Genomic DNA, 72,089 nt, shown 5'->3' with positions numbered 1-72,089 from the left:
AAAAAGGACATCATGACCTTACCAGAACTGGGGTGGAGGTGGTGAATTCGAATGTTTCCACTGCTTGCTCTGACGCTTGCTTTCCGGTTCAAAATGGTGACACCATGTTTCGTCACCTATGACAATACGCGACAGAAAGCCGTATTCCTCCTCATGATAACGTTGCAGATGACTCAAAGACAGGCCCATTCGATTTTTCCGCTGTTCGGCGGTCATGTGGTGGGGAACCCACTGCGCACAAATTTTGCGAAAGTTCAGGTGTTGATGCATGATGCTGTGGGCGGTGCCAGTAACCGATGGATGTCGTCTACGGTGATTCTGCGGTTGTCCAAGACTAAAGCATTCACTTCCGCAATCATTTCCGGTGTGATGACACGATGAGCCTGTCCAGGACGAGCATCGTCTTCCAGTGACCCGCGCCCCTCAAGGTATCGTTTGCGCCATTCCACAACACTTGAACGACTCAGACTGTACTCACCGTATACAGCCTTCATCCGTCGATACATTTCACGGCCTCCAACTCCTTCCGCCGCCAAAAAACGAATCACTCCTCGTTGTTCCTGCTTACTCGCCTGCATGTTCTGTACTGGACGATAACTTGTGTGACCACCTTCTCTTCGACATGATACCACACTGGCGCTATGCAACGTGAAATGGTGCGCACGGCTCAGTCTCTCGACCAATAGCTGGCGCTACCATACCCGCAGTTACGTGGTGCCACCGTACATGTACGGCACATTTAGACGCACTGACCGGGTTTCATTTGAATGTCCCTCATACCTTTGACGTTGTAGCAAATGTAGGGACAGCCTTAGATATAAATATTTCAAAGTACATGATAGATGTTTGTCACAGGCTAAAAAAAATCCCCCATCAAAAGTCAAGTGGGATAGTTGTCAAATTTGTTTGTCGTATTGACAAAGATATGTTTATTCAGAAAAGAAAAGTAAAAAGAAATTTAAATACTTCTCACTTGGGTTACTCAAGTAATGACATGGTATATTAATCAATCTTTAACTCCCTATAGAAAGCGTATATTCAGTCAGGCCAGACAAATTAGAAATGCTAAGAACAAAGCTTATTTATGGGTTGATTATGCAGGGAATATCAAACTAAAGAAAAATCAAGATGACCAAAATATAATATTACTGAAAACAATTGAAGACGTGGAGAAGTTAATGTAATGGCGAATTCTGAGAATGTCACAATTTACTATCAAAATGTAAGGGGGCTCAACACGAAGATACAAGAATTTTATGTAAATAACATTGCAAATGAACATGATATATTTATTATTACTGAAACTTGGCTACATAAAGTTGTATATAGCAATGAGTTATTTACTGATAATTATAGGATTTATCTTCATGATACGTTAGATCGGAATAGAGGTGGTGGCGTACTTATAGCAATTAAGCAAACTATTATGTCTAAGAATATTATTCTAGACGATAATTTTGAGCTTTCTGTGTCAAAGTAAATATAAAAAATGTAGGTTATTATATAGTTACGTATATTTCACACCAAACAGTGGTATTGATTAATACACAGCATTTTATGATTTCTTTGAAAATAACGAAGAATTACAAGGTTTGCTGGGGATTTCAATCTCTGATTCTTCATACGAACTTCAAAAGGGGGGCCTTGTTATAGAGCATTAGATAATTGATTGAATTTGTACTCCTTACACTCTATTAATGATGTTATAACTGTTAACAACAGAACATTAGATTTAGTACTAACTAATGATGATAGTAGCATGGTAGTAAGTAAAGAGGATCTACCCCTTGTTAAAGAAGATCTACACCAACCAGCTCTAATTATGACATTAAATCTAAGAAAAAGAGGAAATAATACAAAAAATGAAGTGGTATTGGATTATAATTTTTGTAAGGCTAATTTCCCAAAATTGTATGAAATGCTGCGCGATACAGATTGGAGTTCTCTATATAAATTAAAGGACGTTCAAACAGCTATTAATTTATTTTATGATAGAATAAACTTTCTATTTGATTCAACTATACCAAAAACAAAATTTTACAGGAATAATAAATATCCCTGTTGGTTTACCAAAGAGATTATAGAAACATTAAAGTTAAAAGATAGGAAATGTGTGAAAGACACTGGAAAATCATGAAATGCATTGAAGAAAATAACATGCTATATAAAGAAACAAGAAAAATAGTTAAAACAACGATACGAAGGGCTTATTCTAGGTATGTTAAACAAACCGAAGAAAATATGAAAAATAATACAAGAACTTTCTGGAACTTTATACAAAATAGAAAAGGGAGATATAACTGTACTAAACAGACTATGGTTTTTGAAAATAGAAAATTAGAAACAAGTCAAAGTGTAGCAAATAGTTTTGCGTCTTTTTCAAAATCTGTATATGCGAAAGGTTTAAGCTCATGATATTCATGATGATGTTAAAATTAATGTATCATATTCTATCTCAAATCATATAATTACTGATAAAGAATATTTTGATGCTGTAAAGAAATTGAAACCTAAGAGAGCTAGTGGTCCTGATAAAATTCAACTCTATTTACTAAAGGCATGTGCGGAGATATTAAAGAAGCCACTCTGTTTTATATACAATTTAGTTCTAAACTATCAAACTTTTCCGAATATCTGGAAAATAACTCGAGTTTGCCCAATTTTTAAGTCAGGAGACAACTGTAAAATAGAAAATTATAGACCTGTAGTAATTCTCTGTGCGGTCGCCAAAATATTAGAGCAAGTATTGTACACAAGAATCTGGAATCACCGTAAATGCTACATAAATGAAAATCAACATGGTTTCATTCCTGGAAGATCAACAACAACAAGTTTAATTAATTTTGTTCAAGACGTTCATGCAGCATTTCAAAATCGATTACTTATACATACGGTCTATCTTGATTTTTCTAAGGCTTTTGATTAAATTAATCACAATATTTTATTACGCAAACTTTCAAGTTTCGGGTTGACTAGTGATTTTCTTGCTCTCATGGCCTCGTACCTTAATGGTCGAAAACAATATGTAAACTATAGACAATCGAAGTCGTTTGAATATAGTGTGAAGTCAGGTGTACCACAAGGATCGAATCTTGGACCACTACTTTTTGTATTGTTTATAAATGATCTACCATTACGAATTGAATATTCTAAATGTCTCATGTATGCTGATGACATAAAGATTTATAAACAAATTAATAATGATGGAGACATTAGGAAACTTCAAACAGATTTAGATATGGTGTATGAGTGGAGTATAAACATTGATCTTAATTTTAATATGAAGAAGTGTTCTTTTATGGAGTTATCAAGTAAAATAAATACCACTAAAATCTCCTATTTTATTTGTGGAAAGAGCTTGAGATAATAAACTTTATTAAGGACCTAGTGATTATTATGGATCGTAATATAATGTTTAACAAACATGTATCATACATGGTAAACAATGCATTTAGATCATTAGGTTTTCTTATAAGAAATACGAGGAATCTAACTAATGTAAACAGTATTTATCTCTTGTATACTGCATTAGTTGGAAGTAAGCTTCAATATGGTTCTAATGTTTGGTTTACATATTATAAATCCCAGGAGTTGGTAATTGAAAGAATTCAAAAACGATTTTTAAGATATTTGTATTACAATAAGTATAATGTACCATCATATTATAATAACATATCATACAATGACCTACTTAATGAGTTTAATTATGAAAGTCTTATTAATAGAAGGGAAATAACACAACAAATATTTCTGTACAAAGCAATGACTGGCATCATAGATAACTCTACTTTTCTCCAAAAGATTTGTTTCAAAGCAAAGAAATGTGGCTTAAGGCTGTGGCAATTGATGTCTTATGATATTCCTAAAATAGAAAGATTCAAGAATTCACGATTATTTAGAATGTCCTTTGCGTACAACAAAATATCTATATTGCAATCTTGATTTTAGTATCTCAATCAATGAGAACAAAAGAATATTAAGACAAGTGTTTACAACATAAATTATCAGATTTAGTGTTATATTTAGCAATGTATCACTGCATATGAATAAAAATGACATCTGGTTTGGTTTTTGGTCTTGTTTCGTATTGTTTTGGGTGAAGCGCTTCTAAATTGCTAATTGGGTGTTATATTATTCTATAATAAAGTTTAGTAATTTATATTACATTATATTTGTTCTACCTGTGTTATGTCTCACTGTATTTTATTATGGGTTTCTTTTCTTTTTTGTTAACTTTCTGTAAAAGGAGGTAAATTCTCTGTTGAAGGAAAATAAAGACAATAAAAAATAAATGAATAATTATATAAATATTTTGAGCTGAACATTTACAAAAGTTAAATAGTTTCAAAATAGCCTGTCTTAGAATTTGATTTGATTTAGTTGTTTTACGTCGCATTTGTGACACTTTTGGCTAAAAGTGACTCACTTAGAATTTTGTAAGTATCGTTTGGAAGACAACCACCCAAATTTTTCTATCTTACGAAAGCTTCCTAGTTGATTGAGAAACGAAATATAATCTCAGTAATTTCAGGGCAACACTGAAACAAGATGTGTGTAATAAAACCTTATTAATAAGTTGTCTCGTTTATGAGAAGTGTGTGTTGAAATGGGGTCAATATTATGATCACGGTAAATGCAGGAAATTTAAAAGTTTTAAGTTGGATTTCATTACTCAAGTTGATACCTCATGTGACTCACATGCATTTGATCAAAGTCGGTCCAAGCGTTTCAAAATGCTCTTCGAAGAGTAGTTTTCCCATGTTGGAGGAGCGCCGAATTGTGCTGATATTTTCAAGACTCTTTATAGCCTATATTTTCGAAGATTACATTTTATGATATACAAGTCGTAGTTCGTGAATAAAGATTTTGAAATATTAACCCTACTGCAGAAAAAATAAATAAATAAAATATATTTGTGCAGAAGAGGTTTCGAGATCTATCGTCACTCCAGTCTTCATGAATTGAATGTTGTGGATGAAGAAATTCCAATATCGAAGTAATAACTGGGAAAGTTAGTGAGTTTTGGAGGATCTCTGCTTGTTGAAAATGGAATCCCCTCTACACATGTTCTTCCTTTGGTTTCTTGTAGTGAGATATTATACAAGATACAAAGCTTTTAACTACCACCAAATACCACATTAATCCCGTTCTTAGGTAACTGGATAAAAGAAATAGCAGCTTCATTTTGATTGAAAAAGATCAGTTCTTTTATGTGCCATGAGTTCTGCAGAAAAAAACTGATACTACATTTATCGACTGTCTGGACAATGAAGTCAGTGTATTTAGGACCAGACAGACAGTAAAGTGAAAAGTGGCTTCAGATGTTTTCCATTAACAGACCATAAATAAAGTCGTTAAACCTGTAAAATCCTTTGTTTTCTTCCTGTTGTTTGCACAAGCATGTTAACGTGATATGCATTCGTGGTGCTTGAATTGCGATGACCTTTACGCCACTGGCCGCTTCTGAGAGGTGATAAAACTGACAATGAAAGCCATCCAGTAGAATGTAATGGCAGCGGTGCCACAATGCCACTATAAACAATGTCTTAAAATGGAATCAATGCCTTAATAAGAACGAGAAGAATTGCCAGAGTGTTCTTGGTGTTAGACGGTAATATTAAGGCTTAACAACTTCCTGAACAGTGTGTTTAGTATTCTCCGTTAATATAGCAATGTTACTAACGGCCGACCTTTTTTTTTGACTGACTGTACTCTTCTCATACCGGTACATCTAAAAACATGCACTTACCAAAAGGGATTTCCGATTTTTACATTCTGTACGTACCGTGATGAAAACCGGAGGTTCCCTCTTTTCTTTTCTTCCAAGTAAAATCGTTGAAATAAACATTTTACTTAAATTCTATTCTTTCTATTGTTTATCGTTCAATTAGTGATTTAGGTGATGACCAGATGACAAAAATTCAATTTGTTACTATCCACTTTAGGAGTTAGTCGCACAAAATGATCATTATGTGTTACAAGGTAATGAAATTTAAAGTTGCACAGCTACAATACGGGCTTGATTTTGTTTCTGAAATGGCTCGGTTATTTCATCACTTTTCTGTTGCGTCCCCTTTAACATTAAACAGTTACCTCAATTTTTGAAAGCAAATTCACATGGATTTCTTAAACAAACTCTTATTTCTATCCATTATTTATTTTTTAATTAAAAGTTAGTATTTTAATTGAGTCATTTATGTTTATTTTATTCATAAGAAATATATTAACACACATTACTATGATTGTTTTTGTTCTTTACCACTGTGAGTGCCAATACCTGACACTCTTATGCTATTAAACTTCTAGAAAAAAAATATGCTTACGAATTAATTCTATGAAATTATTATGACATAGTTATAAATAAGAGAAGTAACATTGAATTATTTTGCTTTAAGAAAATCAGTAAAACTACTAATATGAAATGAATGCTTCATTGCATTCCATTAGAAGGCTGCATGAATATCTATAATAACCAACGTACTTCACCTCGTACACATTCAGTAGGATACCTCTAATATTTTCCCGGCATAGCTTGATGGGTGAAGATAGCCTTCTGTGCTGACACGTCCGTTAGTTTTGTTTGAACAATAACAATATCTCTAATAAAGCATTTGCCCTGGTCTATTCTCAGTCATAGGACTGAAATTACAGTTTAAAGTGGGATCTGTCGCATTTCCCTACTTCCCATCTGGTAATGGAACCTAGATCTTACTAACCAACATCATAATTTCAACATGACAATCAATAATTTATACATTAAGCCATTGTATCTACAATATATCTAGCCGGACCCTGTGGTTGAGTGGTTATCACATCGCGCTGCAACGCCAAGGGTCCCGGGTTCGAATCCCTCTCGGGCTTCGTTGTCTGTCCATTCATCAATTTCATCATTTCATCCCTCATCCCCATATTCGCAAATTAGCCAAGAGGCACAAAACGCGAAGTAAAATAAACTAAACTAAATCAATCAATCAATACAATATATCTAAAAATCATGAAAAACTAAGTATGCTGACCAGGGCAGTAATTTATTTTATTAAAAACATAAACTAAACGTAACGTTTCAACCTTCTAGCAAGGTTTTCATCAGACTCTGTATCAAGTACAAAAGTCAGTCATAATCATGGAAACAAGGCTTAATGGTGTTATAATCTAAAAATCGTTCAGTTTTCGAAAATTTGCATCCGTGCTTCACTAACTATCTTCCGATCTTGCTCGAAATTCTCAATAGTTAAATTTCTGACATGGAGAGAAAATTTGAAGAAAATTAAAGTAAAATAAACAAATAAGATATACGTGTGTGTATATATATATATTATGTAGATATACAGGGTATCTATAAAATAACTCCTGGGTTTTAAACAATCATAGTGCGCAAACAGTATTAGATAACTCAGGTTAGTTAATTACTTTGAAATCAGTAGCTCATCAAGTTTTATTCACGCCGTTTGGAGTTTATTCCAACAAAGGTTGGCAACGCTGCGCAGCGTTGACCTTGAAGTGGCCGAGCCGAGCCGAACCCAGTCGGTGCAGTTCAGTGCAATGGCGACGCCACAACAGAAGGTGTGTGTGTGATATGTCTTGTAGAAACTGGATAGGTTATTACTGTACAGCGGAACTTTCGACGCGAGTATGGTGGTGTTTCGCCTTCGGACAAAACCATTCGTCAATGGCTTAAGGCCTTTAAAGAAACTGGAAATGTTCTGAAACAAAAGTCGCCAGGTAGGCGCGTTTTTCTGAAGAGGACGTGGAAAAAATTCGCACTTCATGCGTACAAAGCCCCAAGAAATCCTTGACACGACGCAGTCTTCAGTTGGGGATACCAAGATCGACTGTTCATAATGTGGTGCACAAGAGGCTTCGTCTAACATCTTACAAGGTACATCTTTTGCATGAAATTAAGCCTACAGACAAGACTGAGAGATGACAGTTTGCTGTTTCTATGCTGAACAAGATTTAAGAAAACAATGTTTTTCTAAACGATGTTAGTTTTACCGATGAGGCCACTTTTCGTATCAGTGCTACTGTTAACCGACACAATTGTCGCATTTGGGGCTCACAGCCTCCTCATGAGTTCATTGAGCATCAACGTGACTCGCCCAAGTTGAATGTTTGGTGCGGTCTTATGCATGACCGTGTTATTAGAGCCTTCACTTACTCCCTTAGACATGTAAATAACGTGGTTTTTGCGGAGAAAATTCAAGATGTCAACCATCTAAGGTAAAGAATTATCGTTTTGTGGCAACCATCACCCCCATACATGCTGGTCAGGACGTGGCAATAAGTCGATTATCGTTTGGATGTCTGCCGTGCTAAATACGAGGCACACATTGAAATTTACTAAATTGTAAACAAAACTTGATAACATTACCTTCAAAAACATTTATTTACTTTTCCTGAGTTTGAGTTTGAGTTTTTAATAAAGTATTTAGCTTCAAAACCACGCAGTTCTTTTATAGAAACCCTGTATATACATACACATACAGGTATAAGGTGTTGGTGTGCACTGAACACACATTTACCCAAAATATACATATTCAAATTCAATCGGCTTACTTTACGCAATGTGAGGTTCAAATAGAAGGTATCAACAACGTAAATGACGCCTTATTTAACGCAGTTAGATTAAAACCATCCCATGAGTCGACGTATCTTTGAACTTAATTGAACAACGCCAACAAATTCTCACCGCGTGTAGAGGACATTAAAGTTAACTTTTCACAACAATGCCCTGCTTATTGAAATCCTCTTTTGAATTTAAATTTGAATTCATTACCCTACATAAGCCTCGAAATATTATTGTGTAAGCATGTAACCGCTTAATCCTGAGTCATAATTGCGACTGGCATTTATATTTGTCTGTAATTACCTACTGAATTTTGTTAATTAGGCAAGATCATGATATAATTAACAAATCTCTTACCTATTTGAAGATGATACACGCAACTACGAAATGAACCCTTTGTAACTGAGATAAGCAATTAATAACACTAATGGAACGAATTATTAACTTCGAATTTACGCATCAAAATTCAACAACGTAGGTTAATATTAGACTTCTTGATGGAAGATTGTTGCGTGGGATTGTACGGAGTTTCTCTGCTCAAGAAATTTCTTTAATATGTCTTTTGTGCTGCTGGGCCCATCTTTCGTTCCAGCGCTAGTAAATCCGTCCTTTCAGCGATACAACTCAAGCTCCGACGTGTTTTTCAGTGCTAAATCCTGTAAGGAGAAAGGTTTTATTTTTATCCTTCTTATAGGAAAGTGGATGATGAGGGGTGCAGCATTTTCTCGTCGTTTCAAAATTTCGCAGAAAGTGAAAGAAAGGATTTCCACGAGAAATAAGTACACCTATTATTTTTTTAGCAATTCTAAAAGACAACCCTTGTTCTTATCTGCAAATTTAGAGAACTTGATTACCTTCTTCAAACAACGACGTTCCTTCACATTCTCTAAAAACACATGTACGTGATTGAAATAGTAATATTCTGTCATAACAAAATCAGAAACGATATTTACGTATTACCTACCAGTTAAGACTCGACGTATTGAAAAGTTGATTTTTTTCTATGAGTTGCCATAAACGTTTATTTAAAACTGTTTCTAAATTCTAACAGAAGCTTGATTAGTCTACGACCAACGCTAAATTTGTTCATTGACTCATCAATATAAATATTACAAAACAAGTCAATTTGTGCAATGTGTACGTCTAGCCCATTATTGTGAGTGCAAGGTTCAAATTCTGGGTAAGACTACCTAGTTGATTGAGTGAGTGTTCTTAACACGACTTTATGTACAGAAAGGCTAATCGGGACTGGACGAACCACTATGTGCCTCCACCAGTTATCGAACCCAGAACACCTTGATTACGACATTATCACTACACCATCATGGAGGCCCTTATTTCATCAATTGCTCTCATCGTCACGAATAACCGAGGAAAGAGAAATGCGACGTAAAATATCCGAAATAGAAATTATAAAAGGAAAGAGAATGCAATGCAATTTTCATAAATTAGGATTAATGTGGTACTTGTTACGAATGCAGGCTTTAATATTTTATTCTACATTTTTTCGTGTAACTAATTAAAACTTTCATCCATATTATATATTTATATCTGTAACATTTTCCAAGCAATCCAAAGATTATAAATTGTGACATTAAATTGACAATTTTACATATCTTTCGGCCCATCAAATGGCATGTTTGTAGCTTTGCTTTGTTTTGAGATATCGAAGGTTCAAATAGATTTGTTTATTGAGAACAGACAGACAATCAGATCAAGATACTTTGTATCACGTTAGCTTAGTATTATGTAGATACTTCTGTCCGCCAAATTTTAAGTCTCTATCTTTTGTAGCTTCAGTGAAATTTGAAAGTATCGATCAATTGGTTTGTATTGTTTACTGGAACGGAATCGGCAGATTGAGAAGATGCATATCGCATCATGTAGAAGATGCATAGTTCTTCCATCTCACCCAATTTCATATTTGTATTTCGGAGATATAGAAGCATTAAAAATGTGTCGTTCTTTGACTTTAAATTGTTGGACCCTCACAGACAGAAAGGTGTTCTTCTCAAAATACTTTATGTCGCGTTAACTAGCACATACTAATGCAATCTCTGTAAATTTATTGATATGAAGAAGGGTTGTAATGGGAGTTGCTAAAATAATAATAGGTGTACTTATTTCTCATGGAAATTTTTCACTTATAGAAATCTTCACATTTCTTAATTTCTGAAATCTTGACAGTTACTTTGGATCGATTTTTACCTTTCACGGTCAGACGAACAACTTCTTGGAGGTTTTTTTTTCAGTGTTGAGATATTTTTTGTAAGGTCTACAAGTCCATCCAACTTTGTTTTATTGCTTTTGTAGTTTCCGAGATAACGATAATTAACAGACAGGAGGACAGACAGACGCACACGATAGACGCATAATTTTCTTCTCAGATTTTGCTGATTGCAAGTTTAAAATGAGCAGCCGCATCAACATGTATTCCCACTGTATCGCAGTAAGTGGTCAAATGATCGTTTGTTGCATTTTCGTATGAACAAATTCATCACTCGCATATTTTCCAATCTAGCGATCTCTTATAGATATATCAACATTTTTATGACCTGTGACATACATACATACATGCATACATACACACACGCTCGTGCGTGCTTGGTGCTTGTGTGAAGATATTAGCACCTGCTCAACTTGTAAATTCTTACAATAACATATATTTATTTCAGTATAAAGATTCTACTGTTGAGTGTAATTACTGTTAACTTTATTAATATTTACTTTTGTAATGGTAAACGTTACCTCTATTTCATTGTACGTATTATGAGACTGTATAATTGTCGTCAAATTAATGTGAAAGTTTCTGCTTTAATAAGCCCTTCGTAGCTTGCTACTGTTAGAGGCATTACCCAGCGCACGTAATTCCATTTTGTGAAGATTGAAGGTGAGAAGTACATTATTTCCTCGTGCGCAGCTTTTACGCGCACCTTACCTAGTTTCACATTAATTCCTTAATAAGTATTTATACACATGACATCGCACGAATATCTCAATACCCTGTTTAAAAACCTTTGTACTTGCAAATAACAACGTGATATGGCAACACTATGCTGGTTCAGAGAATCACGTGTGTAAAGGGCTAACGGTGAAGCTACACTCTGTTCCGGGAATCTCTGGAGCAAGCGAACGAAAACAAGTCCCATGCGCAAGAAGGAGTCGAGAGGGCTCAATCAGTGAACGTGCGAGAGAGGAATTGAGTGCATGGATAAAAAAACGCTGCTGGAACTACCAGCCGTTTGCAGCAGCGGACACTTATTTGCTCTGCTCAGTCGCTTTCTCCCTTTCTGTTCCTGTATACAGTGCGTTCAACGAAAAACCGGCCCCGAGCACAAATACGAGAAATGTTACAATATAGTGACTGGTTTATATACAACCCAAATGATAATCATGCCTTTTGGGTTGCATGACTGTCAGGAAACCTAAGGTCCACTCCACATGCCCTAACCTAACCTAACCAAACCTAACCTTTGTGCTCGGGGCCTGTTTTAAAATGTACGCATGGGGACCGGTTTTTCGTTGAACGCACTGTATATAATAATAATAACAGTAAAAAGTATCTGGTGGGCTTCGGCCTCACGACCCCACATGTATAAGAAATGGAGCACGCACTGCAAAAAGTTGAGAAATGAGTTGTGGTTTACTTTTATTCATACGACCCATGTTATAACCTACATAAGATCAAGTGAGTTACTACATCTACAAAAGAAGAATCGTTCTTTGTGTGACCAACCATAATTTGTAAGGCCATTTCTTGTAGTCATTCGAGAGGCAATCTAAATTAGCAGTGACGCATTCATTGCAGTCACGTGAAAGGCACAAATTTTGGTTGAGCTATTCAATACGACAGTCGAAAGCAATTACTGTGACGTGGAAGCGAAAATTTGTCGGAGTACCACAAGCGAACATTCAAGCCCTTTGCTCTCCTCTCGGGATTTATTGATCCATCACTGCCTTCATCTTTCCCATTTTCCATCTCATCTGCTTTCAGGTTCAACAGTTTCTTCATTTCCTAACATTTTGCGAGAGCTTGGTTTCTGATCCTTTGGCTTGAAGAACCTCATGGTAGGAAATTGGAATCTTGGTGTGTTAAGAGGTCAAGAAGCAAAAGAAAATATGGAAATTTTGTGTCTGTATTCACGAAAGAAGGTTCTATGGAACAACCATAAAACAATGTCCTCTTCAATGAAGGAATGCCATTTATTAGTGTCAATGAAAACACTCTATACTTAGATTAATATTTATATCAAGACAGAATTTGGGAAATTTGCAAAAGTATGTTGAAATTTATTTCACTATTACAATTAATTTATACGGTCCATGATACGGATTTGTCATTCTACCTTAGAAAAAATATCTTAAGTAAGAAAATAGTGAACGTACATAAATAGACTAAACAAAAAATATTTTGTTACGGACTGCGTAAATATTGGTCTGAAACTGTGATCAAATTTTTAATACTGTCTGGTATAAAAACATCTGAAACAAAACTTAAAAATTATGTACAATATGAGTAAGATTTAATTTTGTTAAATTATAGACATATTGATTTATTGCCAGACTAAAATTAGAAAATTTACAATTTTGCTACCGAAGGCTCCTGGTTCAATCCCTGGCAAAGGTATGGGTGAGATTCGGTAAGGTATATCCAAATTTTAATCTACAAATTAATTCGTTTGATTTTTGAAAATATAAAGTTTAATATTGAAACCATAAATTTAAAAAAAACAGGTCAATAATGAACAACAAAATGAATCAAAATATCAAGAGGATTATGTGACTGCTTTTACATCCTCATTTTTCTCTGTCTCATGACTAAGTAACCTTCACTGTAACATAGAAAAATCAAAGACGTATACTAATTAACATTAAACAAACGGAAGTCATTTCTTAATTCCATTTCTCTGTCGTATGCACCTGTGGTCGATAAAATCAACACGAAGAATGGCCTTTACTCTGCCGAGGGGGTCGTCAGAAAGTAACCCCGGTTTCGCCGAGGCCTTTGGCGCAAATTTTAAATTCGTACACTTATTTGACACAAAATGTTATAACTAGTAGACTATTTGACCAATCTAATTCAGGTAACTTTTGTTTTGCAGCTAAAACATCAGGGCATGCAACCGTGCAGAAATCAAAACGCCAAAGCCAATAAAGGTGGTTGGGTAGGCCGCGGCCCCCAATTTTCAATGAAAAAAATATCATAAAAATGGGGAGTTTGTTTCACATATTCGATAATGTATAAATACAAGGGTTGATCAAATGAAAAGGTACGAAACGTCATAACAACGGAATCGTTTATATAATACCGATGCCGCGATGGGAGAACGTAGCGTGATATGTAGGGGTACGATTGAAGTCGCCATGCGGCATCGGAGCATGCAGGGGAACGCGCATGCGCAGGAGAGAGCAGAGGTTCCGATACAGAGCGCCGTCCAAGTGACGCGGCAGTGCGTGTTTGGACAGGATGGCGTTAACATTGGCAAATTCGACTGTTGAGGAGCAGCGAGGCGTTATGCGTTTTCTGACAGCGGAAGGTGTTAAACCGGCCGATATTCATCGCCGGATGGTGAACTTTTACGGGGAAGACGAACGACCGGGGCTGCTCACGGAGGGTGTGGTTCTGCTCCATGATAACGCACGTCCACACGTATCCAGGGTCACACACGCGGAACTGGCCAGGTTCAAGTGGGAGCAGCTAGACCATCCGCCCTACAGTCCGGACTTATCCCCCTGTGACTTCCATGTGTTTGGTCCCCTGAAAAAGCATCTCAAAGGAAAGCACTTCATCTCGGACGATGAACTCAAGGACGCTGTGAATGACTGGGTCGCGTCACGGCCAAAGGAATTCTGGGAAAAAGGAATCATTCGGCTCGTTCATCAATGGGATCAATGTGCTCAGGCCTATGGAGGATACTTTGAATAAAGTATTTATTTACACCGACAGTGTCATTTTGTACCTTTTCATTTGATCAACCCTTGTATATGATATAAATATTAATCTCAGTGTAGAGTGTTTTTATTGACACTAATAAATGGCATTCCTTCATTGAAGAGGACATTGTTTTATGGTTGTTCCATAGAACCTTCTTTCGTGAATATACCCAGGAACATGAAATGACTTTTATTCGATTTAAAAAGGACCATTCTTTGAAGATAAGGCTAAATTTGCGTCCCCTTTCCAAAATAGCGGGGGAAGAGGGGGCAAACGCCCCATTTGTATGATTTTTTATTGAAAGTTGGGGGCCGCATGCCCTGATGTTTTAGCTGAAAAGCAAAAGTTATCCAAGGTAGATCGGTCAAATAGTCTACGAGTTATAACATTTTTTATCAAATAAGTGTACGAATTTAAAATTCGTGCCATCTTCCATACGTAAATTTGGAGTCGGGGCGGGGGTTCATCCACATGACGTGCCAAAGCTACGTTCAACCCACTGTAAGTGTTTCCGACATAACAGAAAAGTATCAAGATAATAAAAAGCAGGAATTTTGTAATCAGCTGCATGGTCGAAAAATCGACCACAATACGAGTAAAGGTTTCCAAATCTTTTTCGTTTCACGGCGCTCCTAGTGTTTCAAGATTTTTCCGCGGCGCCCTAGTCAGACCTATCTAACACTTGCAACGCTCAGTTAGTGTGGTTATTTTGCTTGCCTTTGTTAAAAAGTGTACACATATTTGAAATTCAGAAACATTTTACATGTAAAAGTACTAAATAAGGAAATATTTGTAACAATATAATCATTTCAGTGAAATTAATGGAACGTTTTGCAGCTCCCCTGAAACCCAGTCACTGTGCACTAGGGCACCGCGGCGCACACTTTGGAAACCACTGGTTTAAGCGTTAAAGGTAGTATTAGAGCTCTCAAGTGTACATCCCATCTTAACTTTATTCTTGTGTTTCGAGAGGTATACTTGTCCATTGATATCCTCAAACAAAGGCCATAAATTGGTTCTAGCACAGCACACTTCAAAGCTTTGTGTATCTAAGGGAGAATTCAGACAAAATGACAAATCCGATGAATACGTGTGAACAAGGATTCTCTTTGCCTACAATATGATGGGCGAATTGGGCTGGGAAATTGTAAAGGAAACAAGAGCAAGAAAAATACTTGTTAGGTTATGATAAAAGAGCTGAATGACCAGACGGTGTGAGCAGAAAAGAGATGCTTAACGGAATAGAAGGAATAAAATCCTTTGACCACGCTGTGCAGAACTAAATTGGAGAATATGCTCTCAGCAATATGATACAATTTTTAGGTTAGAAAATTTTGAACGTTTATTATGGACTGTGGTTTAGCATGAAAGGGTGAGAATTTCAAAACCTAAACGAATATAAACCTTTTTTATCTTTTGCAAGAATAAAAGGCTTTTCAAATTTCAATATCGGGTTAAAAACATGAAAATAGAACTGAAGTTGAATTTAAAGTTGAAACAGACATAAACGTACTATGAGCAGCATTAAAATGTCGCCTTGTTTATTTTTTAAAAAAAGTAGATAATTAAATGATTGTCATTCCATAAGAACCTACGTTATGGAATAAGATTGAACAGATTTTAAAAGTAAGATACGTATCACGAAGAATGTAGTATAACTCATGTTTCTTACTGTTTGTCCACTTTTGGAACAGATTGACTATTAGGGACTGGACCTAGAGTTTAAAGTGAAATCCGAACCACTGTGTGCCTCCACCGGTGATCGATCTCAAGCCTCTTGGTTACAAGGCGACAGAGATAACCACTACGCTACCAGGGAGGCACTAATTATAATATATTATATAATTATAGGTCTAAAGTTTCTTTACAGTTAGCATGTTTGAAAATAATAAAGAGAAGTTCGTTGCAATTGAATGATCAGTTTGGCAAAATAATTTGAATATCACACAGATGGGGTAGGGAAATGAATTGCAATCAGAGTTCTTAGGGCCGTCCTTTCGAGGTATGGGACACGTGTGCACCCATAGTTCCTTGCGCTTGCCGAAAAATAAACGTGTGGTTAGAGAACAAAATCAGGAGTTTATTGAAAAAAACTGAAATATTATTTATTTTATTAGAAAAATCCTAAACACATCAGGATAACAGCAAAACAATAAAAATGACGTAATAAGATGCACACGCCTCTCCCGAAACACACATATACAACAAGAATAATGACAATGTGTGTGCCAAGCAGTAAGGTATTAAATCCAGCAATATTAACTCTTCAGAGCTGCTTAGTGCACGTACTACGTAACTTAAATGCTAATAAACATTAGAAATATACTTTCATTAAATCATAAGGAACATTTAAAATAATGTGAAACTATTCTAGGATTTAGATTTTTATATGAAATAACGCGTAATGGTTTTTGTAGTCCGAGTTTTGTATTTTCATATAATTTGCCAGGAATGTACAAATCCTATCTCCTGAATAATTGGAGAAGAGTATCTGACTGTATATGCAAATACAATTTCGCGCTAACTGTACCAATATCACATATACACAAGCATCCATTGGAAACTTGAACATCGAAGCACTGTACTCGAATCTCTACGATTCCAATGAACATTAAATTAGAGATAAGTATAATTGATTGATTGAGTTGGTGTTTTAAACCCACTTATGCACAGTACTGCTAATCGGGACTGAATCTACAGTTTAAAGTGGAAACACTATGTGCCTCCACCGGGTATCGAACCAGTCACCCCTTGATTACAAGGCGTCAACGCTACCACCATATTGAAAGTTTTCCACTTTATACTAAAAATAGGCTAATCGGGATCAGGATATACCATCGTGCAATGTATCTCCAACGGAATTGAGCCCGAGACCCTTGAAGAGCCTCCTCGGTCGCTTAGTGATAAAGTCGTCGCCTTGTAATTAAGGGGTCCCGGGTTCGATACCCGGTGGAAGCACATGGTGGTTGCGATCCAACTTTAAACTGTAGGTCTAGTCCTGTTTAGCCTATATGTGAATGAAATAGACTTAAACAAGTACAAGCCGGCCTTCATGGCGGAGTGGTTAGCACATCGCACTACGACGCCAGGGGTCCCGGGATCGAATCCCGGCCTGGACATGGATGTTTGTGAGTGTCAATGCATGAATTTCATCACATCATCACTCATTCTTATCTTTGCAAATTAGCCAAAAGTGACACAAAAAAGCGAAATAAAATAAAGCAATTCAATTAATCATTAAACAAGTGTAAACCTTTGAATAAGGCGTCATTTTTACCGATAATGCATTGGGGAGGTCCGTAAAAAATATTTGTTTTTTCCACACAATCATATCAATCAGGTTTCCACTGTGTAGTGGTTAGTATTACACGATCCGAATACAGAAGTCCTAGATTTGAATCTTAAAATACATTATGATATTTCCCTGTATTATATAAATATCTTCGGCAATAGCGTAGCGGGCCGAAATCGAGGGGTCGGGTATACGATTTCCGTTGGAGACACATTGCACAGTGGCTCGGATCCAAACTTTAAAACGTATGCACATAAATGTAACGCATTAATTGAAAGCAAAAATGTACATAATAGTTGTATCTTCAAGCAAACGTCAGATATTAGATATGCACTGAAAATGCACATGCTTTTGTAAATAATTTTAATATCCTATTACTCGAATGCCAAAAGGTACAAATATTTTATAGGCTTTCTTCCAAACAAAATTAAATTATTTTGAATTCCATCCTGAGAGAATAAGATTTTCTGTTTGAAATGCAGAAAATAATGTTATATTGTATAAAGTCTTAAATATTAGTAATTGTCAACTTTTTGTGTGATGTTTAGCAATAAATTAACAACAAGAACAAGAAGAATGCATGGTCAGTGAACTGCTCACAGTAATTATGATGACGCAACAGAACTCATAAATGCAAGAGTATGCATTAAAATTTGTTCCAAATACAACGAAAACATCAAGCACAAAGAGCCTCATGATACATCGTAACGAGTCGTTTTCTGATGATGCATTAAGAATGCATCCTATCAAAAGTTTTGATCAACAACGAACTAAGAAACACTCAAGTAGACACATAGTTGTATCATTTTTAAATGCATAAATTAAACTTGATGCATGATCTTTCCTGTCTAGGGGACCAGTTCCGACTGCCCCATCTGAAGGTAGAGTGGAGTCGAAAGAAAATTTGCAAACTTTCTATTCCATAATGTGATCGAAATTAAACATAAAAGCAAAACTATCCTGTTATCTCCGCCACTGTAAATTTTATCTCTACTTTTAAAATTTTATATTGCTTTTATACCTCTTAGCTTAATCGCGACGATGAGGATACATGATGAATTGATGAAATGGTGATAAGACAAACACAATGATAGACCAATGCCGGACGAGGGTTCGAACCTGGGATCTCTACTACCACCAATAGTATCACACGATTACAAATTCTTGAGTAGCTTAGCTGTAATGGATCGGTGTTTCAATCAAATTGAAGCATGTAAGGGATTTGAATCCCGATGGCTTAGTTTCTCTATGGTGAACTACTCCAGTTTAATGTCGGAATATTTGGAACGGAAGCCATGGAACTTTTACTTTAACTTCCTTGTCTTTCTCTCTCACAGTTGCGGTTCACAATGGAAGAAATAAGCAATTGTTATTTACTGTTGGTCTTTTCTACTCTTACGGCGGGCGGCCCTCATGCTGGCAAAGGAAGTGGGGAACGGGGAATACGCCGCAGACCAACCAGACAACAGCGGTGACACCGAGAATTACAAGGTCGAGGAGGGGACGTGCTGCTTTTCTTATCGCGCTGGATTGGTCGCTTCTCCGTTCCCCACTTCCCTTGCCAGCATATAGGGCGGCCGCCGAAAGAGTAAAATATCTATAGTGCATCATTGACAGTAGCAACCAGTGCCGCTGCCTAGCCAGTTCCGCTGTACTTTGTAACCTCCGTTTACTGTGGAATTCTATGCAAGTCTGAGCATTCCAGGAGACGGAGGATACCGTATGTGAAGTGTACACCGGGAAGGAAACGTTCTGCACCCGCATCTCTAGCAATCCACAATATCAATAAAACACAAAACAATCAAATTACAAATTCAGTATTGTTATATATATATATATATATATATATATATATATATATCGTAGTTTGTTTAAGTTTATGTACATATATGTTAATCGGGACTGGACCTAAAGTATTAAGTGGTATCCACAATACTACGTGCCACCGCCAGGTATCGAACCCTGGGCCATTAATTACAAGGAAAGAACGGTACCAATGCGCCGTCGGGGAGTTTTATTTTACATCTCAATGTATCTCATGTTAATTCGTGTCGAGCCGCAGCTTTTACTCCCAGTGTCAACAGCACAGCTCACTACGCCCTTCCCACCGAAACGAGAATTTAACGAGAACTACCGCATAGCAATTAACCTTGAAAAATTGGTAAAAGTCCCAGCGAGCGCTTTCATAACCTCATGGCTGGATGCAAATCGCGAGAAACCAGCGTTTCCACTCCAATTTGAAATTCATTTAACATTTCTCCCCCATTCACTGCCTGGATTCCCTTGACGAATGATACCTTTTGTATTCGGTAAATTTAATGATTTAATAAAGTCACTGATCCATTGAGTACGAATATTGCTGCTTTGATTTCCCTTTTATCCTTCCGCTGAGCATTGTTTGTTATCCAAACAGGGGGCGCTTCCTTTGAGCTGATAATTGGTGTTGCATTGCAGCAATTATTAATGTTAACACCGAACGGTCTGCCATTCGTTTTATTAAGCTTGAATGCAATTTCGCTATGTGTTTCTCATCTTTGTATTCACAAGTTTATCTTGCTGCATCGCTTTTATATATATTTTTTTAGATTTGACATATGACACAACAATAGAGATAAGAATGTGATGCTCAAAACGGTAATATCACAAATGAAACCCTACATTATAGTGCAATGATATTATAGATGAAGGAAGGGTAGAGTGGCGTCATTCAAAGCCAAATTGAAAATTCCTGTTTTTACATCTTTGTGTTCGTGATTTCATGACCGTACGGTTTTCTGCCGCAGTAATTGCTTTGTTAAATGTTTCTAATGTGCACACGAGTCGGACATAAATTTAACCCGTTCCCTGTTGACCATAATTCTCCCTTAAATAGCCATCGTGTTAAAAAAAAAAAAAAACTAACTCTCTAGCCTTCTTAAACCCGAAGGTTCATGGCTGCAGCAACACAGGCCTTCCATGTTTCCCTATCTTGAGCAAGATCTATATACTCTTTTCCATCCCTACCGATTTCCCTTAGGTCCATCTCAACGTTGTCCCTCCATCTTCGTCTTGGCCTTCCTACAGGTCTCTTACCATCAGGTTTCCCAACAAGAATCCTGTAAACTCCTCTTTCCTCTCCCATTCGTGCCACATGGCCTGCCCACCTAAGTCTTCTTGATTTAATTATTCTAATAATATCTGGACATGAATACAAATTATGTAGTTCTAAATTATGTAACCTTCTCCACTCACCTGTCTCCTCATCCCTTTTAGGTCCAAATATTTTCCTAAGGATCTTATTTTCAAATACTCTCAATTTATGTTCCTCTTTCAATGTAAGGGACCAAGTTTCACATCCATATAATACTACAGGCAAAATTACGGTTTTGTATATTTTAACTTTTAGCTTCTTAGATATTAAACGAGAAGACAAAAGTTTATGAAGAGAGAAGTAACATGCATTTCCTGAATTAAGCCTACTTTTTATTTCCTCTTTAATATAATTTTCATTTGTTAATATTACTCCTAAGTATTTGAATTTGGAAACTGGTTCAAACAAGTTGTTATCAATAATTAGATTTTGATTATTACCTAACACTTGGTTTCGGCCTGTAAGCATATATTTAGTTTTCTCTTTGTTAACTTCCAAACCTATCTCTTTAGCAGTTTTGAAAAATATTTTAGCATTATTCTTAATTGTATTCACATCATCCCCCAGTAAGTCTACATCATCTGCATATGCTAACAACTGAGTCATACCATTTAATTTTAGTCCTTCTTTAGTTTCTTTTACCTTCCTAACAGCATATTCTAAGGCAAAATTAAAGAGCAATGGAGATAATGCATCTCCTTGTTTTAACCCATCATGAATTGTAAATTTGTCAGACATATTAATACCCACACGAATTTTACTTTCTGTTTCACTGGTGCATACTTTTATCATGCTAACAAGCTTCTTAGGTATTCCAAACTCTACTAATATATTATATAGTTTATCTCTTTTGACTGAATCATATGCTTTTTTAAAATCAATGAATAGCTGATGGACATTTTGATTATATTCCCACTTTTTCTCAAGTGTCTGTCTGATGTGAAAAATTTGATCAGTAGTTGATCTGTTACGTTTAAATCCACATTGATAATCACCTATAATTTCATTAGCATATGGGGTTAGTCTTGTTAAAAGAATGTTAGATAATATTTTATATGTTGTTGAGAGTAGAGAAATTCCACGGTAATTATTGCAGTTCATTTTATCACCTTTTTTAAACACAGGAACAATTATGGATTCTTTCCACTGTTGAGGGATTTCTTCTTTATTCCATATTAAACAAATTAATTTATGAATTTGACATATTAAGGAATTTCCACCATATTTAATTAACTCAGCTGGTATTAAATCAATGCCAGGTGCTTTGTTATTCTTTAGCCTTTTAATAGCATCTTTAACTTCAGTCAAGTTAGGTTCTGGAACTAAAGGTTCTGCTGTGTGTACTTTATTCACTTCTGATTTATCTCCTACATGGACATTTAAAAGGTCAGTAAAGTAGTTCTTCCATCTATTTAGAATATCACTTGGGTCAGCTAGAAAATCACCGTCTTTATCTTTTATCAAGTTTACTTTAGGTTGCCACCCCTTTCTAAACTCATTTACACCTTTATATAAATCTCTGATATTTTTATTTTTGCTGTTTGTTTCAATTTCGTTAATTTTGCTTTTCAAGTAATCTCTTTTTTTACTTCTAAACGTGCGGTTAACTTCTCGCTTTATTCTATTATAATTGTTTAGATTTGTATCATCAGAGTTATTTAACCACCTAAGTCTAGCCTGATTTCTTATTTCTATTAGATTATGACATTCATTATCAAACCATGGCTTACTTTTTCTCGGTTTATGGTATCCTATACTTTCTTTAGCTGCTGATTCTATTGCATTACGTATGTGCTCCCATTTCTTATTTACGTCAGTTTCATTTATATTTTCATCATCATTTAAATCCTGCAAAACATCAAATCTATTTGACAGTTTAATTTGGTAATCTTTCTTAATTCTTTCATCAGTAAACTTTCCTGTATCAAATTTTAGAACTTTTAGATTTTGTTGCTTATGATTTATCACTGAGAGTCTTTCTCTTAATTTAGCAATTACTAAATAATGGTCACTGGCACAGTCAGCACCTCTATGTGTACGAACGTCAATTATACTAGTATGCCTTCTCTTATCAATGAGAATATGATCTATCTGATTATGAGTTTTACCATCTGGAGAAGACCAGGTATATTTATGGATATCTTTATGTTTAAAAGTGGTACTTTTCACAATTAAATTCTTTGAGGTTGCAAAAGTAATCAATCTTATACCATTATCATTACTTAATTCATGAAGACTTTCTTTACCAATTGTGGGTTTAAATGTCTCTTCTTTGCCAATTTGTGCATTACAGTCACCTAACAGAATTTTCATATCATACTGGGAAAATTTATCAAAGACCTGTTCTAACTCTGTATAAAAATCATCTTTAGTATTATCATCTTTATCTTCCGTTGGTGCATGTATGTTTATTAAAATAATTTTACACCACCTACCCTGTAAAACTGCATATGATATCCTATCATTAATAAATTCTACTGTTTTAAATAGCCATCGTGTTGTACAATGTAATTTCCCCTTTGTTTGTCACCTTTTCCCGCAACACCCAAATTGTTATAGGTGGAATAATACTTTATTTTTGTCATTATTTAATCATCTAACACTATTTGAGCAAAGAGTTCGAGTATTACAATTTACACACGATTACAGTTATTAATAAAATGTCTTGGTTGATTAATTATTATTTTACAGCTTATTTTGTACATAGACACGTTATATACCGATTGAATGATAACAAAGATATCTTAAAGTGATCACTAAGTTTTTAGTTTACCAGTATGTAAATTCAACCTGTAACTCGTTCACGATGTAATATTTTATATAAAATAATGAGAGGATTTTCCATCGTCCAAAGTGTGAAGAATGGCATATGTGATTAATGTATTCTCAGCTTATGTTAGTGTGGCCCTTAAAGTATGACAACACGGCACGGACTCTTGCTGGGAGATATATCGTCACGTAATTGCTATGAAGCTGTAAATGAACTTCATCGAGTTCATCAAAGAAATTCTGAAAGCTGCTCGCAAGGATAGAAATGTCTTCAATCCAATTATTGCAGCGGATGAAGCACAGCGGTCTTACTAAGATTATGCAACAAGACGACAAAGCGCATAATAGATCTGGGTAAGACAAGAAATTGCTGCTCCAAGAGGCATGGATGAAGACAATGCTGTTGTTTTTAAGGCAGCAATTCATCATAAATTTGTTTCAGAGGCTGAAACTGTAAATGACAGTTATTATTGTGGTGTTCTGGAACGATTATGGAAGAGAATTGTTCGTCTGCAACCTGAGTACTCTGAACCAGGCAGTTGATCGTTGTTCCACGATAATGCATAATTTAACCCGGCAATGGGTGCTCAGGAATTTCTGGTCCTAAAACAAGCGCGTGTGTTGAATCGTTGCCCTTATCCCCCCAATATATCCCCCTGTGCCTATTTTCTGTTCCGAAAAGCGATGTTGCCGCTGAAAGAAAGTAATTTTGACAAAACTGAGGACATCCAACAACCAGCGACGTCGAATAATCAGATCATTCAACACAGCTTTCGAGAGAGAGTATCAATCTTTGGCCGATTGTGTAAATCTCTGTGTTGATACAACAGGAAAGTACTTGTGTAAATCTCTGTGTTGATACAACAGGAAAGTACTTTGAACAATGAACAGGTGGTGCTCACACGCTTTATTACTCTTCATTTCATAACAACTGCCATTAGGACATAGGGCATTCATATTGACCTTGAGTCATACCTGCAGTAAGTAAGAAATAAGTGGAAAGTCAGTAAGAATATCAGGACAAAGAAATTAAGCTTCCTAGTTTTCTTGTTAGATTTGACTATAGCATTTCTTATTTCCCAAACATACAGGAAGATATCTGCTGGCTTTCGAGAAAACAGCATTGTTCCATCGACAAAAAAAAAAAAAAAAATTATCAAGATACGTCTCAAGATTATGTTGTAAAACATTGATTACTGTAGCAGGAAGAAAATTGTGCCTAACATAAAAAGCAATTTGCTTGCACGTCTAAAATTCCGTAATTTTATGCTGGTTCGTTGGCCGAGCGTGTTAGGTGGCCTACTTTCAGGCTTGCCACCGGAGTGCCTGGGTTCAAATCCCGGTGTGTTTCCTACAATCCATCCCTCGTTCAATAGTCGGTGGAGGCACATGGTGGTTTGAATCTCACTTTAAACTGTACGTCCAGACCCGATTAGCCTTTCTGTGCACAAATTGGACCTAAGACTGGGATCACTACAGAAGAAAACAACGCCATGAGTGTCATAAAAATAGTTCTAAAAATAATTCAGAGTTTTATTTAGCAAGATGGAGAAGGAATAAGACCTTTTGGGATGAATGCATTTGTGTAACAAGTGCTCTTGTAGAATCTTCCGTAATTAATGAATCCTTGAGAACCAAAAAAAATTATGGAATCATCATAAATTTTAGGTATTCTTGCCTTTGTGTGGGAATACTTAAAACTTTCCAAATAAGTATTCGCAATAGTCTATGTAAGAGGGCATTTTGTGTTTGTTTGTGTTTGTGTTTAATCGTCATAAAATCAAGGCAATTCATGTATTCTGTTGTTCAACGTTGGATGGTGTGTAGTGCTGTCATTATATGTTTGACTCGTTAACTTCTGATTTGATTTTTTCAGAAATTGTTTACATTGAAAAACCACAGAAAAAATTACAATGTTTAGATATATTGCCTATATATTTTTAAAATATATAATATATGTGTATATCATGAATTATATTTTCATTAAAATTATTTAAATCATCCAGTTGTCGAATTAAATCCAAAGAACTTCATTGTGCACATGTGCCTCATTACAAACAGTTATGACATGTTTTTTTTTTAATATTTGCTTTTGTCATATTGGTATGTGTGGGAAAGTATTGAATAAGCATATTAAAACTTTAATGATTATATTACGATAATGATTTATCGTATGATAAAAGATGATGTTGAGAACAGTAAGTAAGATTTTAGTGGGAATACGTAAGTGTAGCTACTTAATTAACAGTTATTTTACTCGTAGCTGTTTTTGCAATTCTAATGTTTTCATTTGGAGATAACTTCCGAAAGAATAAGAAACCATTCATTTTGAGTTACCCTGTATATATACTTTGTATATGTCCTTTGGCCATTTTTCCCCATTTTCATAACTGTGTAGGCTACATTTTTAGAGCACATGATACACAACTCACAGGGTTGTAACATCGTCAGTTTTCTGGAAATTCACAATAACTTTTAAATACAAGGACTGGATAAAAATAAGTGATAACACTGCTATAATTCTTACCAGCCTTTTTTTGGCAGAGGAAACAGCAGTTACATTTCTTCAATGGAATCGCCCTCCATGTCGACTGCCTTCTTCCACACTTGTAGAAGGCGTTTTACACCGTAGCGCGTCCATCTCTGATGATGTCCCACAGTGACCTCCCTGTAGCACGGATGATGGCTTCTCTTGTGTCGTAATGCTTCCTGCGAAGTAGTTCTTCCACTTTTGCGAAGAGATCATAATCGTTTGGACTCATATCGGGCGAATACGGCGGGTGATCCAGTACCTCCCATTGCTAGTTACGCAAGAGATCCGTCACAGCGTTAGCAGTGTGACATCTTGCATTGTCATGCAGGATGATGGGAGTCTTTGGCAGCAAGTGACGTCGCTTTCTCCTGAATGCGGGACGAAGGTGGTTTTACAAAATTGCAGTAGTAGACTGCATCGACCGTCTGCCTTTGATGTACATCACTGTGTCATACGACACCATTGACGCCATACGCCACAATGAGACCTTCACACCATCACCTTGTGCAGGACCTCACTGCACGATATGGCAACGCTGTATCACCACATGCCTTACGCAGTCCCTGATAATAGTAGCCCCATTCGGCGAGCCAGACAACTGCAAGATGCAGAGAGGAAACACGTGACTACCAATTTCCGGCTTAAGATCATCTTAGCTAAATCGTCGGACGACAAAGAAAGTCACACGCGGTCTGTGGATGAAACTAGTCAATGCAACAACTAGCATACAAGCTGCAAAGGGGAAAATTACGGAGAATAAATATATTAGGAAAGAGTAGCTACTATTCTCGGAAAGGGGTTAAATTTCCTATATCATCTTTGGTCATACGATTAATTGCATTTAAGTAATTAAAATCAATTTGAGTTCATTTTCATATTCAGCTTTATAATATTCCGAGTTCAATCAAAATATTTGTTGTGAATAGAAAAATGTTACCTCATTAGGTCTCAATATGGATATATACTTAGCATTCATTAAAGTAGAGGTATTGTTCAAATCTTGTGTCGAAGTCAAGTTCTTCGTTCTTTGAAGCAGACGAGATATTCAGTGAACGTGGTCCTTATATAAAACAATGAACTTCTCTCACTTCAAACCAATATTTCAACATTTTCAAGGTATCATTTATTTATCTTGAGTACAAAGAATGTTGTCAGACATCGCCAAGTATAACTATAGCCATCTCAACAATAACATTATCCAAAATCGCATATATCTCCACGGACGCCGCCATCTTGCAAGATCTTGTGCAGACGAAACGAGTCAACTTTTCCTTGACTTCCTCCGGCTGCAAGATGGCTGTAAGCCGTCTGAATGGCCGGACGCTTTCACTCTATAAGACGTGACGTCAACTTCCGCCCGCCGAACGCTAAACGTGCAAGATCTTCAAGCCAACTTGAAGTTGTCTCGCCCGCCGAACGGGGCTAGTCTTGTGACCTCCAACCACGTGCCACTTCAAGTTTGATCCTCGCACGTTGTTTCTGTTTCGTGAACATATTGTTAAGGCGCTTGCACTCTCCTCCTCTACTTCTTGGCACTGCAGTGTTTAACTGAATAACACTCAGCCGTACGAACTTGCCACACTTGCTCATCTATCCTTTCGTCATCAGCTTCTGCAACCGACTGCAACCCCTTGGCTCATGGACTAACGACTCACACGTGACAGCAGTGTTGCCACCACCTTTTATCCAGCCCTTGTAGTTGTTGAGTTGTTGTTTTAAGTCCACTTTATGCACAGTAAGGCTAATTGGGACTGGACCTACAGTTTAAAGTAGGATCCGAACCACTATGTGCCTCCATCGGATATCGAACCCGGGATCCATTGATTACAAGGCGACGACGCTATCACTGCGTCATCGGGGAAGCCCCGGTATGCTAGAAGGATTAGCAGCATTGTTCAGATGATACAATGAAATAATTCGACCTTGGATAATTACTATAAAGAAAGACTTGCATGATGTCTAAACATTATGTGAAGTATTCTATTCAAAACCATTCAGATTTAAGGCCAAACACGTAATTTAATTTAAAAGTGGATGGTATACGTGAATATATGCATGTATTAAATTGGATGGATGGGATGTATGTTTCGTGCAAAACCACTACAAAGCTGATGCTTTTTTCAAAGGTTTCTTGGTACGGATGTACTATAGTTCCTCTGTGCTTGTTCCCTCAGTCTAGTATATTTTATAAAATTGTTTTTCATTCTCAATTTCGTTATTCGGTATGATTGTAAACAAATTATGAGCACAAGTGAGGACAAGAAGCGGGTCACCGAGAAACAATGAGAATAAAATGATTATTATGTTGGTAGAGAATTGCTATTTTAATTAAAATGTCAAAGAATTACAAAATTTGCAGAAAAAGTAATCAACGCTGAAATTATGCATGTAGAATTTTAGTTTCATGTTCAAAATCTACTCTTGCACTTTAGCAGGTAAGTGTCAACGCAGCATAGCCAGGGGATCACTTTCCTGGGAACCTCTAACATCTCACAGTAGTTTCCAAGGTTGAGTTGAGAAGTTGTAACAGGAAAGTTCGTGACTCACATCCTAGTTAAGAACTGTGGCTCTAAAGTTAAACAGATTCGCCATTCCGCTAAAGTTTGTTTCACTTCGTTACACTTCCGCTGAGAGCCGTCAACACGGCGAAAATAGCTTAAGTGTTTAAGCAGAATTGTAGCACGGACTTACTCTGTGTCACTGAAATATTGCATACTTGTGGAAGTTAGACGGCTATAATGTTGTGCTTTTGCGAAGTGTCGTGCTCAGAAACGCTTTACATCAAATCCCAAAATGTCTGAAATTCATAAGGAAAACAAACGCTTTCCTACCTTCATGGAAATTGAAATTTTAACGTGCAGACTGCTAAAAATCATTTCAATCAACTGAATGTTAAAACTCAATTGTTATATTATAAAAATATATTGCACACTATGGAAAAATTATTTTACACAGTCAAGGCACATATTCACATAAATTAACTTCCTAAAAGTATAAGACATAATGTCATATAGAAGAGTATATAATACTCGATGCCAAATACTCTACTAAAATGTATCCTGTTTCATGTTCAAATTTTGAACGATACCATAAATTAGTATTGTTTGATTTGATTTTTGTTATTTAGCGTCGCTCTTCTGTCACTTTTAGGTAATCGCGACGATATGGATGAGTGATGAAATTGATGAAGGGACACTCACAAAGAACACACGTGCCCAGGTCAGGAATAGAACCCGGGACTTATGGTGTCGTAGCGCGCTGTGATAGCTACTCCCAAGGAGTAATCCAATATTTTATTTATTGATTTGTTTCATTTAACTTAGCTTTTGTGTCACGTTTGGCTAATTTGCGAAGATGGGGATGAGTGATGATATGATAAAATTGATGAATGGACATTCACAAACATCCATGCCCAGGCCGGGATTCGAACCCAGGTCCCCTTGCGTTTAGCGCGATATGCTAACTACTCCGCCACGGGGACCGGATAATCCAGTATTTTGTAACATCGTGAAGTTAAATATAGTTTTAAGTAAACTGAACGTAAAATGTAATATCTCACATTCAAATGGGATTGATGTAAAGAATGAACGAATATCATATTAACATATTGACCCATGATTGTCATTCGAAAATCACAATATTTTTCTATTTGTTTTCATGTAGGTATGGTTTAATCAAATTTTAAATAAACTTCGATATTATGGAAAGTAGGAGCTAAGAATTGCAGTATATTGTATTCGAGATCATTATAAATAATTATTGAAGGACCAAATAAAATACAAATACGCAACAAAAGATGGGCTAAAACCTAGGACTTTTGGCATATTTGGGCGCTACGTTAACCGTTACGCCAGCAAGTTTGTCAATACAAACAGACACATTTTTCTATCTAAAGACAATAGTATCATGTTACATAAATAACATAGCTTTTCATGAGCAATAGGCTATTTGTGTCCGAACGAAAGATTCGGTTTAAACTTATTATTTTTATTACAAAGTTTACATTTCTTAAAACATAGGTTCTTAAAATATAATCCATTCGCCAAAGTATATATTTGTGTCTTTATTTTATATAAATATTTACTGCGCATGGTTATTAACGATGGTGGTTGTGGAAGATGAACTATTGAAATTGAACCTAGGCGTCTGGTTTTGGGGTGCATTGTGCTAAATGTTGCAACTTCGGGAGCAACAACAAAGCATTACAAATGCAATAGTGATACAGTTTTTGTTTAGAACACTTAACGAGAGAAATATTAGCAATCAAACATTACTGTTACAATTACAAAACCATAAAAATCAAGAATCTCAGAAGAAAACATGTAAATAAGAATTCGAATGTGGTTAAAATATAAAATGTAATGTGTAAATTCTATAATCACTCAACATCTGGCGACCGATTAGAAGTTGAATTAGAAGTTGATTGACCGAGTCAAAACACGTAACATCCCAATCCACTTTGTATAAAAGTTGTAAGTACATGAAACTAGTGCGTGAGAACATCTTCATAGCAAGATAAAAACTGAGGCTCGAAATGAACCCCGCCACAAAAATTAAATATTAAAGATGTGTTCGGTTGATTTATTCCTTTCCAGGGAGTGGCGACTCGTGGCTTTTTTGAAGTGTAGGAAGAAGTTATGATAAACTGAGGAAGATTTGAAAAATGCGTTCAATTACAGTCGCACAAATCGCTCGTACTATCCATTGCATTTAGAATGTTACCTGCAGGCCCACGCATAAGGTAGGGCAAGGGGCCCCTGCCCTCTTGAATTATGAAATATTTTAATGTGAACCTATAAAAAAAACAACGAAAATACATGACGATATTTCAGATTTTGCAAGAATTTCGATTTTGTCCCCTCTCCCTGTCGTGTGGATTGAGGATAATAAAGAGTGCTGCTTAAACTCTGAAATTATGATAGCCCTAAATGCTTCTATATTGTGCTAGGATTTATTATTAATTACTTTTTTCTGATAACTACAGTTTTAAGTTCAAACGCATATATTTTTCGAGTTTTGAATTTGCGTTACTTATTATTCACTACACAAAATTGTGTAGAATGGCTCAACAAACGAGATGGGTTGAGCATAGATGAAACTGTTTGAGAAAATGGTTTGTTTACCGCCAACCTTCTATAGATTTACTGCCGTAAAATCTCCTCAGGAACAAAATCGGCAGGATAAAGAAAAGATAGAGGATGATGGATCGTCGCATGGCTGTAAAAAAGCGTGTTGATGTGTGTGCATACTCCCTTTTATTTGAAACAAGTCCGCTGGTGAAGTATAAATAAGATTTGAACGTAATTTTATTTCAATTTCCTTAAAACATATTCCTTTGAATTAGATTTCCCTCTCCCAGGGACTCGCAATTGCAGATTATACTAGATTTGACCATTATACGAAAAACAGGATGCTAGGGGCCAACGACGATCAAACTGTGCTACGTTTAGTACCATTTTGACGGGGTTGGCACCACTGACGGAACCCCTCGATGATTCCTCGCTGGATGCTTTAAAACCGCAACCTTCCCCCTGCCCCTTTTCCACTTCTCACCCATTTGTTTGCCTCACGCGGGGCAGCAAAGCGTGTGTGTCCATCGTCTTTTGGCTGCGACTGGAAGGAGCGCCACCAGTCAACTCTTGACAGTAGTTAACCTAGTCAATTGTACACTTCGCAACATCTTATTTGACCGCCTCGAAAGAATTCTAAGTCCCGAAATCGTAAACTTAGCAACATTGCACTTCAGCTCCAGGTGAGAGTAGCCAACTTTGAGTAGGTCCTTCCACTAGACGAAAAACGCTGCGGTGATAGGTTTTCAATTTAACACTTTGCATGAACTTAGAAACTATATACCGCTATTATAATACACAATCAAACAGAAATAATAAATTGGAAAAAGAACCTTGAAGGATATTTACGATTCTGCTTGCTCGACTTGAAATTTGGGGGGTTTGAAACACTGAATAGAGTTTTTCTCCACCTGGAGGAAATTGCCATCAAGTTTGTGCAGAAAGAAGCAAATTTGTGAGGAGTTTATGCGACATTTTATTTACAATACCTTGCATAATATCGAACAGTTCTCAAAAACATATATTTTACACGACTTGTCGAGAAAATGTGCTTGAAACACAGGAAGGTGGGAGTCTTCATAAACGTCAACATGTTTTTAAGGGTATTATGTCATGAATTTAACGTAGAGCAGTTGGTTAGGTGCTGGTGAACTTATTTTTCACCAAGCGTGAAAGGTCGCGGGTTCAAATCCCACCCTCTCCTCTTTCTTTTTTTCTTTCTTTTTTTTTTGTTTGCTGAATACATACCGTTGATATTAGAATATTTAAAAAATGAATCCGATGCACACTTGAGGGAAGTCCCTTCTGCGCATATTTCCCCTTAGAAGTTGGAGATTTCCAGTATTTAAAGTTAACACTTTTCTTTTTAGTTATTGTTCATATGTTGTGTTAACACACACATCATGATTAATTCACAAATCACATATATGTATTCAGGATGCAAAATGTAATGTTATTTAAGTTATGTCGTTTGCTGCGGGACGGCGTAGGTTCGAATCCGGCTCTGGTCGGAATTTATTCGGCCTACGTATAGGGCGGTGGCAACCAACCATCGTGAGGAAATTGGGGAGCTTCGAATGAGTAAGCGTAATCCGGTCCCGGAAACCTACTATAACGGCTGGAGATACGTCGGACTGACCCCCCCCCCCCCCGACTATTCCAATACTGGTTGCAGATCTCCACGCTTAGAGGTGACGAAGGAAAGCGTGGGAGGGAGACCGGCAGTCGGTAGGCAAGCCAAGGCCCTTCAGGGCTGTCGCGCAAAGGATTATTATTATTGTTTGTTCTTCACTGACACTTAAAATATTGATTAGTTGATTTCGATATACTAAAAAAAGATATACAGTTATGTTAAGTAGTGATGTAGTGCAGTACTGTAACGAATGAGAGCGTTTAATGAGTTCAAATTGCTAAGATTGGTATGTCCGTTCCTTCATAATGACTGTTGTCAATCCCTTCACCACCATCTTACCATGCGTCTAAAACTAATAGTAAATCGCTAATTAACATAAATAAATTGTTATTGCGACGAAGGCCGATTCGATAAGAAACTTCTAATAAGTATTTATATAGTGAGTGACAAACAAAAAATTCAAAACCTCACAATGATCGTTAATTCCTCACTGCTTTGTATCTAAAATGTTTGTCTTCTTTGAATAGAAAGTACGAGTATCAGATATAACAAACTTTCCCCACTAACTTTGCAATAATCGAAACCACCATTACAGACTTAGCTCTATGTAACTTGATTCTGCGCATTCCACGTGGCATGTGACTTCCTCCTATCATCGAAATAACTTTCTCTTACTATTTACTTTCCTCTCGTGAAATATAGAAACCAATGTTAACTTCTTGGCACGGTGGATACACTAAACACCCAACGATATACTCCTGAAAAAAAAAACCTGCCTAGGTGGAGAATCGAACCTACGACCTCCCTCGTAAGAATCAAGCACGCTACCTCTTCTACAGGTAGCTCATGTTAAAATTTGTTACCAGTTTGAAGAAACCAATTCACACATAATGTCATATCTATAATTTCCTCATGGCAATTTTCATGAGGAAACGAATTCAGATAAAATCGAGAAACGCTGAAAGGGAAAAATGATGAACATGTCTATTGGCGTTTTGTCATATTTTGTAGATTGTGTAAAAATTCCGTGTTTTGAACAAGCAATCGTTTAGTTAGGAAGTATTTTGTTGTTTGTTTAAAGTAGGAACAGGAGAGCGAAAAGGAGTCATTTGAACCAGACCCCGTTTGACAAGAAACTTCAGCTTTTTTCCAAAGACTGTATGAAAAGAGAGAGGAACGTATGAAATATAAAATATGTGTGAAATTAAAACAATGGAAACCTTGAAAGATAATACTAACGAACTTCAAACTATGAAAAACATATTTTCGTGGTGGAAAACTCCAAGTCATTTTCGAAATATGAACTTGATGTTTTTCTTTATTATGAAGTGGAGATATGGGACGATATGATCCCTCAACAAGAAAATTTTAAGTCAGCTACCTCCAACTTTTTCAATGGTCATAATTACTAATTAGTGTCCGGAAGTTGATGAAAAATCAACTTTTATTCTGACCCTTAAAAACAATGCTAAACCTGATATCATGTCCGTTTCACTTCAGTTAGAGCCGGAAAACACTTTCTATTTTACATTTTTTTTTTTTTTTGCATTTTTCGGCCTTTTTTGGCTTTTAGTTTATTTGTCAGTATTTTAACCATTTTTGTTGAATTCTTACTTATTTTTGAGGTTTATTTTTCTCCTCCCATGTTGTTTCGTGCATTTTAAATGCATTTACTAGTAAAACTTTCATATTTAGATTTCTTGACATGGTCCTTTTAGCAAATTCACCATGAATCGAAAATACGGCAATGGAAAAGCATAATATTATTCTTATCTGAAATGTTTGGCAATGGATTAAAATACTTTGTGTGAAGATCTACTTTGAGGTTCTTTTTCTGGACACTATTATCGCTTTATTCTGTAGTTTTAAAGTAAAATTAGTCACAATATTAAATGCAATTACACTCTGGTATACGCGAAGCAGAACTGTATTTTCGGATGCTGGCCGACTACAATATCATAGAAGGCCCACTCTGAAAGGAGATGAATTGGTTGATTTGGTGTTTTAAGTCAACTTTATGCATAGTAAGGCTAATCGTGACTGGACCTACAGTTTAAAGGGGCTTTGGACGAGAATGCTTATCTATGTTTCTTGGATATTTCCGTTGATATTTATGCGATTTATGTCCAGCATTTCCGGATGCAGAAAGTTGACATGTAAGTTCTTAATATGTGTTAACTTATAACAGCTGAATGAAAGGAAAAGTATTTCCTAAAATCCTGCCAATCACTGAAAGATTAAAAACATTAGTAGAAGCATTACTTGAGGCATGCACAGTGGCGACGATTATGGAGTGTGGAGGGGCAGATGACCCACCACTATGCTAAACATTATCTACCAAGGGAAAGAAACTGTCCTTTCCCCCCTCCTCCCACCTTGCCCCATCAGTTTTGAAACCCAATCGCCGCCACTGAGCATGCATCGCATAATATTTGCAGTAATATCATATAATATTATATTACGTTATTAGAACACTTCGTACTCGGTAAATAAAAAGGAAAAAAATATCAAGGAACCTACGATGTTTCGATCTTGCCGAAAACAGTAAAAACGAAAGTGCTGTCATCTAACCAACTACTCCAGGAGATTGCTAACAGAAAGCTCAGTAAAACACGTTAATCTCAGTTGAAGCAACACTGTGCCGGAGTTTCGAACCATTTTTCGCCAAGAACCAAGGAAAAGACATACTTTGCAGAATCGTTTGGTGTTGTGCAAGGTATCTTTACTAAACATTTCGCATATAATCATCATAAATTTGCCTTCTTGCATTCAAATCTTACCGCAATTCTTTCCAGGTGGATGAGAACCTGTTCAGTGTTTCACAATGCACATACATTTTCCTATTTTCAAATTCAGAACGAAGAATCTTGAAATATTTTCAACATTCGTATTTCTACTTAACATTTTTTTGTCTACTCATATATTTTATTACTGCTTTAGGGTATCTGTACTTTATGGAATGTGAAAGAATGAAGAAATATCACGAGCGTTTTCATTCAGGAAGAAGAAATGTTGCAAAGTTGGCTACTCTTAGTTGGCTCTGAAGCGCTATGCTGCCAAATTGACGAATTTCGGACTTTGAAATTTTTCAGGGCGGTCAAATAAGATGTTCGAAGTGTACGTACATTGAACTCATAATTTTATAACGTGCATTATTATTAAACTCCTAAAAAGTAGAGAAATGGAAGCAAGTATAAATGAACAGTAGGATGTTCCTCACTTCCTACATGAATCTCCCTTCTTTCCATGTAATGAATAAGTTCGTAAGCAAGGGGTCCCGGGTTCGATTCCTGAAGCAGGCAAATTGCACAGTGGTTCGGACCCCACTTTGAGCTCCAAGTTTAGATTCAAATTGGAACCTATTTGACAAATAAAAAGAATCTGTGTTTGAGAAGTTGTTCAAGTATTGTAGTGTTGTAATGAGAATTAGAGAAAGCTAAAAATAAACCAACGTTGAGAATTAACTGACACACACGCACACACCTGACATATAGCCCTTATCACGTGAGTGTGTGTGTGTGTGTGTGTGTGTATATATATATATATATATATATATATATATATATATAGTTGTAGCAGAATGAGCTTGGTCTCGTAAACGATTATGAAGGACATTACAGAAAACGTCGATAATGGAAACGACGTCTATTCAAAAGGTGATGGGATCCTGTTATCAAGCTCTAATGCAATATCCGCTTAATTTAAGGTGACGTAAGGGAAGCAGTTTGTCTTCTTTTGTGGAGGCTGCGTCAGGGATGAATCACGCGAAGCATGAATAAACCAAAAGTCGGTCAAAAGCACTTGGGTCAGCAAGGATAAAACCAGGAAATTCATACAGTTTGCATGTAAGGTCTGCCAACAACCACACAACACTAGCATTCGATCATTAAGGTATAGAAGCAAGTAAAATTATGGTTGAACGAACATATCAGATTTCTTCAGATCTATTAATGGTGATAAATTATTAGTATTATTTCTATTATTGTTGTTGTAGTAGTAGTGAAGCTTTAAAGAAAAACATACAAGATATAAGATCACGGAAGTGTGGTTTGGTAAAATAAATGGACGTTGAGTTAAGTCACGAGTGAAAGAACAGATAAACAAGTAGATATAAATAAACAGAAGCGTCAGTATTTTCTAGTTAAAGTTTATATCAACTGAACTAATTATCTTTGTTTCAACTGCAAAAAACATCCTCATTTAAAGAAGGATATATATTCTTACTTTTTGGTTTGGTTTGATTGATTGATTTGGTTTATTTTACTTCACTTTTCTTCTACTTTTGGCTAACCGCGAAGATGATGATGAGTGATGATCTGCTGAAATTTATGAAGGGACACTCACAAACAACACCCTTGCCCAGACCGGGAACCGAACCCTGGATCTCTGCTAATCAGAAGATTACACAATTGAAAATACATATAATGTGAAAATTCAGCTAAAGAGATAGGTTTGGAAGTTAACAAAGAGAAAACTAAATATATGCTTACAGGCCAAAACCAAGTGTTAGGTAAAAATCAAAATCTAATTATTGATAACAACTCGTTTGAACCAGTTTCCAAATTCAAGTACTTAGGAGTAAAACTAACAAATGAAAATTATATTAAAGAGGAAATAAAAATCAGGCTTAATTCCGGAAATGCATGTTACTTCTCTCTTCATAAACTTTTGTCGTCTCGTTTGATATCTAAGAAACTAAAAGTTGAAATATACAAAACAGTAATTTTGCCTGTAATATTATATGGATGCAAAACTTGATCCCTTACATTGAAAGCGGAACATAAATTGAGAGTATTTGAAAATAAGATCCTTAGGAAAATATTTGGGCCTAAAAGGGATGAGGAGACAGGTGAGTGGAGAAGGTTACATAATTTAGAAGTACATAATTTGTATTCATATCCAGATATTATTAGAATGATTAAATCAAGATGACTTAGGTGGGCAGGCCATGTGGCACGAATGGGAGAGGAAAGAAGAGTTTACAGGATTCTTGTTGGGAAACCTGATGGCAAGAGACCAGTAGGAAGACCAAAAATAAGATGGAGGGATAATGTTAAGATGGATCTAAAGGAAATTGGTAGGGATGGAACAGAGTATATAGATCTTGCTCAGGACAGGGACAGATGGAAGGCCTGTGTTGCTGCAGCCATGAACCTTCGGGTTCAAGAAGACTAGAGAGTTACTTAGTGAAAATTCTGTAGTATGTAGTTGAGAAATACAATACTCTTACTCTGCCTTTTTTAAAAAAATACATTTCCCATCCAATTTCAACAAAGAGGCCTTCTGAGAATAGACAGCATTACAATGTCCCTGTAGCCATGTTTCATGTATTTACATTTTCCCGGGAGTCTCATTCCCTTAAAAAGGCATTCAAAATAGTGAACAACAAATAACAAATACCGAGCCTTACGATTAGATTAAATTATAGGAAGTACAGGCACGACTGGCCGCAGAATCATTCTCCTAGAGGTTCAAATATGAAATGTAAATAAAGGAGAATATGCCAGAGCGTTCTGAAACTCGCATCCCGATATGTGCGTATGTTTATTTATCTGTTTCATAATTTCAACAAATCTATTGCAATTACATTGGATAACCTGATAGATACACGATTTAGCATAAAATATATGATTGATCGATTGAATTGGAAATTGTGGATGCGTCAGCACTTAGGCTTATATTTTGCATGTGTCACAATATACGGTGTCCAGCCCCTTACCATAACTAAAATATAACAAATATGAGGTAACTGTAATGTCGGAGAACTAAAATATTCTTACTTGGTCAAAAGCTGAAAATATATAACAAAATTTGTCAAGATTTTGATTCTTTTGGCTAAATATGAATCTAAAAATTTAAAGCTAATTTGTATCATTATTCAAATTAACCCCAAGCAACTACCAGGTGATCCAGCCATAGCAAAATATTTGTTCTAACGCTAAAGCTTTACATAAAATTTAGCTATTTGTTAATCTTGCCAAAATTGATCGACATAAGTAACAAATATGGAAGCTACAAGTCCTACTTTTCCTTGTGTTTCTGTGCTCTCGTACAGCAGAATAAAAATGGACGTTCGTTTCATTTTATTGAACGGCGGGGATAAACGAGAGACAGCGCGTGATTATATAAATTGAACTTTCCAGAAAAAGCAAATAGCCAGAGCAAAGCTTAATTTGTGTAGTTGCTAATCTCCACTTGCAAATCCTCCCAATTTATCCTTCTTGCCGCCAGTCTCTTTATTTGCTAATTTCCACACGTTAATCGAGTTATGTGGTAGCGTTATCCTCTGAACTCACATAAACTTTAATTTAATGTATTAGTGTATTTACCTTTGAAAAATACACTATGGTAGCATCTGAGCTTCGGACAGCATTTTAAGCATGGATCTCAAAGTGTACCTATATGCCGTTCAAAAGAGTCACAATAATATGTCAGTCTTTGAAATTTGGTTGCGTCACAGTTACTTTTCTAACTACAGTTATTCGTTTTTAAAAGTAACTCAGCTACAGTTATTCACTTTTAAAAATAAATCCAACAACATGTTACATTCATAAACTGCAAGCAGAGTGTTCTTTTTTCTGACTAATACTTATCAAAGACCAAAACAAATGTTCATTAATTCATAATAGACTAAATAGTATACCTGAAAGAATTACACCACACAAAATATTTGTTCTTAACAAGCTTAACAAAGTCTTTACATGAAAAATATCATTTTATTTCTATTATTACTGTTAAAACGTACAGAAAACTTAATGTAAAATAAAACTGTTCTTCTCGTTACTTGTTACCTGAAAAATTAACTGAGTTAAAGTTAGAGTTACTCATTTATAAAAGCAATCTAGTTACTGTTACCGTTACTCGAAAAAAGTAACTGTTATTGCATTACAAGTATCTCGGCCAGGTCGGTGGACGGGCGCGATTAAGTGGTAGACAGAAGTTACTGGGCTCGAGTGCCAGCTTGGGTAAGGGTTTTTTGTGAGTGTCTCTTCGTCAACTTCATTTAACTATTACCCATCCTCATCGGTGCGATTAGACAAATGACGTAATATAACAAATAAAAGTAACTCTTTACTTTCAAAAGTTGATGGATAGATTGATGAAGATATGTGGATAGATAGATTCCATATATACGTACATATATTGTAATTTACAAAACAGTGTATATGCTAGTTTCTTACATTACGAAAAGAAACTCAAAGATTGTTACGATATGATCAGTACTACAACTTGGCAATAATATATTTGAAATACATTACGTGAATTAGGAGAGGTTGGTGGCAATAGAGAACAAGTCAACAATATTTCGAACACAATAACTTTCCAATTTTAGAACGGGTTATCTGAAATTATTACTGCAGATATATGTATACCTCAGAATTATGAAAATATATTTATTCGAAACCGGACGACATATTTCGAGGTAAATGAACGAAAAACTAATTTTCGCCACGTTAAAGTACTATGCAGTGCTATATAATTTTCTTCAATACTCTGTCTACAGTGTATTTTCGGAGTGTAAGGAACTAAGGTCACAGTAATATTAGAATATTTATTGGGCCACACATTTTGGAACAAAGTTTTAAAATATAACAATTAGTTTAGGAGGAAAGTGTATTGTATTCCTAGACATTTTAAATGCAATAATTGCCTAAATTAAAAGATATGCTAACATTTTTGCAGTTACTAGATGCCCTGGAGAATTGATATACCCTTTTATTTGAGCGGGTGAGGGTGAACATCAGTTCTTTTTAATATTGTGAGTTTCAAATTCTGATTAGACCCTATATTAGTCATGCTCAATTTTCATAGATTAAGAAACAAAAAAATAAATTGTTTTAGTACATCATTCGAAATATATTTTCTTTAAATAAAAACTTTCAAATATAGTAGGTAGTAGAGAAAGAACAGGGTTCAAAGTATGCGTAAGAGATCGATAAGTGCATCAAATTTAGAGGTTTTCAGCAGACATTGAAACTGCTACTAGAGTAGACCGAGGCAAAACTCCCATGGGGCAAAGGTCCTAATTCGTAATAATAGTATGATAAAGAAACACAGTTGGTACCACTGCAACCCACCGCCTTGTATTGACGTAGTTTGGAACAGAAGCAAATAAAATCAACTCAACTATGAGGTAAGATACGTTTTTTTCCTTGGTTGATGTAATATTACATAAGCATGTGAACATGTAGAAACATTATTTAACTTAATGAAAACAACTACTCCTGACTGTGACATATGAAATACCATTAATTGTTTTAAATGTGTGCAACATACTTCCCAACGGCATCGCTAGATGACACCACCGAACAGATTGTACGAGTCAGACACTCAGGGGTAAGATCCCCCCATTCACTTACTGTCCGACAGACAATCGAGCGACGAAGACGAAAAGTCTCCAACATCACAATCGTCACACCATGTTTCACCAAGGGAAATACGACCGCTTCCACGAGTTACAGAAAAAAATAAAACGAAGATGTGTAGGTAAAAAATCTGCAATTATCTCTGGATCACCGTATAAATCTACTCTTGATAAACAAAAACCGAAAAGGAAAGCATGCAAAAAGCCAAGTCCGGTGAAAAACTACTTCGCAAAACAAACACAATAAAGGTAGTCAAAAAGGTCCCATCAGATGACTCGAATACGAGATGTCCTGGTTGTGGTGAAGCCTTTTCAGATCCCCCTGTTGAAGATTGGATCCAGAGTCATCGCTGTTATGTAGGGATTGGTGGCATGAGGGCTGCTCAATATGAAGGTATTGGTGAATTCACATGTGACAATTGTTAGCCTAATTGAAGACTTGTAGGTCTGTTTAGACTTGGGGACACTTACCCCAGTGTGTTGGGCAATTTTGCCTTAAGCCTGATCATGTGGACACAGTGAAGCTGTACACGCTGCTGGATAGCTGGTAACTGCAGACCCTCCACTCAATACGATTTTCTCTCGCGTGTTAATTGGTGGAGCCGTCTCGTGTCACTACTTGAGCAGAGGCTTGTTCTCGTTCACTTGTTCCAGAGATAGCCGGGACAGGGTATAGACCACATTTATAGATTGTGAAAAGTCCAGCTGTTTTATGGGCCTCCAAGATGGTGCAGTGTAATCGCTTGTAATCAAGGGGTCTCGGGTTCGATACCCGGTGGAGGCACATAGTGGTTCGGATCCCACTTTATACTGTAGGTCTAGTCCCAATTAGCCTTACTGTGCATAAAGTGGACTTAAAATACCAACTCAATCAATCCAGCTGTTTTATTGAATCAATGAACCCACACTTTTCTCGTAAAAACTTTATAATATTGATTGCAGTTTAGGATATAGATTGATTGATTGATTTGGTGTTTTAATTCCACTTTATACACAGTAAGGCTAATCGGGACTGGACCTACAGTTGAATGTGGGATCTGATTCACTATGTGCCTTCACCGGGTATGGAACCCGGGACCCCTTGATTACAAGGGGAGGCATGCAGTTTAGGATAGTTGGGTCTAAAAGTGGGGGTGAGTCACCATAATTGTGACTTCGATACCTACATCAAAGTTAGAAATGTAAAGCGGAATTTAATATAGTACATCCGATGGTTGATTTCGTATTACATTACAAGAAAATTGGTTGAAGTGTTTGAAGATGACAGCCATCTACAAATCTTTGAAATATCATTTTTTGATGTATGATAGACATATTTCTTCATGTTTTCTTGTTTTGTTTCTGTCTGGTACGTACAATCATTGGTTTAAACGATGCTTTTCAAACGGTCCCAAAAATGCCACTTCATGGAGCCACTGACTGGCTGGCGAAAGGAGATATGTAGTACTACAGAATCTTATGTATGCATACGAAATATGCCAAAGACGTTGCACAAAAGCTCTAGTGATCGGCGCCCTCAGTGACCTCCTGTGAAGGGACTCTGATATTCCTTACTTTCTCTTGCTCTTGGGAACAATAGTGGGAACGAGTTACAGAACGGACGACGGAATATCCAGTACTAATATCGTTAGAACCTTCCCACTTATGATGTGAATCTAATCATTTTAACACCACTGACCCCAGCGAAAATTAGCCCAAAAGAAATTGGCCCGTCCACAAAAGACTTTCACCACCACGGTTCGTTCGTTTAAGATCACGACGCCTAAGGCTCTGGATACGAGTCCTGAACAGGACAATCATTTCATCTATCACCTAATTATCATTCAGGTTATTATCAAGATTAGGAAAATAAAATTTGAAAGCCAAAGGCAAAAAACTCATCAAGGGACTTTTTCGATGTGGTTTGTTCTACGACATTAAAAAAAATCGTCCACAACCGATGTCAATACTGAGTCAATACTTCATAACTGAACAGAATGATTAACATTTGAGATTCCTTTACCGCCCCAAGAGTATGCCTCAAAATAAGGAGAGTGAAAATAAAAAATATATGTATGTTTCAGAAGATGGGTGAACGAAAGATCATTTGCTATATATCCAATTGCTTTGTGAATAACACAGTGAGAAGGTGAACAATTGTTTACACATCCACATTCCCAACAAGGGATTGCTCTGGTCCACTTGATCTCATTCCAGTGGGTCTAAATTTCACAATAAGTTATTTCTGCCACTTAAATGAATTTCCAATCATTCTGATAAGAAGAGATCCTTTCCTACAGTTTAATGCGGTATCCGACAGTGCAATCCGAGCCACACTAGTTGGGATCCTACTTTAAAATCCCGTGGCGAGTGGTTAGCACATCGCGTTACGACGATAGGGGTTCCGGGTTTGAATCCTGGCCTGGACATGGATGTTTGTGAGTGTCCATTCATCAACTTCATCATGTCATCCCTCATCCCCATCTTTGCAAATTAGACAAAAGTGGCACAAAAGGCAAAGTAAGATAAAGCAAATCAATCAATCAACCTATTTAAACTGTATATTCAGTCCCTGTTAGTTTATGTGTGCCTGAAGTGAACTTAAAGCAAAAAAGAATGAACCCTTATGTGCTTCCACCCCTTCATCACAAGTCCACTACCAGCGCCATCGTCGAGGGGCAGTGACAAGGAAAGATTTGAAGGGAAGCAAATTTTTTTTTTTTAGAATACAAAGAATTTTATTTCCTAAAGAGTATACAAGATATGGTTACATAGAACGATTATTATTTTTTTATGTATACGGATAAAAGTAGTCAAGCTACTTTCGGAGGTATGTGCTTATGCCCTGGTACCTGAAAATTAACCCAGGGCGTCAGTTCCGTGAATTTTTTACGGATTCCCCCGCTTTTCTTTGATTCATCCTTGATTTCCATTATTTTTTTAATTACAATAATTCACTGTGACATTGGCAAGAATGTCCCAGTGTGAAGAACCAAATTTGTTCGGTTTTCCTGAACAAATTTGGTTTCACATCATTCTACAAGGTAAGAAGATTAAGATAAAGGTTAGAAATAGTAGGAAGTAAATAAGTGTTAGTGTTTAACATTAATATTATTTATGATCACAGATACGAAATTACATAAGTGTGTAATTGGGTGGGTAATGTTTTCTTAGGATAAGTTTTATTGTGTGTCGTGTGCATTAGTGTTGATGGATGAGATGAGGAATGGACATTAACACGATTCTATGAATGTTAAGCAGGGTCTATGTTCTAGTATGTTATGTTTGAGATAGTGAGAGTATTATTGGCTTTGAGATGTACGTATTAATAGTAGGAAGGGATATGAAAGAACGATTGGTACCTGATGCAAGGAGACTTGCGGGAGACCAGCAAGAGTTGGTCGGACTGGGATGAACATCGGTACGACGGTTGGTACCCGGGACATCATCAGGAAGGGAAGAAGTAGGGAGGGATTTCCTGGGAAGTATCGGGTACATTAGTACGTTCGGTAGTGGAAATATAGAGAATTGTCAAGAATCAGTGAGAGAAGTTTGCAGTGTGTTTAGTAACGAGAATAAAGAAGGGGGTGTAAGATTACAATTTAAGAAAGAAACGAAAAAGAAGAATCTTGGTTAAATTCGGTTGGTTCCTAGGTCGAGTCCTTGCAGTGTTATCCTTTGCCTTTCTCCGGGGAGACGTAACCTTTTTTCGTTTTGGCGTATCACTGTCTTCTGTATTAGTGTCTCCTTCTTGATGTTCCTGTGGGAGGTTCTGCTTCATTATCCTCTTGGTGATCTTAGTCCTAAGGAGGGATGTCCTGTTGTTGAGTTTGTCGAAGGTGGATTCTTTGTGATCTTCTGGGGGGTATATTACATTCCGGAGGTAGGGGTTGAATGGGGAGGTGAGTGATGCCGGATTTGAAGAGGGAATGTTCCTCTTTCGACACCAGGTTTGTTAAGTCGTTTAGTGACGTAAAGTGCTCGGGATTTCTTATTAACTGGTACGTGTTGAAGTTTGGTAGCTTTTGTCTTAAATCTTCGATTTGTTTGTTTGATGTCTGGCAAAAGAAGGCTTTATGTTCCGGTGTGTCCGTCTCGGTTTTACATTTCAGGCATTTATCAGTCTGTCGGAGGTTGTGCTTATATAGGTGTTGACCGTAGGGACCGTGTCCCGTTAGGAAATGTATGAGACCTCTCGTGGGATGGAAATGGTCCATCGAAAGTCGTTCTTTTATGTTTGGAAGGAAGCTGTGAAGTCTCCTTCCTTGCGTAGCTTGTGTCCATTCCTGTTGCCAGACGCTAAACAAGTGGTTGTAAATTTCTGGTACCGTGGCAGGGCGTATTCCAATTAGTTTATAGATTTCGTCCTCTTGTCCATTTCTAAAGTAATACTTTGATGCTCTAGTTTTAATAACGATTTCAATAGGCTGTAGGCCCGCAATCATGAGAAGAGCCAGGGTTGAGGTTGTTCTGAATGCACCCGTTAGGCGAAGTATCACTTTGCGTTGTGAAGATCTCAATCTGTTTTTAATGTACTGTTTACTGGTTTCCATGGCCCACAGGGGCGAGCCATAGGAAATAATAGAATTATATATGGTAATGAGATATGTTTTTATGTGTGATAGTGGAAGGTTGTAGTTTGCTGAACTCAATGTGGCTAGACTGTTTATAGTTGTTTCGGCCTGGGTTGTTGCCAGGGCTATGTGTCTGTTAAAAAACATCTTCTCTTGAAGAGTAATGCCAAGGTATTTAGCTTCTCTTACTCTTTTTAAATTTCTTTCTCTGAGTTTGATTTGAGGGTTTCTTTGTAACTTCCCCTTAAGGATAATATAATGAGTCTTTTCCGAAGCTATTTTGAGTTTAGCATGATCACACCAATTGGATAGCGTATTGATTGCAGTGGATGCTTTATCTTCGATTTCCCTTCTTGAGTTACCGGAAGTGAGCATGATAATGTCATCCGCATAAGCTATGATCTGGTCTATGTCTGGATGGTCTTGTAGTTTCATAAGCGCAGGCTCCAAGTTAGTATTCCAAAGCTCGGGTCCCAGAATGGAACCCTGAGGACAACCTTTTGACGTGATCTTACTCATTTGTAGATCCGGATATTTGATGCTAATTTTTCTGTTAGAGAAATAACTTTTCAGAAGTAGGAAGAGTGTACCTGGGCAGTTCATATTTTTAAGTGTTTGAAAAAGGCTGGGCCACCACAAGTTGTCAAATGCCCCGGCGATGTCCACCATGATTCCAACCATGTACTTGTTTGGAGTGTTTTGTGTTGTAGACGATAGCAGGCGTAATGCATCGTCAGTGCATTTACCTCTCGTGAACCCAAATTGTATCCCTGATATGGGTTTGAGCAGGCGAAATTCTTTGAGTCTTTTTAGGATAAGTTTCTCGAAGAGTTTTCCCAAAACGTTGAGAAGGCATATTGGTCTGTATGAATTGACCCTGGTTTCATCTTTATTTGGATGTTTCTTGATGATTATTAAGTTTGCTTCCTTCCAGGTTTCTGGGAATATCTTCTGAACAAGGCACTCATTAAATAGTTGAGTAATGTAAGGCGTAAGTACTGGGGTGATTTCTTGTATTATTTCCACAGGAATTCCGTCTGGTCCCGGGGACTTCTTCATTTTCATGCTGCTTATTTCGTTTTCTACTTCCTGGGTAGTGAAAGATAATATTGGTGATTCTGGATATGGCTGGTGATAGATTTTTCTTGTATCCTTATTTTCCTCGCTGTCGTTTTCAGGTTTGTCGTCTGGTATGAGATTCTTCATTAAGAAGTTGATGGTTTCTTCCAAGTCCTTTGTCATATTCGTGTTGTTCTCGTCATTAATTAAGGTGGAAATGGTTTGCGGTTTTTTTATTTTGCCGGTAGCGATTTTATACGGGGTGCCCCATTTATTTATTTCCAGACGTTTTTCGATGAAGATATTCCATTGTTGTGTCTTATAATTTAGTAGCTCGGTTTCGTATTGCTTTTTTTTGGCACGGTAAATCTGGAGGTTGGCATTTCTGTATTGTGCGATGATGGATTTTTGATATAGTTTCCTGGCTTTTTGCATTTGTTTCTTAAGGTTGGTTAATTTCTTTGGCCATGGCTTCCTCTTCATTTTCCTTTGGTTATTTCTGGGTGATGAATTTTCAATTGCTTGTCTGATGTTTGCAGAGAGTTCCTCTGCGAGCAAATATATAATTAGTAGGAATTTAAGGAGTAGTCTCTGCAAATTACAAATGTGACACAAATTATGTGATTTATGTATAAAATGCAATGAGCCATTCACTGTTCTCCTTCGTGTGACTAGTTCCATTTCTTCAGTTATAGAGTGAATATTGCAAAATTATCCCTATTGCTTTGACGAAGGAAGCTAAACAAACAACAAGTTAATCGGCTAATTTATTATCAACTTATGACCAATTTTCTTCAAAAAACAACATTATTCAAAGTGTATTATGACCACTGCATTTCAATCTGTAATTTGGATCTGGATGGTTGGTTGGTTGATTTCGTTTTTAAGTCCACTTTATGCACAGTAAGGCTAATCGCGACTGGACCTACAGTTTCAAGTGGGATCGAACCCGGGACCCCTTGATGACATGGCTGCGCCACCGGAGAGGCCCAATTTGGATCTGGAAAATAATTTACTTCGATTTTATGTCACTTTTGGCTAATCGCGAAGATTAGAAATATGTCGGACGTGAATATATTCAGATTAAAATGGGCATTATACGACGCACGTTTTTAGAAGCGATATCGGGTGGAGCTACGGAGAGCGTGTCCTTGACGACCAGCCAATGGCAGGAGTGCAACGTTGTACAGTTAGGAAACTGCGGCGCGCAAGTTAAACGCCATCGCCATGTTCTGTATTTTTCGTGCGCGCAAGACGTTTTGATAAAACTTTCCACTTTAAGGTTCATCATAAGATGGGACACGACATTTTGAACCTGATTGTCCAAGTCCCGTGAATTTCCTTCGCCTACAGCCGGAGTTATGGTTTCTCGAAGAAACACGGGAAACAACACGTCTCTACAGGCACACAATTACCCTTTCGTTTTCCTTCAGTGTTCCGTCTGTTTTTTCTTTCGTTGTCACCGTGTTGACCCCGCTGAATTGTTGTGTCTCGGTAATGCTATGGGTGTCAAATTGGACTGAATATACACAACGACCTTTAATTGTCGTGGGCGTTCAAGAACATTGCGAGTCATTTAAGTCAGTTTGAGTTCAGCGTTCTCGTAACAAGGGCGGTGTAAGATAATTTTACTCTAACGCCACGAAGAACAGTTATGAGAGGATTCAATACAGCCCTTATTGATTGATTGACTTGATTTATTTTACTTCGCTTTTCAGCCACTTTTGGCTAATCGCAAAGATGAGGATGGGTGATAATATGATGAAATTGATGAAGAAACACTTAAAAACACCTTTGCCCGGGCCGGGGTTCGAACCTGGCGTTGAATGTAGTGGTGCACTACAGCTTTTATGTTCGATAGTTTTGCAATAATGTGTGTTCCGTGAGTGTTATTAAATAATGTCGCACCGGCCCCATCTTCGCAATTAGCCAAGAGTGACAGAAAAGCGAAGTAAAATAAATCAAATCAAATTAATAATGTCTCTCCTCTTGAAATCTAGTACCAGTAGTACAAGCACCAAGGGTAAAATATTACGTTCACAGAAATCTTAGTTTTAAAATTAATTCTTACTTCACGAAATTGGCGTCGGAACAAGTGCGTGCTGACACAGTGTTTTCTCAGAGTCAGGAACTTACGGCTAAAGCGTGTGGTGTATGTGTGCATACTGTGTCGCGTATTATAAAAGAGGGTAAAATATCTACCACAGAAATCGGTAAACCCCTATTCAAATCTCCTGGAAAAATCTCCGCTAGCTGTTGGTTTGGCAACAGGGAAGAGCGCTGGCTCGCTGCGTATTGGTTGAACACATGTTCCTTCTAAAAGCGTACGCCGTATGGTAAAGTTCTCTACTATTAATATTGAAAATGTTTCGCATGACCACAATTACATTTCACCATTAGCATTAAATGTGGTAATAATGTTGTCCGGTTACTTTGAGGATTGTAAATCTAATATTTTGATTCATGAAACTACGTATATTAAGCTGATTACCATCATAATTGTAATGAAGCTAAAAGCTACTTCCGTAGAGAACATTGTCCTGTGTCAATGAAAACTATTTCTGTGTAATGTGTACAGTTCTCCCAGTTATTTTTTTTCAATCGGAAGCTGGGTGTTGCGTACCGTAAATATTAAACTTGTATTTCCCCTAAGACATATTAAAGGTAAACATAGGTTTACAGGATAAATCAACTGAATTGACATGCATTAATTAATTTTGGGAGCGATATTAATGACCAATATTGATGTGGAAAAAAGTTAGAAGTAGAATAAAGGAATAGTAGAAATATAATGAAATTTCATGATCATGAAGTCGAAGAGTTTGTGAATCAATATATTTCGTAACCCATCAGAAATAACTTATAAATATAAGACGATTATCAGTATTTTATGGGTAAACCCAAATTGAAACTTATGTGCACATGTTGCTCCATATCAAAGTACATGGTAAGAGTTTGGATAAAAGATTCAGCAACATTTAACATTCCTAGATAGACATGCTTCGCATTTTACCACTATTAATGATACAGTATTTTAAAAATAGATGTTTAAGTCAACTTTCTAGCTGTTTAGGTTAATCGGTATGAGTTATGATCAATTAATGAAGGTTCAATTACATTTCACTTTCTTGTCATTTTTATGCAACACATGCGTCGCTCTTATGTTAAATATACATTTTCAAAAAACATCTTAGATGTAGATAAAGTAGTCATCAAACTCGTATCTTCTCCAAAATGACGTGAATATATTCTTTGAATGGTACAAACGTTTGAAACTGTTCATATACCTTTCTAAAAATTCTTACGTCACAATTTCTTTGAAACAACACACTCTTTAATGTAATTACAAGCTTAATGACCTAGCTAACGAAAGAAGCAGCAACAACGGGATCTTGCTATCCTTTTCGACTTAACACTCACATTAGAAAATCGCATCTCAACCATCACGAAAAAAGGCAATGCGTATGCTAGGCCTACTGTACAGATTCACCGAAATCAGTGACCCAAAGCACTTTCCAAATACTTTAAAACGCTTGTGTCTTCCATTCTAGAGTACTGTTCACCCAGCTGGAACATATTCGTCCATTCTCATAAATCTAAGATTGACACAGTTCTCAACTTTTTCCTCGTCATCTCTCAATATAGAATACCATCCCGGAGACACCTACCCGAGAGCGATCTGCTTGAAAATTTACACCTCAGTACCTGAGAACCTCGTAGATGCATTGGATATATTAAATTACTACACATGTGCAGTAATAAAAAGTTAAGATATAGCATCTCACTACTCGAATTTTCCCTCGGAGTGTCTGTACGTAAAACACGGAGAAAGAAAAATTTTCACACTGCAACTTCCAGTCTCTTACTCACAGAACGTTAGGCTACCGTCCGTATCACCGTATCTGTTTAACAATATCTCAACTAGAATAAATATATTCAGCTTATTCATCTTTTATCAGCAACCTACAAAAAAATGTGCATAAGTTATATTATTGTGTAACTGAGCTCGACTTAATCTTCGCACTTTATTGTTTCTTTCCGCTTTAAAATGGATTCTGCTGTACTGGAAATTTCCTTAAATAAATAAATAGAATCCGAGAAAATAGAATGTCATGTACTACTACATGGATAATGTTTACTCTGTTCCAATAAAAATTAAACTTTCAATCACTCATTCACTCTTGCCATACCATAAGAATTGTTTGGTTTCAAGCTGAATAAAAAATATTGCTTAATTGTCATTCTGAGAACGATTACAGTGAAAATTTAATTTCAAATGAGAGTGACGAGTGAGTATTCATTGAAGAAAATATATTTAATCGATTAAGCCTTCATATCGGAGCTTTGGAGAAATTGACCTGCATTTTACTTAAGATGAAATGCATCAACAATTATAGTCATTGTTCCGTGTAAATTCATTGGAGAGGAAGACAAATTGCAGACTTCCTTTGTTTTGCGCATAATCGAAAAGAGACAAGTGTAACCTGTTTTCTAAAATAGAGATTATTACGTTCACATGGTACGATGGTACGAACTTGGCTGAGATCCAATACGTTCACAAAAATATATGATATCCAATCTAATTTATTAATACTTGATGGCTACATTGAGGACAGATGTATTTTAATATGCAAAAGTTAAGCACTTGGTATCTGTATTTAAACATGAAATTAACAAGCTTGAAACGATTCCTGAGCCCGGTGACATCGCACTTTAACAACTGATGAGATGGTGAATAGTTGAGGACAAGTGACGAAAGATCGACTCTGAATACCAGGTAATTTTCTGAGGCTTTGAATATATCCCAGGAATATGTTCAGCACATTTTCAATAAGGTTCTCAACAACATACACAAGGTCTCAACACGTTGGGTCTCCAGATTGTTATCAGTTGATCAAGAAAGCAAAGGGTGAAACTATACGAGTAAAACTTACAGATGTTTGAATCCGACAGAAATGACTGTGTCATGATTAGTAACTATGGATGAACGGATGCCGTCTTGGTGGCTTAGAGCATAATCCCACCACCGAAGGTTCCTGATTTTAATCCTGACCTAGGCATGGATGTTCATTCATGAGTATTCGTTCATCAAATTTCATGGAATCATCATTCATCCTCAGCGTCGTATATATTTATTTATCACATGTTGTTTATCATGGCGAAGTTAAGGCTTTGTAGCCTTTTCTACCGCTTAACCATGTCTGCATCGAAATTTTAGTACATGAAAATTAGAAAACAACATTTAAACCATTACATAAAAAGGGAAATTTTGAAAACAAACAAAGAAAAATATAAAATTACAAAGAAGAAATAGAAAAAAATACACACAGGAATAAAAGTCTAACCTATACTCACGGGCATACAACAAAACACACAATACACACATACGCTCACATATTCATGACAGTAATTTGGAATTTGAAATATTAAGTTGAATAAGGGGTTTCAGCGTTTTTCTGCACTTAGCTGTTAAGCCTAAAGTGGCACAAAAGCAAAGGAAAATAAGAAAATAACAAATAAAAACACCGCAAATGTCCAATACGTACAAGCATGATCAACACTCTCCTTCTAGAACAGAATGAAAAACGTGTAAACGGAGTTACACTTCCAACTACATCCTCGATGCAGTAAAATAGCAACCGACCATCTTAGATATCTCGCCTTCTCAGCCATTACTCCCCGTCGGCGGACCGAATCAAAGAATTTAATTATGTCGTTTGTTTGGTATCTCGACAGAAGTTTCGCGGAAGTTGGATCGTTTTTGGTCTCAACAGAGCTCGTTGAAGGCCGTTGACGTGCTTAAACTACTTGCTCTCCATCAGGCATCATATCGATCCCTATCATCCTCCCACTTCCATCAGCTTTTGAATTCTTTGTTGAGATCAATGCTTGCTGATTGCGGAATCCTCGGAATGAGCATCGAAGCGATTTCCTACTCTGAGGTAAGCAACGGAAGGATTCTTCGGTCGATGATCTTTCGCAGCTGAGTAAGACATCGTCTATTGTTAATGGTATTCACAATGTCTTGCAGAGAGGATTCCCGATTTGAAATTGTAGATCGAGATATTGTTGATGGAACCGGAGAAGGTAATTTCGTTCTGCTGCTTTGCAGCGTGTAAGTAACCAGGAAAGAGATACACCGCACAAAGCATAAGTCACTGTTCAAAAGACAATGATTCACGGGAGCTTTGTTAAGCGGATAAACTCAGGTTATCTTATCAAATAACGGTTAGCTTAAGGGCACATGAAGCCGAGTCAAGAGAACCTGATTAAGTTTATAAGTGTAACTGAGACACTGATTAATTAGGTACGTCAAAATTTTACGAGTGCACCCAAACAAATCTGGAGGAGAATTTTTGTTGGGACTTGTAATTTTTAGTAAATAGAGAGAACTTTTCATAATTGGAGAGTGATTGGCTTAAGAAGCAAACAGAAGAACTAGATTACTAATTGTAGTCCACTGAACCCTATCAGCAATAATAATCAATGAAAATAGATGCAAAAGGGTAACACATTCAGCAGAATAGCGACTAAAGGATAAAGTATGATTAAATGAAATACATGAAAGAAATATATAATGAAACGCGCACTCCTAGTTGGGACTTGAACCAAAAATTTTCCGCAGCGAGATGACGAATCTCGCCGACAATGCCACTGAAGTGACCAGAGTGAAATCTCAAAAACGTAATTATGTGAAATTAATTTTAAATATTAAGTAAGGTAAAAATGCTCCCTATGTATTGCACTTTGCCTTAAAAGCATCTTTGATCTCTGTCAAACTGGAAGTGATGTGATCACCACAGCACTCCGCCCCCTTTGCTCCCTATCTCTAATATTACTGCAGCCAAAAAGAATCATGAATAGAATTTCAGTTTGAAACCTATTCGAAAGCAATTTTTTAGATCTTGGAATTTCTAATTGAAAGGTGTTTGGCTGAACAAAGTGAATAGAAGAACTAAAAGATATGAGTAGTATCTGTAGGTACTGTAAATTGCAATTCAGTTTCAATGCAATGCAGTCCAGTTAACCTAATTAGCAATAATAGTCAATGACAATAGAACAAGCTTGATAAGATAATAACAGAAGAAAGGCCGACCCCCGTGGCAGAGTGGTTAGTACATCGCGCTAAATCGCCAGGGGTCCCTGGTTCGAATCCCGGCCTGAGCATGGATGTTTGTGAGTCTCCATTCATCAATTTCATCATATCATCACCATCTTCCCAAATTAGCCAAAAGTGGCACAAAAGGGGAAGTAAAATAAAGCAAATCAATCAATTAATCAATAAGAGAAATAGAATAAAAAGATAGGAGTTCATTATTTTGATACCGATAAAAATTAAAATAGCTCTCAAAAATAAAAGTCAACAAATACCTTCATTACTTCTGTGATAGATTTTCATTCGATCGTAATTTCACTCTTAAAATTTCTACATACATATTATTTGCATAGTTAGAGTTAAATGTTCCACTATTTTGAAATACACGTAAACAGACGAACACATACATAAATAAATATATTTATATATTCAAATATTGAACTCTAAGTGAAAGCAATGCAAATTCTTAATAAAGTAGAGATTAACCAAAACAATTTGCTAAATTCTTCATTGACACCTTCTCTAATTAAGTTAGCCGAGTAGTTGGAGTGCTAATTGATTTCACGCATAGCTTGAATCATTTATAATCTGGTGTTTGATTTCCTCACCAGCGAACACCAACCACTCTCACATTGGATTAATACTTATCCCAAACCGACCGCACCAACAATGTCAATAATTTAATTTCCCTGGCCAGTCTCCTGAAGATAAAGCGTTTACTGTTGCAGTAACTAAGAAACTCGGTCAAACCCTAGCTTGGAACAGTGGAGTCTATTAATGGCCATTGTCTTTCTAGAATAGGAGGGGTTACTCTATTGTTGGCAGTCCATTAAAAGCCGAGACTGCTGTTTGCTATCAGGACTCCATGGTTAGTGAGAGCTACGCGGCATCACTGATTGCTTCTGCCATCATTCTCCTCATGCAAAATTGGTTTTGTCTGGAACTGAGATGTGAACGGCTGAAGACTGCTTGATTATTTGCTTTCATTGTCCTGCAATATTAGTAATGTTTTTGATTATTATAAGATCAGAATGTTAAATTCAATATTGTAATTATGTAAAATATAAAGTGTTTTTCTGCAGATTTCAGCATGCCAGTGAAGGACCCTCTATAGTCATTTGTGGTGATGAGATCAACATCATACTCCGACCGACTTTTCAACCAGGTAAAGTGGGATGCATAAGTTTTACCAATCAAATTGTCCATCATATAAAATTCCTTTTCATACGCAATTCTAATTTAATATAAAACAAAATAGTAATTGAACCACTATCAAAATATATGTTAATTTTTTTTGTTTTACGCAATGAGAGCATCAAGAACTGGAACAAAACGCCATACAAGTTACTGAAAACTCCTAAAACCGTTCTTCGAAACACGCAAGATGCAAGAAAAGAATTAATGAAAATAGTCATGGACAATGTATGGAGCAATACTTGTGAATCCCACTGTACTACCCCATGTACCTATTTTATTAGAGGCTAGGTGAACCTCAGAGACGCTTTGCAGGTACACGGTCAGAAAAAAATCAACTTATCATCATGTATCTACGGAATCAAACTCGTGCCTCCCGCGTGAAAGTGAAAGTCAGGCGCCTTACTACTGTACCACCGTGTCTCCACAAGTATTAGTAATAAACATAATTTTTTGTAGACATTTATGGGTGGAAACTGGAGGTACATTTTTGTCAAAGAAACGCTGTACTTGCAGCCGGAAGGAACCATACTTTACCCATTGTACACAGTGAAGTCACCAGTGATAGTTATATTTCCTTCTGTACGAAGCATTATCACAATCACTCTCGTCCCACGATGCAATTTTAATGACGTCACTGAAATTATCCTGCAGGAAAAAGACACGGTAAGTCGACAATATTTATGTCGTGAAACTGTAGCTACTGAATGTAATAACCTTTAATGGAGATTAATATTAAGCATGTTGCAGTGTGTAGGTATACAGTATTAATAGTTCTCTGAATGTTAGTGACAATGGTACTACAATAACTTTAAATGTTAATTGAACATTATATATTGTCTAGTGCTTTAAACTATTCTTATTTTAACACTATGGTTCGAGAGAGTACTTCTTCTATCCTCCTCAGATGAAATTTCATTTGCCCGTGGTGGGAATCGAACCTTCGACAGACATACGCCTTAACCAATTACTCCCCGGCGTCTCCCAGAATTCTGTTCTAATTTTATCTCCATTTATGCTACTATTTCTAATTTTTTAGGAGAGGAGACCATATGTTCTTGAATACTACACTTGAATGACTTCTAGGGTTTTGGACCATTATGAAAGCTGCTTCTTTGGACACTAAGAAAAATCAAAGAAGCAGCATTCATAGCAATGGAAAATCAAAGAAGCAGCCTTTATTGCAATGGAAAATCAAAGAAGCAGCCTTTATAGCATTGGAAAATCAAAGAATCAGCCTTCATAGCAATGGAAAATCAAAGAAGCAGCCTTCAAGTGGGGGAAATATTTACTTAGGGATACCGAAGTTTAATAAAAGGACGAGAGATATCAAATCTAGCTGATATATAATTTTTATTATCTTTGATATGCCCTTCATCATAAATGTGTATTATCTGTTTGTATTTGCAAGTTTTAGTGATGCGTATAAATGTGAGAACAATTCTTTTAATGATTTCTGAATTATTGGACTGTAAGAAGGCTATTGACCTAATCTTCAGCAATTCTACCTTTGATTGGAATCTATAGTGGACGCTTATCTCTGCGAGGTAAAGGAATTACGTAATTTCACTCTGGTCCTAATCATGGTCTATTGCCGATCTGGTCTGGTGAAGATCACATTTCTACCAACAAGAGCCCTTGTTAAATGCCCTTGAGAAGACGCCATCAAGTTCTGTTACGGTGCAGATACCTAAAGTCGCTGCAGAGAAATCAACTCTGTGTACACGGAGCTAGTCTTTGGAGCAGGATGCAGAACCAAGAAATTGATTACATTACATCGTAAAACAACTTAATGTTTGAGTTCCCAGTTCTATCATTATTTTGCAAAGAAACAAGATATTAGGAAATTATTGTTGGGGTAAAGGTCCTTCACTGGTTTTAGAAGCAACGAGTTGTAACACAGTTACGATTCGCAATTGTATTTTGAGTAACTATGGTATAATGCAGTTGTTTTTTTCATGTTAGTAAGGATGGTGCTTCAGTATCATAATTTGTTAATTGACTGTTAATTTCACTACAGTATTCATTTCTAGACATATACGAGCAAACATGAGTGTATGAAAATATTTTGTACATCAGTTCTTTACCTCGTTTAAATTCAATGTTTCTGAAAAACATTTCCAGACGCAAAATATTTCAAGCGAAAAAATCTCCTAATCAAATTGATCAATAACTTGAGATGACGAATATCTCTTCTCTCGTCTGCAGATGAATTAATTCAATTGAATGAAACAAATCATCTTACAACGAGGGGATTGTTCCTGGAAAGGTAGTTTGCGAATGAGAAAAATATACATAGGATAATGCTCAAATAAGAATTAGTACACTACAGTCTCATTTCTTTTTAAAAAAGGTTCTTTATAGTTTATAATGAAAATAATTCTCATCTTTAAATAAAAAAATATAGTAGATTAAATGTAATTTTAAATACAGTTCTGATATTTTAAAATACGTTACTGTTGCTATTAATGCAAAATTTCTTAAGCTTTAATTTACATTATCTGAATTTTATCTGTTGTTTTCTAAACATCTGAACAACATTCTCATTTATATGTTATTTTATTTTGATCTCAATTTTCCATATTTATAAACAAACTATATTTAATATCGAGAGACCATCGTTTTCCCTTTGCTGTTCACTACAAAAAATTCTGGTCTATCAAATACAATGCTGGTATAAAAGTAACTTACACTTGATCATGAGTGAACGATAATTGTGTCAAAGCTTTTCTGCAAAAGGAATAAAAATACTTATCCTTGAGTAATATCCCCAAAGAAAAATATATCAAGTGATGAATTATAAATAAACGCTGTTTATTGAGTCGTTTATGGCAAGTAATATTTTATCTATTTTGTAAAAGTTGAAATTTCTAACTGTGCTAATAATACTTTGATTTTAAAATATACAGGACGAAATAATTTTATGGTTCTTACACCTTTACCAAGCTTACGGCTTGCATTGTTTTTAGTTAAATTCAGTGCTAATGCGCTAAATAAATTTTTAAATTTCCATTAAATTTAACTCCTCCCTTTCAGTAATCCTTCTTAATATTAATTAAACATGTACAATATCCATTTCTGGAAAAAAAAATATAAGTGAAAATCTCTCAGCTTTTACCTTTACAAGAAATGACAAAACTTAATTAATAAATAATAATAATATCAATACCATAAAGCATAAAATATTATTAATGCCTATACCAGGATAAACTATTAGTAGCTAATTACTTCATACATAGAAATTTGAAGATTTCCATCAAGAGTATGTCAGGCTCAACAAATTAATTTCATTTCTCTTTGATTCATTTGCTTTGAGGAGGAACGTTTTATAATTACTTTCTTCCACGCATGAATCATGTATGAATCCATCTACGGAATTTTGGAGATTTTAAAAATATAGTTGATGCTGTTTTTCTAAGAGTGAAAACGAAATGTTAAGGACATTTTTATCATGTTGTTAGTTTCCGTTGCAACATTGTATTATAAAGCTACCACAACGGTGGAAGGGAAGGGATATGTCAAGGAAAAGCGTCTAATTGCAAATTCGGGTTGGGAAGAAGTTATATTTATTGAATATTAAATGTAAACTCTCTTATTTTGACTACATTGCCTTTTGGTTTGAAATAAAGTATCATAACTGCTAATTTTCAGAATGTGTATTGAACATGAGTACCTATTCAGACATATGATCTGTCCTTTGAAAGCTTTAAAAAACTAAAACTGCCATTCATTCGGTACTTAGATTCAAGGGGGAAAATATTCATCTTCTAGCATAAATTCAGACTGAGCAAATGGAAGTACGAATATGTAACTTAAAGCGATATATCTTCTCGATTTAAGAATGAGCATCTTCAAGTAATCTATTTAATGGACGAACTTTGATGCTCTACCAGAACTACGCTCACATTTATCAAACGGATCTTCAGGCGATTGCAATCTGTAAAAAGATTCCTTTGAATTTTGAAATATATTGCAAATTCTGCGCTATCCATTTGTGGCGTGATGCCTCAATGGCTTGTCTAAAATTTCAATCTCTACTCTTGTTCTGTTTTCAGACACCTTTGATATTCCTAGAGGAAACTCAGCATGCATCCGAAGTGGTCAGTGAAGCAGAGGTCTCATGTTAGAACCCCTGATTATTGTTTGGGCGCATCACTTTGTTTGTCACATTTTTATTTTTTTTAAAAAATGAATTTATAATTTTGGGTGTGTCAGCGCTTAGGCTATTTTGCACCCGTTACATTATACGGGGTCCTGCCTCTTACCATCACTAAAATAATATAAATGTAATGTCGTGTAAATAAAATATTAAAATATTCTGACTTCGGTTAAAAGCTGAGGCTGTAAAGGGGCACTCAGCACACACACAAGGACAAACAAACAGGACAAAACACAGAATTATATTGGCCATATGGGCAGACACCAGAGTCTCGTTAGTATGCAAAATGCAGACCAGGGTGTACTATGTGGAAGTGAGGTTAACAATGGGGTGTACTATGTGAAAGGTCACCCCCTTACACCCCTTGTTTGTCATATTAACGATGTCATTCATGCTCATCGTCGTGATTAATCCAAGCGTATAAAAATGATCGAAATAGGAAGGAATTAAGAGAAATATATAGATACCTTAATTGTATGTTCATTATCAAGACATGAGCCGTTTTCATAGGCGTATTCCTAATTGCGAACTGTCCTAATTGCGAACTGTCCTAATTGCGAACACTTGCTGCCTGAACAGGAATATCCTTGAATTGCGCACACTCTTTTCTGACCTGAAACCTACAATTTGTCACACACATTCTCGATCTAGGTAATTTTGGAGGTGATGTGATCAGTTTCACGCTCCGACCGCGTTTACCTCCCCCAGGTACACATAGATTTGAGGCTAGGTGAGGCCAAGAGCGGCCTTTATGTGGGACAAGCCAGAAAAAATCTCGACCATAGATCATCAACTCCTTGAATCGAACCCGGGTCTCCCGCGTGGCAGTCAGACTCCCTACTACCTAGACCTACTACTTCGCTTTTTGTGCTTCTTTTGGCTAATTTGCAAAGATGGGGATGAGTGATGGTATGATGAAATTGATGAATGGACAGTCACAAACTTCCATGCCTAGGCCGGGATTCGAACCCGAGACCACTGGCGCTAACAACTCTGCCACGGGGGACGGCTTAAAAAGTATAGGCTAAGTATTCATATACTAGGAATTATGTAAAACCTACGCATGGCATGGAAGGAAAACCTACGCATGGCATGGAAGGGGTAATTTACGAGCCCCTATCTTCCAAGAAAATGGATAGTATTGTGAAAGTGTCGCCCCCCTATCCCTCGTTTCTATCCGGCCCTCTGGATTACTTCCTACTTTCATCCCTCAATCTCTCCTTTCACCTCACCCTGGGTGCAAAGCGAGCAGATTATATTTGCGCCGGAATTACAAAAGGGGGGTTTCACATAACAATTTATATTTTTATGTCCCTGGTTCGTTTACACATATACAGCAAGTGAATATACAACTGGTTAAATGGACAGTACCGTAGTTCTTGAAATCATAACATTTTCGTAGGATATATTGGTTTATTATACGTAGTTATATATATACATATTTTACAGAGCGTTTCCATGAGTGTCTTGCATAGACCAAATTATCAAATCTCTAAATCAATATATATGCGCACCTATGGCATAACCATCGGCACTTCCCTTACCACCGAGTTAGCAAAACTATCTCGGTGGGCCTATCCTCAGCTTAAATGATATTCCGTTACAAATGCGTTTCCTTACGCCTTCTCTCTTTCTTTTGGGCATCAATTAATCAAATACGGAAATATCCACATAATCAAAGCTTTTTCTAAAAGGGGACTTGGGACAGCAACAGAGGCTGGCATAACCAGATGCTACATTATTATATCCAGTCTAGCCACCATAAGTGGACTAAACTTGAGGAGACGTTCCTCTTTCGTCGATCAATGGGGAAACACTGTTTTTTTTGCTAAAGCCCACTGGCTCTTTTTATAGTCGGGGTAAACGTCCGTGGACGTGGACCCCGTAGCGTTGGAAAATTCCACTGCCAACGGTCCTTTGTAAGACAGCTAGCTCCCCCAACCGGGGAGGTAAAAACAGGGGAATCTAACATCCAGCAAAGCACAATCCAATAATATACACTTACAAGCAATAATAACATAAAAGTACACTCATGGAAGCATATTACTTAACCCTACACCTTGTAGCTAGCCAGCAATCAATTATTACAATATACCAAAACCAGTAATGGTCAATCCGACCGTTACAGTATGTACAGAATCCTGTACCCGCCCCTCAAACACATATATAATATGTATACAAATACGTATATATTAAAACGTTTTGTGTAGCAGCACAAACCAATGTGTAATTTTGGTATAAATTTGATGACAATTCGGGTTATAATTAATACACAAAATTAAACCCAAACCGTACTATTTGGTTTTTGCAAATCATGTAACAAGGATATCAAACGCAACTTCATCTGCAAATTCTTCCAACTTCAAAGAACATAATTAGGCTGCAAGATTCCAAACGACGTTGTTTGTGGTTGAGTTCACATAGTAGCAATATCATCACTTACGTAAAAGACGAACGACAATTAGTGGATTTAATTGTAAAGCATTTAGTTATTACGTTAAAAATGCAAGGTATACTTGACAACAAATGGAATTTGCATACATTGGGGATTCTGTCGACTGCACATATTTTAAAACCACCTCTAATAAGTTCTTATATAATCTTCAATTAACAAAAACTTTCATCTCCATTTTGTACTCAGTAACTTACACATCGAACGTCAGGCACATTCCTATGACCGATGGAATGTGCTCTAGTATGCATGAGGAATCTGCAAGTAAGTTGTATTGGAACTTTATCATTACGTACTTTTTCTTCAATTCTTGCGACTGACATTTCAGTAGCTTTTGTTCTCACACTCTCCCAGAAGAACGAAGTAGAATCTTCAATGACTCTGCTGTTACCTAATATCATTAACGAAACCCTTTACAAGAAGATAGCAAGACCTCGAGTTCCTGGGAAGAGCTACATTTCGAATCGAACCCGAGTTCTTCTAATTGAAGTAGACAATCTGAAACGCGGGAAGCACACATGTTACTGGTTACGTGCAAAAATTTACTATTATGCAGAAATATTCTCAGTTTAATAACGTAAATAAACTTTTGAGGGTCGTATTATTATAATTATTATTTATTATTATTACATCGCTTGAATAACACTGTGTCCTACTCATTCCTGTGCTGTCCATGATTACTGTATATTAAGCTTTGGAACGGTTCAAAATACCAATATAGTCAATTCTGTTTTAGACATCAAGGAGAACGTGAGGTAACGTATGCTTCAAACATTTTTTGTAACGATATTAACTCGCTTAATTGAAATATATATTGGTATATGATGAAAGGTAGCTTAAAAGTTCAAGAGTGCAATTTATATAAGCTCTGTTCCAGGAATCTGTGAAGCAAGCGAACGAAAACTAGTCTCTGCGCAAGTAGTGATTCGAGAGGCTTCGGCCAGTGGACGCGTGAGAGGGAAAGGTGGGCGAATGGAGGGGGCAACGCGACAGTTATTTGCAACAACTCGTACTGCTTTGCTCCGCCCACTCGCTTTCTCCCCTTCTCTACTGTTATGTCCGGCTTTTCTCCTGAGATTCCCTGGACAGAGTATAAGTTTCATACATGTTTTATTTTCTCCACGAGACCCACGTTTCTCACTAAATATTGAAACATACAGGAAGCTTCAGTTCTATTTATGGTACTTTATTTCGATTTCCTCGGACAAAATGCTTCATAAAACCAACTGAAAGTATTTGGTCCTAAAGGAAAGGTCATTTGAAATGACTCTAACACTGTGCGGAAAGAGAGAGCATGGAGGGGAGACAAAATTCGTCGGGACGAGTCTAGGACAATTGCGACTGCGGACATTTGCAATCAAGACAAAAAAGCTGACAATTGCGATCAGATCGACCTACCTTGGACGGAAACGAACCGGAATTCCCGCCCCCACCTACTATATTAATGATGCACTGCAATTGCCACTCTAAGCTTAACTTACACCAGTACATCGGGCTTTACAAATCTGTTTGTTACTTGGTCAAGAACGAAATATAACTGTATATCTGTGTATTAGGTTGATGCATAAGTTCGTAACGTTTTTAATCACTGTAGCAAAAGTTTTTATTTTATAATATTTGAAACCTATTTGAGATGAACAGAGGACAGAAAATTTATTAGTAATATATTCTCCATTATTGGCTGTGACTGCCTACCAAGGCTTCGGCAGTTTTTCGATACCAAGCCTGAAGAAATAATCTAATTTGTAGTTAAAGATGTCGTCAAGCCAAGTTTCAGGAGCACTTTTGTTATCCTTAAAGATTGTTCAATAAAGAGCAGAAAAGGTCGAAATCCGAAGTCGCAAGATCGGGTGAGTAAGAGGGATATGGAATAACCTCACAACTAATCTCCTGGATAGCGTATTTTGTTGTGCTAGCGGAGTGTGGGCGTGCATTATCATGTTGCAGCAACACTTGATGCAGCCTTCCTGGTAGTTTTACTTGAATTTCGGCTGCAAAGCATCTGAGTTGTTGGAAATAAATGTCAGCAGTGACGATAACATTCCTGGGCAGCAATTCGTAGTACACATTTACAAATTCTCGGATCGACTGACGTCGATCATCGTGGATTAAAGCATATAAACCGTCTTCATCAAAGCCGGATGGTCTTCTTGACCGTGGAGAATCATTCCTGAAGTCAAAGTTGCCTTCTATGAAAACATTTTCTTGCCGTGCTTTCCTCCGATGGCATTCTCCCCGTACACAGGACAAATTTTTCGAATCAAGTCGAGTCGCCTCCGCTGTCTTTACTCCTCTGTTTAATTCAAACAGAAGAATATGTCGGAAGTGTCCGTTTTATTCTACTTGACACTCCATATTCTTTTGTGAACAAATAGCACTAACTTCCTTCAAATCTGAAAAGTTCAAGGGCGTATTCACAAGCACAATAATGCCACTCCAAGTGACTAACGTTTAACGACCTCCTAACACCGCAGTGTTGCCATACCAAAACCAAACGCTACGAACTTACGCATCAACCCAATATATGACATAGAAACTTATCTTTTGTTTACTTATATTTAATTGAGTAGTACCTTTCACATTAATTGACATCGATATGGGAAAAAGGTGCTGAAACTTAAGAAATATGATAATGAAATAACGAGACGATGACGTCATCGGGGAGGCCAGAATGATTCCTTGGTGTAAAAATAACAAGTTTGATGTCAACCCTACAAAATGCAGCACAGTTACTTGCACAAAACGTAAAATGATCCACATTTTTCCAAACCGCATTAAAGATATATCCAAATCGTAGGCAAATGTGAAGTAAACCCTAGTTTACCCGTGCCGTACGAGAAACGTACTTACCTGAGGGAGGCCCTCACAGGTCCGCACTTTTTTATCATTAATATTCTAGAAACCACTTTGTTATTGAATCACTGCTTCCTTTGTTGATTATATGTGCGCAGTTATTTATTAATTATAACAATTAAAAATATATCATATTTAATAAGAAATAATAATCAATTATTGCATGAGTCTCACCCACATATTTTACCATTCGCTAAAACTCACAAAAAACATAATAATTTTTCATTAACGCTTTTTTGTTTATAGAGGTGAAGTTGTTCATTAATTATAATAATAACCAAAATTACCATCATTACCAACCAATTGTACACTTTCACAGGCATGAGTGTCTGGAATAACACCCATTCAAAGATGGAGCCTGTTAGGCCCACGTAGTGCATTTTGCATCCTATTTACATTACATTTATATTTTTATGAACAAAAGTAATACATAAATATTGTGAAAATTCTAGGGAACCATGTCATTTATTTTCAATTTTTATAAAAATTTTCAGAGATGAAAAATGGAACAAAGTAGAGGTGGTGGGCCTGACAGTTCCGCCCGCCCCTTCGAGTAAGCTAATGTAAAACACTTCGAGATGACATTCGACACCAAACTCAAATTTAATAATCAATAAGCGTACTAATGAAGCGTTCTGAAACTTACATTGTGTAATAAGATTAAGCCACCCACGACTTAAGGAATACAAAGTTAATAGAAGCTTTATACTATTTCTACGTCCCGACAAAACTAGAATATACCTCGGTAATCATGAATCCGAATCCGACTGCAGGTATTTTCTACTCTTACGGTGGCCGATCCTCATGCTGTCAAGGGAAGTGGGGAGCGGGGAAGCGATCAATCTAGCGTTATAAGAAACGCAGCAGCCTGTAGACGAGGTTCACGTAATACTTTCTCGCGTCGCGTCGTGTCTCTCCGCGCCACCGCTGTTGTCTGGTTGGTCTGCTCCCAACTTCCCTTGCCAGCATTTGGAACAGCCGCCGGAAGAGTAGAAAGGACCTGTAAGACTTAATTCAAGACTCAAACGAGTTCTGCAATTTTTTCGTTACCTGAAATTCAGAGGCCCTGAAGAATACCCAACATTTGATCGATACGTCAGTCTACTTTCACAGTGCAAGTTAAATGAATTAGCATTCCAACGACAATTAGATGATTTGCTCTTATTGTACAAATTATCAACTGTATAATGGATGATTCCAATGTATTATCAGCCTTATCATTTAACTTTTATAAAACACGCTCAGGCATAAAATATTCCGTTTTCAGGCATGTTTTTGATGTGAGGCTGCATAAAGTAAAAGAAAACATTATAGTAAATTAGTTGTACTACAATTGTATTATGTAAATTGAGCACTATAATTCGTCCCATGGATTTTGGCAGTACGACATTTTATAATTTCTTCACTCCATATCATAGTAGTAAGTTGCATTTCCTTATGGTTCCTGTGGGTAAAATGTCCAAAAGATAAATCATGTCAACTGTATGACTTTCTTTACAAGTTCTTGTATAATTTCAATATAGTTAATTATTATATATATAATACATGCATGCGTCACTGTTTTAATTCTAACATAGACATTTTGTTTTCTATTTCCGTTTCGTCTGTAATAAGTCGTTTAAAGTACACAGGCCGTTATTCATTTTCCTCAACTTTATTCTCCCTTGTTCTCTTGATCTGGCATAATGAGAAACGCCCACAGCATTCGAAATTTTACAGAGTGCTCAGTAATAATATATTACTTACAACAAAATTCCTTGACATTCTGATGTTCTTTTCCGTTGAAATTGAAATATTTCGTAGAACCAGCAAACAAGCATATTTTTCTTTAACGAACTATAACCTCTAGCAATGTTGTTCGTTTCAGATGAATTCAAATGTCACTTCTTTTCCACATACAGAACAAGAGTATGTAAAACAATACTTGAGAAAATATCAGTATAATTTTGAGAAACGAATGGTGAAAATTTATAAAGCACATGTATGAATCAAGTCTCATTTCGCATTCCAAACAGCATTCTATTGTATTTCCTTTCATTATATCCTCTTGAAGTTAAAAAACCAATGGAAGATGATATTTATGAAAAATCCATGAAGAATTTGAAAATTACACTCCAGATTTTTAATAATACTTATTTTACGTATGTCTCTTTCTTCTAAGTTAATGGTAACGATGAAGATCAACTGATGAAATAGTTGCAGGAACAAACACAATGGTACGTCTGTATATCCACCAGGATTCGAACATAGAATTCAAATTTTTATAGACAGTTGATCACATAAAAAAACAATTCCAATGACCTGTATATTACAAATATTTCTGCTACATAAACTTTTTATGCATGTCAAATATATGTGTACTTTGAAGTATTGAAAAAACATTCTAGGGTGTTCGGAAAACTGCCCTTAATTCACAAACTGCGAATTTATGCTGCTTTCATTTAGGTCGTAATTAAAGGAAATATTGTTAGTATAATTTTATATTGGGTTTGTAAGACCATAGTGTAATATTGCTCATGAATGACGGATGGAGACTCAACAGACAGGTGACTCTGGAAGGTTCTGCCATTGGCTGGGCTTCTGCGCTGGTCGAGCGAGAAGTTTAGCGTGGCAGATCCTTGCCGACTACGAGAGACTTCTGACGTACTGGACACTGGCTGGACAGGCTGAGTATATTGCATTACGGTCTATCGCCCTTTATAGGCCCTCATGGCCGGGTGTAATTTACCTAAAGTCTATTGATTTATTTTGAGTTCTTAAAAGTGCAAGAAAAGGAAATTGTTTTAGTTTAGATTTTTTCGGTGGATTGCTCCGGGTCATGTTGGCTGTGGGGGGTTTTGGGCTGGGTTGCGATTTGCTCTGACTCGTGTAGCCTTTACTTACTGACTGCTGACTATCAAATGGGACAAATTAAACTAGGTTAACTGGGAGATAATCCATAGACATTTCTGTTGAATTAATTGTATTTGGAAAGTATAAGTACTAATATGTATTGTAATAAATATTGGGTTAACGAATATTAAGTTCCAATTGTATACTTTAAGTACCTAATATATGATCATCCACTGCGCCGATAAGACAATCCTCGTCTCACTTCTTTGGTATTAAAGGGGAAACAAGAGACGTAGAGGATTATAAGAGCAGAGCGTGGTTACATGCTGGTTCTGTCTCTGGTAGTTATGTACAATTGGCTATCAATATATCAATATTTCTAGTTTGGTTAGACTGTAAATGGTGCGGTACTATGGCTACCTCCCGGAATTATTATACAGTAGATATTACGGGAACAGTGGATGGGAGGAATTTTGGTCCGCCTTTTCCCCCACTTTCTTCAACTCGTAGAGAACATTCTGCTTCGCAGTTGTTAAATGAATTTGTAGGTCCCTTACCACACACCCCAGAAAATGCCCAAGGACGACAAAGGGAGGGGGAAGATGTAGAAACGTACGTAAAGGTACCTTGTAAACCTCGGTGGGTGAATAAACGCCCAAGTAAGCCTTTGGAAAGTTCGTCGTCGTCTGATGAAGACGAACGAGTATTATATAATGGGTCCGATTTGAGAAAGTTAAATATGGAAATGGCTAAAGAAAATCTGACTCAGTTAATAGCTACTGTACCTATAGTTAATGAAATTAATGCTGAAAGCCTGTATAGATTTCTGTATGTATTGCAGGGTATTAAAGACAGAAAAATGTTTCCTTCTCACGAGATTATGCTCGCAGTTTTACCAAAATTAAATACTGAAATGGGTAAATTATGGATGAAATGTATAATTGAAAATATCCCTTGGAATGATGTATTTCAAATGATCTTAAATAAGTATGCAACTTCTATTGGGAGGCAGTATTTATGTAATAAATATGTACTGGGTAATCAAAGAGATAATGAAACTCCCTTAGAGTATTTTGAAAGTAGAGTTCGAGCTGCTAAGATTTTACAGTATGATATGGAAGAATGTACTTTTGTAAGTTATCTTGTGGATAGACTTAAACCTCAGTATTCCCAAAAATTGTATCTAAAGGGGATACCTAATACTTTAAATGAATTGCAGAACGAGTTGAAAGTTTTAGAAAAACTTTCTTATTTGTCCAAGGATTTTTGGGGGTTACATAATATCGAACGACAATTCAAGGCTAAAGGTCCTGCATACAAAGAATATACGCCCAAATATTGTCGTAAATGTTCAGCAAGTGATCATTTTGAGCGATGGTGTCCGATGCAGGTGAGAGGTGCTCAATTTGCTTTGCAAGGATCGCGTAGTGACATAGGACCCAGACAAGGTGGTGAAACTAAAGTGACTGCTGCGTTTGTTGACTGTAAAATCAATAATCTGAATTTATTGGCCTGTTTAGATTCTGCGTCAACATATAGTTTAATTAGTGAAAGTCTCTTAGATCGAATAAAGACTAGGGGAACTGTTCGAGAATGGGATCTTGATATGCAAGTGATAGTTGGTAACAACAACCTTATGAATATTAATAAAGGAGTTATGTTAAATGTTGGTCTTGGAAATTTATCGTGGACCACAACTTTTCATGTTTGCAAAAACATGCCTCTAGACTTAGTGCTTGGTGTGAGATTTCAGAAACAGTGCCACATGGTGATTAACTATTTAGAACAAATTGTTGGTTTTTCCGGAAGTGATGAGAAAATCCCTATTAAATGGACATCTGAAAGCTTATGCAAAAATTTTCGTGTTTTACAGAATATAGGTCAAAGACAAAGACAAGATCGTCCTTCATTTCCTGTACGTTCTCCTGCCCAGGGTTCAGCCAGCACAGGCCGAGGTGTCGGAGCTCGGTCTTATCAGCGCACGAGAACTGACCAAGGTCAACATGTAGCTTTCCAGCAGGCAGCAGGTGCGAACCAGGAAAACTTCGTCAGAAATGTAAACAATGGTGAGAACTCCTTTCGGAGCCAGTCCAGGACTTCGTGGAGGCCACGAGAAAGAAGGCGTGGACTCGAATCCAGAGCTTCTGATGTTTCTGGCGCATCTTTTGGACAGTTTGCATTAGAGGATACTGAACAACAGTTATGTAAGTTGAAAAGTGAATTTTCTGATGTTATTACTTCTAAGCTAGGACGTTTAAAGAACTTTTCGTATAAAATTAAATTATATGATAATGTTCCTGTACATCGGAGTCCATATTTTGTTCCACCATCTAAACAACAGGAACTAGATGGAGTGGTTACTGAATTATTAGAACAAAACATTATTGAAGCATCTTCGTCACCGTACGCAGCACCTTGCTTTGTAATTCCTTCTTCAGGGGGGACTAAAATACTTATTTGTGATTATTCTGCAGTGAATAAGAAAATAATCTATGATGCGCACCCAGTGGCTAATATGGAAGAAACTATGGCTCAATTGAGTCAGGGGAGAGTATTTTCTGTTATTGATTTGAAAAGAGCGTTCAACCAGGTAAACTTCGATGAATCTAGTAGAGATGTAACAGCCTTTGTAACTCCCAATAATCAGTATAGATATAAGGTCATTCCTTTTGGCATTAGTATTGGGCCAAGTTGCATGTCACGAGTCATGAACCAAGTTTCTCATGATTATAAGGGAAGGTTTTTACATTTATTTTGTGATGACATAATTGTTCATAGTGCTAATGAGAAAGAACATCTGGAACATTTACGTTTAGTACTGCAGAGATTACGAGAATATGGGTTAACGATTTCCCCCAATAAAAGTTGTTTTTTGAAAAGGAGAATAAAATTCTTGGGATTTATTGTGGGGCAAGGAAATTGTGAAATGGATCCAGACAGAATTGAAGCTATTCAAAATCTTGTGATGTATGTCAACGAGCTAAGTGTAAAAACACAACCCCTGAAAATATATTAACGTCTGAAATTGTAACAATTCCTATGAAAAGGTTGTACATAGATATTTGTGGACCATTACCTGTCTCTAATGGTTATAAATATATTTTTGTTCTGGTAGATGGAGCCTCAAAATTTTGTATATTTGAGCCTATTAGGAAATTGAGTTCAAGGGTATTGATTGATAAATTAGATCATATATTTTTGACTTATGGCTATTGTTATGAGATTGTATCAGACAATGCGTCATATTTTGTATCAGATGCATTTACCAGTTATTTATTTAACCATGGAATTCAGCATATTAGATTATCTGTTGGCAATCCTCAGGCCAATTTAAGTGAAAGATACATACGTACTTTGAAAACAGCCTTTGGATGTTATTATTCATCAGATCAAACTAAATGGCATGAAGGTTTGAAAAGGATACAGTATAGTTTAAATTGTTCATACCATCATACATTGAAGTATACTCCGTCGGAATTGTTTTTAGGAAGACAATTGTGGGATCCATTGGAAGTCCAATGGCAATTATCTGATATGGATTTTAATGTAGCAGATGGTAATTTGCAAGATAAATGGAAAAATGCTATCAGAAATATGCAAAGGGAATTGGAAAAGAGAAAACAATTGTATAAGAAGCGATATGCACCCATAACGTTTCAAGTCAATGACAAAGTATTGGTTAGGACTAAGATTAAATCTTCCTTAGAGGACAAGATAACTAAAAGTCTTTCTAATATGTACGAGGGTCCATATTTCATAAGTAAATTTCTAACAGAGAATTCAGTTCTGGTTAAGAAAGTTGATGATGACAAGGTATGTTCCAAAGTACATGTACATAAATTGAAAAGATATTTGGAGCCCAGGAGAGGCAATAATAGGTAATTTTATACATGGATCGACAAGATCTCTGACTATGTAAGGTTAATTAAGGATTCTCCCATTATATAAATGTAAATTATTGTAGATTTGGTGTAGGTTGCCTGTATTATAGTAAGAATGAATGGTTTATGTTTGTAAACTTGTACTGGTACCAGTTTGTTTTCTTTTTCTTTTTGAATATTTACAGGCGATGGAGTTGGAGGGATGACATGCGCAAACCCCTATAACTATTACGAAACCTCGCTCTAAAGCTTGAAACTTGGTTATGTAAGAAGAGTATGTTTGAAATGTGAATTCTAAAAAGATATGTGTAACTAGTAGTACACTATGTGCTAGAAAATTGTAATTTTTGGGGGAGAGGTTGTTTTGTAAGCCCATAGTGTAAGATTGCTCATGAATGACGGATGGAGACTCAACAGACAGGTGACTCTGGAAGGTTCTGCCATTGGCTGGGCTTCTGCGCTGGTCGAGCGAGAAGTTTAGCGTGGCAGATCCTTGCCGACTACGAGAGACTTCTGACGTACTGGACACTGGCTGGACAGGCTGAGTATATTGCATTACGGTCTATCGCCCTTTATAGGCCCTCATGGCCGGGTGTAATTTACCTAAAGTCTATTGATTTATTTTGAGTTCTTAAAAGTGCAAGAAAAGGAAATTGTTTTAGTTTAGATTTTTTTGGTGGATTGCTCCGGGTCATGTTGGCTGTGGGGGGTTTTGGGC

This window comes from Lepisma saccharinum, chromosome 2, assembly GCF_977018435.1.
Source record: "Lepisma saccharinum chromosome 2, izLepSacc3.1, whole genome shotgun sequence".
NCBI lineage: Eukaryota > Metazoa > Arthropoda > Insecta > Zygentoma > Lepismatidae > Lepisma > Lepisma saccharinum.
The sequence above is the reverse complement of the archived record's forward strand: the minus strand, read 5'-3'. Positions refer to the sequence as shown.